The following is a 72089-nucleotide window of genomic DNA, read 5'->3' on the forward strand; positions in this document are numbered from 1 at the left end:
AGCCCTGTTAGACTTTATATATTTCATAAACAACTAAAAACACTAACTTGAAAGAATTCATATATTATGCTCAATTGATAAAGTACTCGAAGTCAACATGGCATGTAGGAAAGATCAACCATCTTTGATAGAACTGTGCGGAATAGGCTCAACCATGGACTTCTCCTTCAATGGAAATCGTATTGGAATCCTGCGGAATAATGTGTTAGTTGACCAAAGTTTTATGCACACTCAACACTCCTTTATACTCGAACTAATAGGACGTTCATGTGAGTTTTATGTGTGTTGTGAGCAAGGACCTTAGCCTTGTATTTATATGGACTTAACCCTAATGAATCTTCCCATAATAATGTCATTAGAATTCCTTGCAGTCCAAGGATAATTGATACACCAAATATCATTCCAAATAGGATAGAATTAGGAGCCTTTTCCCCAAGGAAATCCGAAATATATTAACTTTACTTGGGGTACAAGCTATAGCTATTATCTAAATCCTAATCTTATTTATATTCCAAACAATCCTTAAATTAACTGTGTAGACCTATTAACCGTTGGATTATGGTCCAACGTCCAACATTCTCCCACTAGGTCAAACTGTTAATTTAGAAAAGATCATTAATGGATTTATAAGCAAGATTACTTTATTGGCCAATGAATTTAGTCAACTAATAAGCTTCCTACATGTTCTGTCAAATGGAGTTTGCTTATCTAGAACTATCGGAGACTATGAACTTGGTAGAATCCATGAGCTCTTATAATCACTGAAATAAGCTCTCCATTCACATGAAACATACGTCATAGATTTGGTATTTAAGGTGAATCAAAACCTGAATTGAAAGCATCAATTCATTCACTTATTGGTCCTCCTTATCAATCTTTATAAGATTGCCTTATGCTTCCTATGAAGCTCATAAACTGCAGAACCAGCTTACTTTTGTGTCTAACAAAATTGATGACACAAATCTTTTGCAGTTTAAGACGTTCGCTGCTACTTTATGTGTTCTGAACTACAAAACCTAAGTACAAAACTCAATCCTCCTAGTACTTAGAACGCAACTAAAAATACACCTTTGCTACTCTATGGAATTCACAACATAAACAAAAGATTCAATCCATACCTTAATGCAGCTAGTAAATTTTGTTGCTTCCTTATTGTCATGAATCATAAACTAAACTAACTAACAGCTGCATAAAAACCTTCACAGCTTAGTAAATCATGACAACCTTATGTGAATGTGTAATGCCAACTTGGATCCTCATTCGACTAGTCATAACCGGCCACAATTTCAACTATATATAAGAATTGAAATTTAAACCCACGTTCATAAATCAAACAAGTAAGGCACATATCAACATAATTACCTAAACATCCCTTATGACATAAGCCACACATTTAAATTGTTCCTCCCTCTAATTAATTATATCTTATATCGAATGCGAGAAAGAAATACCATAACCAGATGCATATAATCATAAAAAAAAACATGTTATTGCACCTTACACTTAATCATATTATACAACAATTAATATGTTAAGCCAAATTCGTTTAGCAAGTATAACTTCATGTCAATTCTTTCAGTCACTACTTCCAAATAGTATGCACCAAACAACTTAAAAAACAACTGTCTTTACAAGAACTTAACCAAATAGTAGTTAATCATGTATGGCACGAGTGTTAAAACATGAGAATACTGTCATACATGCATACAAATTCCACAAACTTGACTTTAAAATTCTAGGGAGAAACATGCAAATATAAAACTAAGTATCATACTCAAAACTTTACAAACGTATATTAGCATTAGAACAACTCCCACGGATCTTTAGAACTTGCACATGTGACTTAGATTCAATGAGTGTGAAGCCCAATTACTTGTTTATCAATTCTCTCACTTGGGCAAGCACTCTGAAAAGCATATAGGTATTTATTTGTACTGGTATAGAATTTCCCAAAATATGTTGGTAAAGTAGTACACTAGCTATACCAAAAACCAAGATTCCAGCTTGAGGAATTACATAATTAACGTATAATTGATTTGTCCCAAAATCATATAGACTACACGAGAGACATTAAAATTTATAAAATAGAATATGAAATTGTTCTAGAGCTAAAAGATAGCTCAAATTTTTCGACGTATAACAAAACAATGAAAACTTCAGTCTGGACTTTTAACTGTGCACAGGTTACTAATAAAATCACCATAAATAGAGTACACCACCAATAAGCATGAACTTTTCCAGTCTATAAGTAGACATATCTATGAACAACATATCCAAATTTCAAGTCATTCTGAGGTCATTCAATCATTCGTTTGTTAAACTTAATTGAAACAATGAAAACTGCCAGACTAGACTTTCAACTGAGCGCGAGTTACTAATAAAACCCTCATAAATAAAATACAAAACCAAAAATCACGAAATTTTGCAGTCTAATAGTAGACATATATTTGAAGAACGTAATCAAATTTCAAGTTATTTGGTGATTAATAGCTCAGTCGTTTGTTAATTTCAAAATAAGTATTCTAGAAGAAAAATACTGTGCATCTATGTCAACTTGATAAACCACCAAAAATTCAATTCTTCATGTATTTTCGTAATTTTGGTGTCTAAAGAAGCTTTAAGAAATCTACTTCAACATATAACTTTATCATGAATAAATCTTGGACCATAAAGATATGCAAATAAACAACTAGTAAAAAAAACACTTTGCGCGACACAGGTCCTTCGTCGCGCAAAGTCAAAAAAACGTCGCGCAAAAATTAGCACAACGAACCTTCGTCGCGCATCAACCGTTGCGCCAAGGCCGTGACAGAAGGGTTTGCACGACGAAGAAGAGAACTGCGTCGCGCAAAGTAGTTTTGAGCGACGTAGGACCGCAAAGGCACTTTGCGTGACGCAGTTCTCTACGTCGCACAAAACTATTTTGCGCGACGTATAACATGCGTCGCACAAAGTATATGAGTCGCGCAAAGACACTTTGCGCGACGCAGATCCTACGTCGTGCAAAGTATCTTTGCGCGACGTATGTTACTCCTTCGTCGCGCAAACCACTTTTTTTTTTTTTTTTTGGCAAAAATATTTTTCATTTAATTTTTAATAAATATTGTAAATTCTAAACGATAATTAATAAACAAAAAAAAGTATTTGATTATAAAATATATGAAAATGTACATACAAAATGTCCGAACAAAAAAGAAAAAACTGCAACAAGTAGTCTTCTATGTTTGATACATCAAACTACTGGGTATCGGCTGGGCGAAATGGCTGGGAGGTCGAAGGTGGAGCAAGATTAGGTGCTAGCATCGGGATTTAGAGGCCGGACATCTGTAAAGCCCGTACAATAATACTCATCTGCTCGCCCTAGGCCCTCATATGCTTGCCCTGGGCTGCAAGTTGACCTTTTAGGGTTGTCACTTCCTCCTTCAAGGCATTGACCTCTCCTGTGGTTGATCTGGAAGAGGAGGCACCCATCTCACGAACCCGCGCCTTCCCTGTACACCGAACAATAAAAATATAACATTAGAAACTAGTCCTTTCTTGCATTTGAAACTAATCAATTAGCAGCCAAAGTAATATCATATCCTTTCTTGCATTTGTTCACACACACACACATATATATATATATATATATATATATATATATATATATATATATAAAGCAGTAGTGCAATGGTAGAAACAATACTAATTAACGATGTCAACTATACTTTAAACCAATAGGATCAGATGTTCCGTTTATGTGTTTCTTGATTATTTTGGTCTCAAGTTAATATGTCGTATTTTTATTTGTCGTAAAATACATGTAAGAAAGCAATTCTAAGTAGATATATACTTGATGTTTATCCAAAAGCTATCTTCAAACACATTGACAATATTCTTAGTGCAGTTATTAAATTCTATTCCTGCAATCTAACTAAGAAAGCTTTAATTATCATGGCCTATCTGACATGGACAAATCAATCATCAAACATAGACAGTCCTTATGCACCTAATTATACAGCATGGGAAGCATGACTTCATCAGTCAACAAACATACACAGTCCTTATGCACAAATCAAAAGTGGCATCAAGAAAAACTTTAACTACAAATGTGAGAACAATCATCGCGTTAGAAATCATTTATCAATCTTAAATAAGTGTCCATACAAGCAAAGTGTTGGCAACAAACCCCGTGGACATGTGTAAGAAAAAGATTAGAAGCACAAGTGTAAGAAAAGGAAAGCTGGATAAGTTACCTGCTTCCCATTCTCATCCATGATAATCATCCTCGGCAACGATTGAACCTGCATTAAGAAATTTGACTCTCATACAAAGAGAAATAGGTTCACTAATACAAAGAGAAATAGGTTCACTAATGCCCAAACTCAATACAAGCAAACGACGAGACAACAATCTTAGAACTTATCTGGAAAGAGATCCAAGGGTAGCACATGAATGGAGATTAAAACACGTATGCATATATGATAAGACATCCAATCCCTGCAGAAGACAGATCAATACAAAACATATTTGACTATTTGACATGACTATCATCAGACTCTTCTTACGATACTGTGAAGCATCCAGCTTCAGCCACAATCCTCTTTTCATAAACTTCATATAAAAAGGTCATACCCAGTGCACAAGGCTCCCGCTTTACGCAGGGTCTGGGAGAGGTGAATGTCGGCTAGCCTTACCCCCATTTATGGAGAGGCTGCTCCCAAGTTTTCATAAACTTCATATAAAAAAGAAAAATCATGTGCTATTCTTATAAGCATGAATGTAGCAGAGTTCTTAAACCCACAAGGTTTTTTAACTTAATCAATCTGACCTATTAAATAAACAGCCTACGCAACACGAATTTACATAATTTTCACATGTTAATAAAACAGAATGATTTGTATATTCATATGACAGTTAAGATGGTATGAGAGCAATATTTAACACAAAAGCAGAAGGAAAATAAGGAGCTTGCAGAGTAGAAACAATGGTTACCATTCACCATGATGGAAACCGCGTAGCGTAGTTCCCTGTAGCCCCTAAAACATCCACAAACGTATGTATGAACTAAGAAATATTTGTACAAAGAACATTAAACAACCAGGTATGGCGTGCAATGGACAATGCTATTCACGAAATGGATGAAATTTACAGTCTAACAATATAAATTGGTTTTATCCATTTACAAATTTATAAACTACGCGCATTAGTTCTCGCATCTTGTTATGCAAGGGTGTGCACATCGTATTGTATCTTGGCTCATACTTGCGATTCACTCAAATTTTACAACATTATGCAAAGCTTGTTTGATTTGAAAGAAGAAAGAAAAAAAAGTAATATTGATAAATGCTGTCATTACTTTTACCATGTCAAGGAACTCTATAGGACTGTTCTCATAATCCATCTCGTCCTCGGATAGGTAGAGCTCATGGTCAGGGCTACGAGATACATAGTACCTCCATTCGCCATTCTCAATTTCGCGACAATTAGGGCATTCCATGATACCCTTTACATTGAATGCAGAACCAATGCAATCTGAAGAAAAGTGAGAGTTCAGGACATCAAACAAAAAATAACAAACTCTCGTATGATATGGTAAGCATAAGAGAGATAAGCATAAACCAGCACACTGCATTTAGACCAAAAGCCATTTGAAATAGCTCCAACCAAGTTTAATGAGAAAACCAACAACTATTAATAAACTCAATTTACACCCCTTGAGTTCTAAGATTTACATCAATGCTGTTGAAACAACCAATTCTCGAACAACTTAGGCACACGCATACACACAACTAAGTGAAGGCTCCTGCCAACTCAAAGAAATACAACTCAGAGAAGACCAAGTAATAATAAATTAGAGCAATTGAAAACATGAGAGGACTCCAGGACGTACCAAACTTTTGAATGGGAAAGTTTTACTTTGCAAGACAAATATCCTTGTGGTAAAGCACACCCTCTTTGTTCTAAATATGAGCTGCCATGTGATAAAACTTAAGAAATGAGTCATTTCTCACTTAAACAAAGGCAATATACAGATTAAGGGAACAAAGGCAAACCAAAGTTCATTACATTTAATAGGTCTCAAAGCAAATTGAAAGCTTAAGTACATGGAAGATAAGGTTGGCTTGTAGCTACCCTTTGAAATAAAAGTAGTAATTCAATGATTAAATTGATAATATCATAAAGTTCATAGCTAGCCAGCTAAGCTTAAGTAAATGGAACAATAATTACTACAAAACCAGGAAAAAAAATATCCATTTTATGTCTCTTAACACAACACTAAAATGCAGCTAATAGTTATTCTAATACTTAGAAAATCGAATAATACATATGTACCTACAAGAACCCTCAAACAAGTATGAGCCTCGGCAGCTTTGTATCTCTTACACGGAAATAACAGCAAATGATCAAAAGCAATCCAATTCTTTCACCCTTTACCCTCAACTCATTCAGATTACCCCATAAATTTACTACAACCCCCCAAAACCATAAATCTACAGCAACCCCCCAAAGCCATAAATTTACAGCAACCCCAGAAATTCATAAATTTTACTACCCCATAAATTTACAGCAACCCCCCAAAGCCATAAATTTACAGCAACCCCAGAAATTCATAAATTTTACTACCCCATAAATTTACAGCAACCCTCAAATCACACTCTAGACCTAGAATGGGGTAGTAAAACTGAAATCTGATACACAAACTAAAAATTGAAATCTGATACACAAACTAAAATTGAAATCTGGACCAAATAAAACCTTAATTATCATATGTTGAACGATTAAAGCAAAAGAGCAAAACATTGAGAGAGAGAGAGAGAGAGAGAGATGTGAAGGGACCTTCGGAATTGAGACGGAGTGAGATGAGCGAGAGGGAAGAGAGAGACCAAGATGAGCAAGGGGGTTCATTTCCTGCATACAAGTAGCTAAATTGGGGAAAAATACAAATTAAAGATTGAAACTTTAGCTGAATCTGAGAAGAAGATAGACCTGATTACTTGAGACGAAAACTACCCAAAAACGCCAGCAATTCTTCCCAGAAACGGGATTAACCGAATTGATAAAGTTAGTGAAAATTTGTGGACAAAACTGCCCAAATTTGTGAGAAATTTGTTAGGATGAAAAAAAGGGGAAAGGGAAATTTGTTTGCAGATGGGCGAGAGGGAAGAGAGAGACCAAGATGAGTAAGAGCAGAAGGATCGACGTTTTGTCCTATAAAAAAAAATTGGGAAATTTAAAAAAAAGGCGCCTATTATTTACAACTGGACCGCCAAAATTTAAAACTTTGTGCGACGTAGGTGCATCTGCGTCGCGCAAAACCGCTTTGTGTGACGTATGTGCACCTACGTCGCGCAAAGTTTTTTTTTTTTTTTATTCCTTTTGCTTATGAGTACAAAATTAATAAATTAAAATCTACTTAGTAAATATATATACCATTGAACTTGATGGAAACGTATAGTAAATATATATACCATCAAATTTAAAGCTACTTAATTAATAACTATATATATATCATTCAATTTCTTAAGTGTTATAACATAATAAATAAATTTAAAACTACTTAATAAATATATATATCATTCAATTTCTTAAGTGTTATAACAGAATAAATAAATTTAAAGCTACATAACAAATATATATATATATATCATTGAACTTGACGGTTATAAACGAAAAATCACAATTTAACGGTTATTTTAACTCCGATTTTGATGTTTTTTTATAGCTACACTCCTTGATCCTATATGAATACAATGAACTAATTTGATCGTCAATTTAAAATATTTACACAAGTGGATAACACAAAATCTTATGTTATACCTAATGAAAGTGTAAATAAACTCCCAAGTGTTAGTGAATCTATTGTTTTGATGAGATACACATTCTACGAAACTAGTTTCAACGATCCAACCGTCAAACTTGTTTGTATATACTTTGAGATCGCATACGCCAAAAATCGCAAAAAACAAACATGTAGAGATGATGTAACTGGACAAAACTTTTCGACGGTTTAAACGAAAAATCACGATTTAACGGTAGTTTTAACTCCGATTTTGATGATTTTTTACAGCTACACTCCTTGACCCTATATGAATACAATGAACTAATTTGATCGTCAATTTAAAATATTTACACAAGTGGATAACACAAAATCTTATATTATACCTAATGAAAGTATAAATAAACTCCCAAGTGTTAGTGAATCTATTGTTTTGATGAGATACGCATTCTACGAAACTAGTTTCAATGATCCAACCGTCAAACATGTTTGTATATGCTTCGAGATCGCATACGCCAAAAATCGAAAAAAAACAAACATTCAGAGACTAAGTACGGGACAAACCTTTTCGACGGCTATAAACAAAAAATCACGATTTAACGGTTATTTTAACTCCGATTTTGATGATTTTTTAAAGCTACACTCTTTAAACCCATATGAATACAATGAACTAATTCGATCGTCAATTTAAAACATTTACACAAGTGGATACCACAAAAGAAAAAGGCAATGAAAGAACCCCAAAAGAAAAGCAAAAAAAAAAAAAAAACTTTGCGCGACGTAGGTGCATCTGCGTCGCGCAAAACCGCTTTGCGCGACGTATGTACACTTACGTCGCGCAAAGTTAGGAAAAAGGGTAAAACATTGCAGGTTTGGCGCCAAAACTTTGCGCGACGAAGGCCGACGTCGCGCAAAGTGCCGTTGCGCAAAGGCCATTTGCGCGACGTTTTGTGTTTGGCGTCGCGCAAACAAACTTTGCATGACGAAATTTTATGCGTCGCGCAAGATTCCGTCGCGCAAACATGTTTTTCTACTAGTGAACATAGCAGCAGATTTCAATGTATACCTTAGGCAATTGTGGTTAACCTTCATGTGTTCAACAACATATGCTCCATTTAATTTTGAGAAGAGAAGACAACACATAACAAACATTAAATCACATAGTCAATCTTGAAGAAATCGCAAAATTTTTAACAAGATAAACATACCATCATCTCTGAATACACTATAATATGCCACTTTCGAACTGAAATAAGGCAAATTTAATCAAACGTGTAACTCGATCCAAAATTAATTTAAACCAATGAAGGTTACATTTGGTCAAGAAACCTTAAGACCAAACAAATTCTATGTCATGCTTTATCTATCCCAGTATGGGATTTAAGGGGGCTCATTTAAATATAGAACTATTATGACTTTATATTCACAAATGAAAAAATACACCATAGACTTCACAACTGAAACAACTCGCACCTTTGTTTGGTTGAAGCTTAATCAGTTTTTAGTGTTAAAATATAAATCATGTGAGCAAAATATAGACATGAAAACTATCCACCTTTGTTTGGCAATCAGTTATCACAAGATTCACATAATCCATACTTTACACTAAGCCACTAGTAATTGAACCAATAAGACTAGTCACGCCTTTGTTTGGGGATATAGTCATATTGTTATGACTACTAATGCAATTCGATCAACTAAACTTTGAATTTTTAGCAGCCCTTGAATCAATGGAACAGATTTGTTGTGTCCCATTCGCCCAAGAGCATCTCAAAAACATTGATCTTATGATAACTTTTAGCATGTCTTAATAATAAAAAATTTCAACAAAGAGCATGCTTATTTAGAGAAAACATGCAAATTTTCGGTTTTAATTAGACCTAATATTTTAAAACATGTGAAGCTAATTTCATCTAGGATCTAAACCATGCATTAGTTCCATATATGCATGATAAGAAAAATAGCTTGCTATAGAATTGAAAAACTGAAAGCAATTCTAGCATGAATTACGCAAAATATTAGGCAACCAAATATTGATATATACGAATGATTTTTCCAGTTTTAGTTATTCACTAGCATTCATGCCCGCGCGATGCTGCGGGTTCATCAATAGTGACATTATTTTTTCAGTAGGACATGACATTTTAATTACATAATAGAAAATGATAGAAGACAGAAATTGTAAAAATGAAGTTGATCAAAAGATTAACAGCAATAAACTACTCATTATTCGAAATATACATGAAAGTTGTCATTCACATGATCCAAATGGTAGTTAATGCAGAGGACAAAACAGAAGGAAACAAATGTTATAGCAGCTAAGTTGAATAATTGCAGCAAGCAAACAAATAGAAGACTCAAAAATTGGAAATGAAAGCAGGTAACATTGAGTTTTAATAACCGAAAAGGGACCTCATTTAAGCAGCTCCACAGCAGCATTTATACTTGGATGATGAGCTGCAAAAACAGAAAAGAAAACACAAATTAAACTAAAAATATAGAATTTAACACTAATCCAAGGATTAAATATTAAATATCAAATATAAAGTCATTAGGATTAGAAATCCAAACAATAAGCAAATCACAATACCAATTTGATTTTATATGAGAAGAATGAATATGTATAAATTGAATATCAATCATATATATATAGACTAACCTAAATAGAAACAGTCAAATTAAAAATTAAGATCAAAAGACTGATCACACACTCTATTCATCTAAATAAACCTAAGGGTTATTATTCACCCCCTGCTTCAGCTCAAGTTCAGAGGCACTATTTGAATGTGTTAGGCACCCAGAAAATGAAACAAAAAATCGTAACTTTCCTAGAAAATTTTACTTCTTTCTTTGACTGATTACCCGCTTTCACTCACTTCAATCCTCTACGAACCCATAATTTTTTCAATCCTGGGATCCCTAAAAAAATCACCAGAATATAAATTTCTTTGCTAAAGAATAGGAAAGCAAAAAAAACCTAAAAACAACAAAATAAAAACCTCATGAACAAAATTGTTGAATATAAAAAAATAATTGGCAAAAGCAAGGAAATAAATAAGGAAAATAGGTTTTGGTTCCGAAGCTCACCAATTTGATCCTCTCAGCAACGACCAATTCGAATCAGTAATGTGAAAACACCAAAATTTTGATAATTGAATCTCCAGGTCAGCGACCCAAGGAGCAGAACCAAGGCACAGAAAATTGATTTAAGCCGGTTTCTACCGTTGGACACACACGGACAAAGCCAGAATCAGAGAGGCAATACAAATCGAGAGACAGCAGTGGAATGAAAAACAAAAATCCACTGGATAAACTCGAAACAGAGATCTGATCGACGATGCTTTCAAGGGTTTGAGAGGAACAGAGCAGGCCGTAATCGGCGAGGCACCACAAACTGAGATCGATAAAGGATAAGGTCGAGAAGAACAGAACATAGATCTAGATCTGTGAGAAGGCAAGGGAAAGCAAGAAAAAAAAATGGAAAACACTCGGTCCAAATAGAGAGCATCCATCGACGACAAACGCGTGGAAGTAATGGACAAAAGCGTCTTTTAAATGTGGGAAGAAGCAGCAAAACGGCTAAGCAAAGAAAAAATCAGGGGTATTTCCGCCATTTTACTATTGCTGAACAGTGCCATCATCAACTGAGTTTTAGTATATATAATATCAATTATTTTCGGTTTGATCATATATATTAATTTGAAAACGTTAACTAGTCCAAATAGAGATTGAGCATGCAGTAGCATATTAATGAAGTAAGAAAAGATGCTAGTTTTATAAAAGAAAATTGCAAACAAAATCTATGTAGCAGTGAGCTTGAAGACAAATTAAATCCTGATATATGTCTTATTTCAGATAGAACTCATGAGTTGAATACGATATATTCCTTGATTTTGTAAGGTACCCCATTTAACATGCATTTAGTCATATGTTTCAACTAGCATGCTAATACAACAATAATATATATTCATGAAACAAATGTGATTTAGACACATTGTAAGGATGTACTTACATTGAAACTGCTTTGCGACAATAGTTGTTTCATACACTGCTTCAAGACCATCACATATGTGACATACACAATCCTATAAGCTTCATGATCAGAGGTGTCCTCTAATGTTCTTAACGAGGTTGTTCCCTTTTTAGCCAATTTCAGCAGCAATACATATCTATGGTATTCAATCAATAATATAGTTTGCATACTATTGTCTTAACAGTTAATTAATCTCATAATACCAAAGCATGTGCTATAACATAAGCAATATACATATGAAGTATCATTAGTAATTTATATGGCCAAGAACATGAAACACAATTTACATTAGTAGTACCCAGAATCTCCAGAAAGTAATTTATCAAAAAACTTGAACAAGGAAACCAAGTCAAAACCATATGTTAAAACAAATTGTGGGTTGCCACATATTCTTAATGCTTATTAACATCCTTAAATTCTCTATGTTGCCAAAAAATTATGCAATAACCTTAAATGATGATAAAACTAATAAGGTCGTGTACCTTTCCTTTTTCTAGGAATATAAGCATGATAAAATAAATGTTATATGGAGGAGATTTGGAAGTCCGAAAATAATCTGAGGTGGGACCGACATTACCCTTCTTAATGCTTGGAATTTTGCTACCAAAATTCTAAAAATTATTTTCTTTTCAGACACTGTATAATATCAAATCTTTTGGGATATCACCATCGCTTCCAAGATTGATTTTCCATCTCTCTCGTAGTCATACACACACACACATATATATGTTATATTTATTAGGGTTTAGGCTTCAACCAAACAAACATGACAAAATAAACGTTATATATGCCATATGCCATTCCTGAAATTCTATGTGTTGACAAAAATAAAAAAGGAAACTAATAGGTTTGTAACTTTATAGCGCCATGTTTACCTTTTGCCGAAATATGTATGTGGCTAAAAAAAAGTTTACCATCATGCCGTTGAATACATACATATGCCAACTCCAAAAACTTCCAAATCATGACGAATATACTTAATGCCTTTTTCCTAACTTTCTAATTTTAACATCCCAAATTATATGTCCACAACCACATAGGAGACTCAATTAATTAAGGTAGTTGTGATAAAGCTAATAAACACGTATAAACTCAATAGGATAATGAAATCGAAACAGTATGCAATATCAATTAATAGTCTGTAATATTCCTTCAAGTCAAAGGACAAGTTTTAATATATATAGCTATCTCAAATTTCAATATGAAATTTAGGTTACAACACAATTCACATTGTCAACCAATTTCTTTTTGCCGTGAAACATGAGTATGGAAATTGAGCAAAACTTAAAACATGTCATCGATTCAAGACATCAATTTTTAGGGTTTACCGAGTAGGTCTTTAGTTGTATTACGACCTGCTCTGATACCAACTGTTAGACTTTATATATTTCATAAACAACTAAAAACACTATCCTAAAGGAATTCATAAATTATGCTCAATTGATAAAGTACTCGAAGTCAACATGGCATGTAGGAAAGATCAACCATCTTTGATAGAACCGTGCGGAATAGGCTCAACCATGGACTTCTCCTTCGGTGGAAATCGTATTGGAATCCTGCGGAATAATGTGTTAGTTGACCAAAGTCTTCTGCACACTCAACACTCCTTTATACTCGAACTAATGGGGTGTTCATATGAGTTTTATGTGTGTTGTGAGCAGGGACCTTAGCCTTGTATTTATATGAACTTAACCCTAATGAATCTTCCCATAATAATGTCATTAGAATTCCTTGCAGTCCAAGGATAATTGATACACCAAATCTTATTCCAAATAGGAAAGAATTAGGAGCCCTTTTCCCCAAGGAAATCCGAAATATATTAACTTTACTTGGGGTACAAGCTATAGCTATTAACTAAATCCTAATCTTATTTATATTCCAAACAATCCTTAAATTAACTGTGTAGACCTATTTACCATTGGATTATGGTCCAACGTCCAACAAGCCCCTCTATGCTTTAAAAAAAGTAACTAATGCCAACTACCGAAAGGAATTATAATGCAAATCTAGTCACCAGTCCAGATGGAAGCCGGGAGGTGGTAGTCCGCTGCTCGCATAGAGAAAATGGGGTTGCAGAATCTGTACATTGTCAGGTATTTGAGAAATTGGTTACCAGTGTTTGATGAAACTAGATGTAGTATTGGTTGTGATGATGATTTTGTAAGAACGTGCATGCTTGAAATGCAATCTGGACTTTTCTTGTTTGGTGAACATGAACGACGTCCTATTTCTCTTTTTGAGCAGTTTAATTTGGTGGATGAGCAAGCTTTCTGTGCTAGCTAGTCGTATTTCTCTGACATTTACATCTTGTCTGGCTGTTAAGCCCTTAAAACCTTTGAGAGAGGCGCCTTTCTTAAAAATTTAATCTTGATAGCTCGTGGAGCCGTTGTGGCTTATTCTGTGGCCATGGTTTTGGAAATTAGGCACCTTACTCAAAGATTTAAGTCTTCCTGATTCTATATTAATTTGTTGGGGATAATTATACTCGATAGCTGAGAGTCGAACAAGATGATCTTACTTCAGTTTTCCTGCACTGTGGCACCAGTTAATTATGTTCTAGTATACGTGATGAAATTATTTACTTGTGTGAAGTAAGGAAAGCAGAAAAATGCTAATATGAAATTATTTGCATGTATCATGTATTAAGATGATATACATGAGCATATACCCGGAACTAGTAAATTAGCTTTATGATCACTTAGTAACTGCATCCATAGACACTTAACTACAATTCAGATTGATTAATTTTTTCGTTTGCTTAGGAGAAGGGGAGCCTCCATGCTTTTTACCTTGGTGGTTGTCATTTCTATCTTTGGTGTCTCTGCCGGAAATGTTTTTCATCTACATAGAGCCTTTCCAATGAATCACCATGTCGAGCTAGAGCAGCTCCAAGCACAGGACACAGTCAGGCACCACCAGTTTTTGGGTGGGGTTGTAAACGTGTCGGTCGCCTTACCAAAACATATCCACTATCCCATCGGGTAAATCTTTTCATCCTTTATCCTCTGTTTTGTATGGTAAGGTTTAGCGGACGGGTAATCTCAGTTTTAGGTTTTTCTTGCTTCAAACTGCGCAGGACATTTACTTATTTGATTGCTGGAAATTGATCCTGTCTATATGTTGGAGGCTGTTGCATAGGAACAGGCATAATTAAAGCAATTTGTGTCACTACCTTATCACATTCTACTCGTGTAACTTTTGTCTAGATTTTGTAGAAAGTAGCAATTTGAGATAGTACCATACATAACTTGTATAAATTTTCTCAGACATAAATATGACAAGTTCTTATATCATATTTCTCTTCTATTTTAGTCTCTAATTAGGTTTTACCAAAATTTTAATTGTATAGAAAGTCAATGACAAATTTTTTTAAATGATTTTATGAATCTAGGATCTATTTGACGAAGGTGAAAATAGGCTCTCCACCAAGAGAGTTCTATGTGTTGATTGACACGGGCAGTGAGGTGTTTTGGGTTTCCTGCAGTTCCTGCAATGTATGCCCTAGATTTACTGGACTTGGGGTAAGTTTTTATTTTGTTTTTCTTTCGTTGTATGCTATTTTTTTTTAAGTTTTTATACTTTGCATGTTCAAATCTCTGCTACAACAGTTTAGAGAGATTTTCGGACTGTTACAAAATTAATTGTCTATTGTCGTAGATATTGGTGTATTTATTGGAAAGTGTCCTTAGTGGTTGGTTGTATATTGCCTTATGCAACTGGTCCAGGTCATTAGAGTGTTAGAAGTGTTTGCGAGGAGGTTACAAAGGGCGTATGACTTGTTAGCTAAGTAAGCTTACACTCTAGTTGTATAAATAGCTCGTTTGATTTATAACGATTCCTGATTTCGTTTTACTGAACACAAAGCCTTTCATTCTCTTACTTCCTATTCCTCTTTTATTCTTTTCATTTTCTCAAAAGGGTATGTTTATACCATATTTAGACCTCGTATAAATACTCGAAGGACTTAAATGTAATTATGTAATAAATGAATGGGCAAATATGTAATTAGGGGAGGAGCCCTTATTCTATAAAAGGGCCTCCTCACCCTCACAAACCCTAAGCCTCCTCACATCCCCTAAACTCTAAGCTCTCTCTCCCTCTTCAACAAAGAAATATAATACAATCAGTGTGGACGTAGCCCAAACCTTGGGGTGAACCACGATACATCTTGTGTCATTTACATTTTATGCAGATTTACGGTCGGATTTACGTTATACCAAGACCATCCGGTTTTGTGCATCAACAGAGTGCTTACTTGGGGACAAGGGGAGTATACACAATACTCGGCTCCAAAATCTCCCCCAGTACAAGTGTACCTCCACCATCGCCATCTCCCTTTAAACAGTGGGAGAAGACATTCGGAGTTATCCCTCGAGAGGATAACTGTGATACGACAGACAATGGACCTTGGCTTAATCCCAATATCCCATTGAGTGAAAGCTCGGTCTCAGCGAAAAGACCGGACACCGTGGTAGAACACCTGATTCAGAAAATATCAAGGAAATAATGTTCACAACATCATCGTCTTTTGCTATACTATCTATGTGGCAACTGCTAGCTATGTGGCAACACTACCAGGCAAAGTACACTAAATAAAGTATACCTCAATTTAGCATTAATTCTAACAATTAAGCTCTAATAAAGAGATGCTGAGCATTTTCAATTTGAGCCAATTAGTAATAAACGGATGCTATGAAATTTTATTATTTATTTTACTCACCTGAAAATAATGGGTGTTGAAGATCCATGTGCACCTTGGGAGTGCACCGGAATCATATCAAGAGAAAACTCATCTGATATGAAATAACCGGTGGCTTCTTCTCCGCCCATATACAAAATACTATACTCACACTGGTTGCTCTCGTCAGAGCAATGTTTGCACCTTCGGTCCGAACAAGGGAGCAGTCCCGCAGTAGAGGAATTGTCATAGTCATAGAGACTAATTGGAGTCTGTTAAACATGTTAAAGTGCACTTAGGAAAACGAAATAATAGAGAAGATTAGCATTGAAACAAAACTCTGGTAAACATATACATAGTGAGTCATGACCTCAATCCAAGCAATAAATTACACTTCAATACTATTAACTACATTGAAGGATTTGAGAAAATGAAGAAGAAAAGAGGAACATGAAGCAAGAAAATGAAAGGCTTTGTATTCAGTAAAAAGAAATCAGGAACAAATCAAATGAGCTGCAGAGCTATTTATACAACTAGAATCTAAGCTTTACTTAGCTCGGAAGCCTTTAACTAATTATGTAACCTCTCCTAACTAACACTTGTAACCACTCTAACGACCTGAACCAGTTACATAAGGCCATATACAAATAATCACTCATCACTACCCCCACCCCCCAGAAAAACAAATCTCAAATGGGGAACCCCAGTTTTGAGATTAGCACATTGTCTCACAAACACAGGACTGCAATCCCTTTGTTAGAATGTCTGCAACCTGTGGGCATGTACTGAACAATACTATCATCCTTCTGAAGGTTACGGCTGAATATGATGTGTGGACAGATCCATTTGTGAAGACAATGGACAATCTGGAAGATTTCTTAACTGGCTCTGATTGTGGGAATTGGACATATCGAACAGCACACGAAAAACAACCTCTACTTTTAGACCCACAAAAGGTGGCTCTGCTAAACAGAGGACTATGAAGTCCCAACATCTCTGTAGACTTTTGATGGAATTTCACCAAAACAGCTGCTATATATAGGAGTTGTACACATTGAAATGGAGCATGTTGATTTCTGGACCGAGAGCTGGATGCGTTTGTGGACTGAGAAGGAAAGGGTCTCAGGGACTATCCGACAATACTATAAGCATTAGGCATTGAAACTAGAGATTGGGGTTAACGATAAACAGGAGCATTAGGAATGTAGCTTTCATGAGGTGGAATCATATTCATAGCAGAAAATAATTCAAAGAGATCATGTGCTTTCATCATTGAGCGGCTTCAACAAACCTTATTCCAGAAAACCAAAACCAAACAAATGAATGCAGGGATTACCCTTCATGGGATTTACTTGCTCAAGATTACTCTTTGTGGGATTTACCCTGTTGATGCACAAAACCGGATGGTCTTGGTACAACGTAAATCCGACCGTAAATCTGCATAAAATGTAAATGACACAAGATGTATCGTGGTTCACCCCAAGGTTTGGGCTACGTCCACACTGATTGTATTATATTTCTCTGTTGAAAAGGGAGAGAGAGCTTAGAGTTTAGGGGATGTGAGGAGGCTTAGGGTTTGTGAGGGTGAGGAGGCCCTTTTATAGAATAAGGGCTCCTCCCCTAATTACATATTTGCCCCTTCATTTATTACATAATTACATTTAAGTCCCTCGAGTATTTATACGAGGTCTAAATACGAGGCCCTAAATATGGTATAAACACACTCTATCCTTGAACTTTTTTGTTTAATTGGATCTTTTGATGAATATTTCATCCTTTTGAGTTAACATAACTAGTTTTAATTTCTATTTCAGAAAGTCTTATTATGCAATCAACCTTGAAAGCATTGCAGTCAATGGGCAAATCTTGCCCGTTGATCCAGCAGCTTTCAGAACATCAGATGATCGAGTTACCGTTGTTGACACTGGAACCACATTGGCATATTTTGTAGAAGAGGCATATGAACCTCTTGTTCGTGCGGTATGTTTGTTTACTTTGTTTGATTGCCATTGTCACTTGCTATTCTTTTTTTTTTCTTTTATATCATTTCCCTCTCATTCTTGAGTATGTGGTTGTTCAATCTCTATTCTTTGTTCGAAACTGATTTTGTGTTTGTTGTTTGTGCAGATAACTTCGGCTTCCAACTTTGTGTCTCCCATCATTTCAGGAAAGTCACAATGTTATCTGATCTACACCAGGTCAGTTCTCTCCTGTTCTCACATAGTCACTCTCTTAAAGAAAACGTAATGACATAATGTATTTCCATTAACCTTTCAGTTTGGGGAAGTCATTTCCTTCGGTCACACTCAACTTTGCAGCTGCTGCGTCAATAACTTTGACACCACAAGACTACCTGCTATATTCAGGATCTCATGTAAGGTTTCCTAACCAAAAGAAAAAAAAATGCTATTTGTTCAAAGCAAATGAATATTATTGTACTAATGATGTATGTAGTGGTAAATTAAATGGTTTGTTCTATTCCATTGGTTACAGGTTGGTGCTGCTATGTGGTGTCTAGGTTTCAAGAAAACTCGGGAAGCAAGCCGAGGCTTCACAGTGTTAGGAGGTTAGGCCTCAACACTATTAAAAATTTCAGCAAAATGTTCCAGTATTTATTGTCTTTACTCTTACTATTATTATACTTGTTTTTTAACTTGGATTGCAGATCTTGTTCTGAGAGATAAGATTGTGGTATATGATTTAGCCCGTCAACAACTCGGATGGGCTAATTACAATTGTAAGTCTAATTAAACTACTCTTTTCGTTTCTAATTTGCTTCCCATACACACTTTTTTGTATGTTGAGTTTATGGTAAATACTCACTAATGTTGTATTTCTTTTCAGGCTCATCACCGGTGAATTTCTCTACGGCTTTTCACCCGACACACCGAAATGGAAGCAGTGGCTCATCAGGAGACACACTAATCAAGTTGCTAAAAACTGTGACTCTGCTCCTCTTGATGCATTTGTTCAATCTGTATATGTGATTTACACAACTTTCAGCATTCAAGCTTGTATATGTTATGTGCACTGAGACATAAAACCCTTTAGGGTTTGATTTCTATCCTCCTCTTCTAAATAGCAAATTAGCAATAGAAAAGGGTCCGCAGGACCTGTGTTTTATGTTTTCATTCGGGATAGTTAGCCTTCCTCCATCTTTTACTTTTCTTCCCCCCAAATTTATAGTGGTCAATAATAATACAGCGAATGAAGTCTGAATGTAAATGCAAAGACTGGAAAGAGCGAGTTGTGCTTATTTTTGGGCAAATTATAAGAATGCCGTTTATAGTTTTGACCTAATTTCCACCAACTTCCCTTTACTTTGGATTTTGTCAACTTTTACCAATGTAGCTTTACAATTATCTCACAACCACCCTCACTTCCGTCGATTGGAAATTTTTTTTCTTTGTACTTTTAACACAATACGTTGAAATGAAGGAAAGCTTATTTATTGATATCCCCGATAAGCTACAAATATGTACATATACATGAGTCAAAATAAACACACAAGAGGGAGCCTTCACAAAGGTTGCTTAGGAGAAGTCTCAGCAGTCGGTAGAGCCCCAGAAAGAGAAGGCACCGGAGGGGGATCATTTGGAGCCTCAGTACTGGACAAAACCCTAGAAGGAGGAGGCATCGGAGGTTGATCATTCGGAGCTTCATTACGCGGTACAGCCCCAGAAGACGAAGGCAATAAATGCCTTTGGAACAAACCCACAAATCTCTGATGATCAAGTAAAACCTGACCATCAGTTTCCTTCATTTGGTCCAGCTTCCTCTTCATGTTTGTAGCATAGTCATGTGCGAGCCGGTGCAACTGTTTATTCTCATGCTTGAGCCCTCTAATCTCCTGTTTGAGACTCATCACTTCAGCCGCCAATGATTCAACTTGGCGGGTTCGAGCAAATAGGCGTTGGGCCATATTAGACACAGAACCTGCACACTGAACACTGAGAGCCAGCGAATCCTTAACAGCTAACTCATCAGACCGTTTGGAAAGTAGTCTGTTATCTTTGGGAGTGAGAAGGTTCCTGGCCACCACCGCAGCGGTCATATCATTCTTCATCACGGAATCCCCAACGGTAAGAGGACCAGTAGGGGAGACGAAGGATGGGCGCCATATGTTGTCTGGAGAAGGCGGGGCTGCCTCTTCAACAAGGTTCAAGTCAAAACGACGGTCGGAGGGGCCAGACATTTTCAAAGGTGTTGAAGAGAGAAGAGGTCGGACAAATCAAGATCTTAGAAGTGCAAGAATGAAGCTTCTACTGGTGGAGATTCAAGTGTGCTTTGGAACTTAATGCCAGCCCCTATAAAAATCTGCACTCGACGGAGCTTCAGAAATCGAAGAGGCGCCTGCTCAGAAATCGAAGAGGCGTTTGCTTTCTCAAAAGCTGGGCTGCTTAGAGATCACGAGGGTTGATCTCAGAAATCGAAGAGGCGTTTGCTTTCTCAAAAGTTGGGCTGCTCAAAGACCACGAAGGCCGATCTCAGAAATCAAAGAGGCGCTCGCTTTCTCAAAAGCTGGGCTCCCCAGAGACCACGAGGGCCGATCTCAGAAATCGAAGAGGCACCTACTTTTCCAGCCTTGTCAGCACCTGTCACACGCACACTCAGCTTTGCGGAAATTATGGGCATTCTGTCGAAGATTTCTGGGGAAGTAGAAAACACATGAATCTTACTGTTCAATCACCCATTTCCCACACGCAACAATAGCTCATGGGTACCACAGATAATTTTGCCAAAGTTCTCTGCCAAAGTTGAGCACGTGAAGCTTGCAGCTCCCACTACATCGCTCTGACCAAGAAGGGTAAAAGAATAGCAAAGAAACAGCACTAACAAAGTTTAGACCCATAAATTTTGAAGGTCTAGCTACCATATTATTACCCACAAGGGTAAAGGAACAGTACCACTGCTGGATAATTGGAAAGTCCCTGTGTGTCAACCTCTGTGCTTCGTGGCAAGGTAGACTAGCAAACATGCCCAACCTTTACTCACATTCGAGAAAACACTCCCAATAAGATTGCTTGCTCCAAAATCGAAGAGGCACCGTCCTCCGAATCTCGAGAGCCAGACTCCCAACATGACTACTTTCTTAAAAATCGAAGAGAGGGTAAAGGAACAGTACCATTGCTGGATAATTGGAAAGTCCCTGTGTGTCAACCTCTGTGCTTCGTGGCAAGGTAGACTAGCAAACATGCCCAACCTTTACTCACATTCGAGAAAACACTCCCAACAAGATTGCTTGCTCCAAAATCGAAGAGGCACCGCCCTCCGAATCTCGAGAGCCAGACTCCCAACATGATTACTTTCTCAAAAATCGAAGAGACACTACTCCCCGAATCTTCGAGAGCCAGACCCCCAGCATGATTGCTTTCTCAAAAATCGATGAGGCATCGTTCTCCGAATCAATCGAAGAGGCGCTCGCTTTCTCAAAAGCTGGGCTGCTCAGAGACCACGAGGGCCGATCTCAGAAATCGAAGAGCCACCTACTTTTCTAGCCTTGTCAGCACCTGTCACACGCACACTCAGCTTTGCAGAAATTATGGGCATTCTGTCGAAGACTTCTGGTGAAGTAGAAAGCACATGAATCTTACTGTTCAATCACCCACTTCCCACACGCAACAATAGCTCATGGGTACCACAGATAACTTTGCCAAAGTTCTCTGCCAAAGTTGAGCACGTGAAGCTTGCAGCTCCCACTACATCGCTCTGACCAAGAAAGGTAAAAGAATAGCAAAGAAACAACACTAACAAAGTTTAGACACATAAATTTTGAAGGTCTAGCTACCATATTATTACCCACAAGGGTAAAGGAACAGTACCACTGCTGGATAATTGGAAAGTCCCTATGTGTCAACCTCTGTGCTTCGTGGCAAGGTAGACTAGCAAACATGCCCAACCTTTACTCACATTCGAGAAAACACTCCCAACAAGATTGCTTGCTCCAAAATCGAAGAGGCACCGTCCTCCGAATCTCGAGAGCCAGACTCCCAACATGACTACTTTCTCAAAAGCGAAGAGAGGGTAAAGGAACAGTACCATTACTGGATAATTGGAAAGTCCCTGTGTGTCAACCTTTGTGCTTCGTGGCAAGGTAGACTAGCAAACATGCCTAACCTTTACTCACATTCGAGACAACACTCCCAACAGGATTGCTTGCTCCAAAATCGAAGAGGCACCGCCCTCCGAATCTCGAGAGCCAGACTCCCAACATGATTACTTCCTCAAAAATCGAAGAGACACTGCTCTCCGAATCTCGAGAGCCAGACCCCCAGCATGATTGCTTTCTCAAAAATCGAAGAGGCATCGTTCTCCGAATCTCGAGAGCCAGATACCACAGACCACTTTTTCAAAGTGCTCTGACAGAGTTAAAACATGTGAAACTGGCAGCTCCCACTACCGTGCTATGACCAAGCAGGGTAAAGGAATAGCATTACTACTTGTTGTTAGGGAGACTCCTATATATGTCGACCTCCATCCCCAACGGACAGGCAGACTTGCAAAAATGCTCAACCCTTCATCATATCTGAGAGGGCACTCCCAACGAAGCCTTTCGAAATATTCAGCTTTCTTTCCCCCCGATAATACCTCTGCAAACAAGCTATACTAGAGCAAGAATATCTCATATCATCAGGGTTAAAAGCAAGAGTATCCCATATCATGCTTTTTCCCTGTCTTTTCCTTTGGCCTTGTTTTTACCTGCAAGACAAGGAGAAAGAGAGCAATCAGTCAGCACTTGGAATCAAGCTTCCAGCCAGGAACTGACTGCCTGGAACCCCTTACCTGATTACTTACCTGGCATTGCTCTCGAGTACTCATCTTCAACATCTTATGTTTCCAGGGAAGATTCCGCATCTGCTTGAGGAACAGATAGGGCAAGTGCGAAGGATACAAGGAAGCATGTGGAGACAAGCGTAACAGCACACGTGCCGATACATCCATTACTCTGTCAAAAGCAAAAGTATCCCATATCAGCAGGGTGGAACGTACTCTAGATTTGATGGACTTGTTTTGACCCTCAAATTCTTCAGTCGGCCTTATACTCTGGAGGAAACCAGAAAACCCTCCAGCTCAGTTCAAGAATAAGCCTGTGGAAAGTTACTTCTTCAAAAGCAAAAGTATCCTATATCATCTCTTCTCATTTTTCTTCTCTTTATCCTTCATGCTGCTGCAAGATGGGGAGAAGGTGAACAATCAGTCGGAGCTCTGATTGCTTACCTTGTCTGTCACCTCTTTCAGCAGACCCCCTAGCTCGGCGACTTGGGGGACTCCTACTACATGGTTTGTATCGCGCTTGACCAAGCCTGAAACTACAAGTAAGCTTCAAGTGAAATTGATACATTACCTTGTGCATCTCCACCAGTTGAAGATACCACCCCTGGATGGAGGAAGAGTACTTCCAGAGAAGATGCCACATCTACCTATGAGACAGATAAGGCAAGTCAAGACGACACCACACTCCGATACTTAGAAGTTTCGTGATTACGAGATCATTCTCCCACAATATTTCCTAATGTCATTTGTACTAAATCATTCACTTGTACTCACTAAAGGAGAGCTTGAACCTATGTACTTGTGTAAACCCTTCACAATTAATGAGAACTCTTCTATTCCGTGGACGTAGCTAATCTGGGTGAACCACGTACATCTTGTGTTTGCTTTCCTATCTCTATCCATTTATATACTTATCCACACTAATGATCGGAGCAATCTAGCGAAGATCACAAAAAGCGACCGTTTTCGCTACCTAGGATCTATCTTGCAAGAGAACGGAGAATTAGATGGAGATCTCAACCATGGAATACGAGCTGGATGGATGAAGTGTAAGAGTGCATCCGGCGTGTTGTGTGACCGTCGTAGGCTACTGAAGCTCAAGGGAAAATTTTATAGGACGGCAATAAGGCCAGCAATGTTGTATGGCACAGAATGTTGGGCGGTGAAGCATCAACACATACACAAAATGGGTGTAGCGGAGATGAGGATGCTTCGTGGGATGTGTGGGCACACGAGAAAGGATAAGATTGGGAATGAGGATATCCGAGGTAAAGTAGGAATAGCCGAAATTGTAGGAAAGATGAGAGAAAATCGGCTCCGGTGATTTGGACATGTGCAAAGAAGGCCGACTGACGCTCCGGTTCGAAGATGTGACTACGGGACAGAGGTTCAGGGCAGAAGGGGTAGAGGAAGACCTAGGAAAACTTTGGAAGAGACTCTAAGAAAAGACTTAGAGTACTTGGATCTAACGGAGGACATGACACAAAACCGAGCGCAATGGCGTTCTAGGATTCATATAGCCGACCCCACTTAGTGGGAAAAGGCTTTGTTGTTGTTGTTGTACTCGTAATACAAGTGGTACTCTACGTATTATTATATAAGTGGTGAAAAATCTTACTTTTTATATTATCAATATTTTAACATAAGAATCTCACTACTTGTACAGAGACACATGATACACTACTCCGTGTTCTGATCACATTAAAAAATCTCTCAATCGATTGAGACTCGATTGGCTGGCATGGAAATGTGCCCCACATCTGGGACACTTACTGTCTTTTTAATTTTGCCATTGAAAAATGATTTCTTCACCACTTTTAGGATTGGTTTGGTATTGCTGTGCTTTGAAAAAAAATTGTATATGTTGTGCTGTGAGAATAAGCTCATTTTTGTTGCTTCACGTTTTCAGTTTTTTTTTTCACCTAAAACTATGAAAATAAGCTGTTTTTAAGTGTTTACCAAACATTTTTTTGAGATCAGCTTTTTTTGATACCCAATTTTTATAAAAGCATCACAGTACCAAACAAGTACTTAATCTCATACATCCTTTTATTTGTTAACATTGAGCTCTAACAGACCTTCAAAAAGTAAAAAATATAAGCTTGAGGAAAAGATGGTAATCTCTCGTACCTTTCATTTAGTAATAGGCCGAAATTGCAATAAAGTTTGTGACATATCCTTAACATATTTAATTGGGCTGATATTTTCCCTAAACATGTATTTTTTTCCTTCTTGAAACTCATATTTTAGTTTCTATTTAATATTTACCCAAATTCAACTAAATTAATCTAATTGTAGGTTTGGAGAGCACTAGTAAAATAGAAATGAAATTATAAAGCTTGACTCAAGATCTGACTAATTTTAGACACCATATCATTTAAGGCATGAAAATATAGCATGGAATCTGATTCGGCTAATTTATTTACTATTAATGTTGCGAAAATTGTAAAACTTGCAACTCGTGCATGAGACGATTCGTTGAACCCAACCCTTTACAGATATGCAATTATTACAAAAATGTTTTCAGATTCATCCAACCTTATCAAGACCTAAAATTATTGAAAACAATTCTTAAGTTCAACTATATATACTCGTAGATTTGGAGACACTGCAAGTGCACAACGATCATAATTATTTTTCTCTAGGTATCAAAAACTTGAAAACCTATGGAGAAAGGTTCGCTCAAACTGATTTTCCTTGTTGCTTTATTGGTCGCATTTGCTGGTAAAATACTTTGCTCAAATAACTTTTATTACGCTCACTTTTTCTCATATTTCCCTGATCACCTTTTCTCTTTAAACTTGTGCAACTTGCCACATACATAGTATATGTTATAAGCATGTGATATTTCTAATTAATAATTAAGGAAATATTTGTGGTAGGTGTACAAGTTGGAGTCGAAGCAGGGGACCTATGGCAACCTGGTCTCTGCAGAACAATTGATGATTGTGATGACCCCGTCAAATGTAAATGCAACGCTGGTCTATGTGTTTGTCCTAAGGAAGTGGTGAAATTAACGTTTGAAGCCTCATCTGCATACTCGCAAGAGCATAAGGAAACCCCGTAATCAAAAGTCTCTTAATTCTCACATTAGATTGTTAAACTGTTTGTGCGGTCCTATTAAACCACACAAGTTACAAATGTGAGGACTATTTGAATAAATAATAAATAACACCAACTGTTGTAAATAGTATAATATGTATGCCCACATGCATACAGTAAACATGTCATATGTTTAACAGTGTTTTTGTTTGTTTCCATGGTGATGCTCTATAAAAAGAGCTTTACGAATGTTCAACAAAGCAGAGAGAAAAAAGGAAGAGAAAAATATATAATAGCAATAATATACATTACTTCCTCTGCAACAGCTTGTGTTGGTATAATACTCTGCAACTGCTTCGTTCCTGTCCCGAATAAAGATTATCTCTCTATAACTTTTACATTTTTATAACACGTTATCAGCACGAGTCTCTACGTATAACCATGTCTCATTTACATTCACTAAACAATAAAGGAAATCATTCTCTCATTTCTCTCCGCCGAACGAAAAAAAAGAAAAAAAAAATGCTTCCTCTAAGGTTTTTCCTGTTCATCTTCTTCATCTGCCTCAACTGCGCGGTATATCCTCGCGACGAACTGTTTGCTCCATGCCTGCTCGTAGTTCTCCAACTAGCGGTTACATACATCTTTGATTACTTGTTTGGTTTGGATATTGATTACTAACATAGTATTTATATTGATTTTACTGCAATCCAAGATGGTGCGGTACAATCGCCCATCTTGAACTGCAAATTTCATCTTACTGCGATCCAAGATGGTGCGGTATCATCGCCTATCTTGGACTGCATATCTACTTTTACTGCAAATTTCAGGTGGAGCGGTATAATCGCTCTCCTTGCTCTCCAAATTTAAATTTACCTGTTGTTTAATTTCATTGCAATTTTAGGTGGTGCGGTATAATCGCCCTCCTTGCTCTCCAAATTTAAATTTACCTGTTGTTTAATTTCATTGCAATTTTAGGTGGTGCGGTATAATCGCCCACCCTGCTCTGCGTATTTCAATTTTCTTGCTACTTGAGTGGTGCGGACTAATCGCCCATTCCATGTTAGATTCTTTCAATGAGAATGGTGCGGTAAAATCGCCCTTCTCATTCACCCTGAAAATCTCGAGCTAGAAGTTTCGAGTGCTTATCATTTTGGCTTGAAGATCAAAATGAAAAATTTGTAATAACCAGAAGTTCTAACATCACATTCCTTTAGGAATACATATTACTGCAAGTTCTTACACATCTCATTTTCTTTCAGAAAAGAAAATGGCAAACTTGGCTAAGCTTGAATATGCTGCCCTGGACATTACCGGGAAGAATTACCTTACTTGGGTACTTGATACCAAGATCCATCTGGAAGCAGGGAATCTTGGAGATACCATCAGGGATGAAAGCAGCTCATCTTCTCAAAATCGGGCGAAGGCTATGATCTTTATTCGCCGCCATTTTGATGAGGCACTAAAGAGTGAGTACTTAACGGTTGAAGATCTGTTAGCTCTCTGGGAGGCCTTGCGAAGCAGATACAATCACCAGACAACGGTGATTCTTCCAAAAGCTCACTATGAGTGGTCTCACCTGAGAATTCAGGATTTCAAATTAGTGGCGGAGTACAATTCTGCGTTGTTCAGGATTACCTCTCAGATGAAGCTCTGTGGGGATACCATTACTGATGAAATGTTGCTGGAAAAGACTTACAACACATTTCATGCCAATAACGTGCTCCTGCAGCAGCAGTATAGAGCGAGAGGCTACACTGAATACAACCAGCTGATATCTGTGCTTCTGGTAGCTGAACAGAACAATGAGCTCCTGATGAAAAACCATAATTCCCGACCTACTGGATCTGCACCATTCCCAGAAGTAAATGCTGCTTCCCTCGAAGTGAACGCCACATCCTCTGGTGGTAATTATCATAAACAAGGACGTGGCCACAAACGAGGTTGATGGAATAGGAAAGGCAAGAACCATGGTGGTCAGTTTCACAACCAGGTTCAGAGGCATAATTCTGGCCCAAGCTTCAAAAATGTGAATCGTCACAAAGGCAAAGCTAACATGACCAATGCTCCCAGGAACTCTGAATGAGCCTGCCATAGGTGTGGTGGCAATGGGCATTGGGTGCGAACTTGTCGTACCCCAAAACATCTGGTGGAGTTGTATCAAGCCTCCCTCAAGAAGAAGGGTGTCGAGACCAATTTTCTCGACCAGGCTAAACCAATGGATATACCTGATCCAGTGTTTGATTTATCAGGGCAATTTGACGCAACTCACCTAGATGTTTCAGACTTCATTATGGAAAGGGGGAATGAAGTATATCGGTCCGACTAAATCGTTTATGTTTGATGTACTTTTATTATGCTGAACTTGTTGTCTAAAACTAGTTTTTCAGATTCAATAAAAATGGCATGTAAATTTCCTGTTATAAATTGTTTGTTAACTGTGATTCCATTTACTCAAAAAGCATGGATAAAAACTGTGGTTATTCTCAGAACATGAGAAATGGCGGAGATATTTGTCTTGCAGACAGTGCAACCACACATACAATACTTCGTGATCGAAAGTATTTCTCAAGCTTAATGCTTACAAAAGTAGGGGTAACAACAATATCAGGACCTTCAGATGTAATTGAAGGCTCAGGGAAAGCCCAGATTATGTTACCAAATGGAACAATATTGTCCATACAAAATGCATTGTATGCTACTCGATCTACTCGAAATTTGTTGAGTTTCAAAGACATACGTATAAATGGATACCACATTGAAACGAAAAGTGCAAAAAATGTGGAGTATCTATGCATTACCTCCAATGATACCCAGAAGCGTATATTGGAGAAGTTGCGTGGTTTTTCGAGTGGATTATATTATACATACATAAGGACAGTTGAATCACATACTATCATGAACCAGAAGTTTATTGATTCAAAGGTTTACATGCTTTGGCATGACCGTCTGGGTCATCCAGGATCCACCATGATGCGTAGGATCATTACCAACTCTAATGGACATCCATTATTGAGCAGAGACATTGCTATCTCAAATGATAACCCTTGCAAGGCTTGTTCTCAAGGGAAGTTGGTAATTAGACCATCATAACTAAAGGTTGATGCTGAATCCCCATCATTTCTACAAAGAATTCAAGGGGATATATGTGGACCTATTCAACCATCTTGTGGACCATTTCGATATTTTATGGTTTTGGTTGATGCATCCACCAGATGGTCACATGTTTGTCTCTTGTCTACTCGGAATGTAGCTTTTGCGAGACTTCTTGCTCAGATAACTAAGTTACGAGCACAATTCCCAGATTATCCCATTAAATCAATCCGACTTGATAATGCTGGTGAATTTACGTCTCAAACCTTTGATGATTACTGCATGACATTGGGCATTGATGTTGAACACCCTGTTCCTCATGTCCATACTCAAAATGGTTTAGCAGAAGCATTGATCAAGCGGCTTCAGTTAATAGCCCGCACTCTGATTATGAAAACCAAATTGCAAGTTTCTGCATGGGGACATGCCATTCTACATGCTGCATCATTGGTTCGATTGAGACCTATAGCCAACCACCAATACTCCTCAATACAACTCATGTTTGGACATCAGCCAAACATTTCACATTTACGAGTTTTTGGTTGTGCTGTTTATGTGCCTATTGCACCCCCGCAACGCACTAAAATGGGACCTCAGCATAGACTGGGAATTTATGTGGGTTTTGATTCACCATCTATTATTAGATATTTGGAACCCTTGACAGGTGATATGTTTACAGCTCGTTTTGCTGATTGTCATTTTGATGAGACAATCTTCCCATCGTTAGGGGGAGAAAAGACCGTTCCAGAAGAACAGACAGAGCTGACATGGGTTGTTCCCACCTTGTCTCATTTTGATCCTCAAACCATTCAATGTGAAAATGAAGTGAAAAGGATCGTTCATCTTTAAAGCATTGCCAATCAAATGCCAGATGCATTTAATGACGCTATGAAAGTGACAAAATCGCATATACCAGCTGCAAATGCACCTGCCAGAATTGATGTCCCTGTTGGACAAAATAAAGTGGCAGCGAATGATTCATCTGGTGCACGCCTGAAGCGTGGTAGACCACTAGGTTCAAAAGATTCAGCCCCTTGAAAGAGAAAGACGAGGGCACAACTGAATCCAAATGAAATCATTCAGGAAGAGAGAGTAAATGACAAATCCACAATTCATGACTCTGGACTTCCAGAAGAAGAAAATGGCCCTGAAGAGACAGAAGTACATGAAAGCAAAGAAATCTCCATAAATTATGCATGTACTAATGAATTGTGGGATCGGAATGAAATAATCATTGACGATATGTTTGCATTCGCAGTAGCCACTGAAATCATATTAAGTGATGATATTGAGCCCCGCTTTGTTGATAAATGCAAACAGAGACAAGATTGGCCTAAGTGGAAAGATGCAATCCAGGCAGAATTAAATTCCTTGGAAAGGTGAAGTGTTTTTGGACCAGTAGTCCAAACCCCAACTGATGTAAACCCCGTAGGTTACAAATGGGTATTTACAAGGAAACACAATGAGAAAAACGAGATTGCTAGATACAAAGCACGACTCGTTGCACAAGGCTTTTCACAAAGACTTGGAATTGATTATGAGGAGACATACTCTCCTGTAATGGACACAATTACGTTCCGTTACTTAATAAGTTTGGTGATTTCAGAAAAACTTGACATGCGACTGATGGATGTCATCACCGCGTATCTATATGGAGAATTAGATACTGACATATATATGAAAGTCCCAGAAGGACTTAAGTTGCCTGAAGCAACAAACAAACCACGGGGTATGTTCTCAATCAAATTAAGGCGATCACTATATGGGCTGAAACAATCTGGGCGAATGTGGTATAATCGTCGCAGTGAGTATTTGATTAAAGAAGGATATATCAACAATGTCATCTGCCCTTGTGTGTTCATTAAGAAATCCAACTCTGGATTTGCTATAGTGGCAGTATATGTTGATGATATGAACTTAGTTGGGACTCCTGAAGAGCTCCATAAAACTGCTGAATATCTGAAAAACGAATTTGAAATGAAAGACCTTGGGAAAACCAAATATTGTCTAGGCCTGCAGATCGAGCATTGTGTTAGTGGAATTTTGGTCCATCAATCAGCTTACATTGAAAAAATACTGAAGCGATTTGGCATGGACAAGGCTTATCCACTTAGCACCCCAATGGTCGTTCGTTCTTTAGACATTAAGAAAGATCCATTCCGTCCAAAGGAAGATGATGAACTGGTCCTTGGTCCAGAAATACCATATTTAAGCGTAATATGTGCTTTATTGTATTTAGCACAATGTACTAGACCAGATATAGCTTTTTCAGTTAACTTGTTAGCCAGGTACAGCTCTGCTCCAACAATTCGTCATTGGAAGGGAGTCAAAGATGTTCTACGATACCTTCGTGGGACAACAGATATGGGTCTCTTCTACTCAGACAAGCCCACAAATGAACAAATCCTTGTTGGATACGCAGATGCTGGTTTTCTCTCCGATCCGCATAAAGCCCGCTCACAAAATGGATATGTGTTCACTAATGGAGATACTGCAATTTCATGGCGATCAACGAAGCAAACGCTAGTTGCAACATCTTCCAATCATTCGGAAATAATTGCTCTACATGAAGCAAGTCATGAATGTTCTTGGTTAAAATCAATGATCCATCACATCCGGAATTCATGTGGTCTACCTTCAAAGACAAACACTCCAATTGTCATCCATGAAGATAATGCAGCCTGTGTCGCCCAGATGAAGGAAGGATTTATCAAAGGTGATAAGACTAAACACATATCTCCAAGATTTTTCAGCGCACATGAGCTTCAGAAGGCTAAAGTTATTGAAGTCAGACAAATCTGTTCCAATGAAAATTTAGCAGACTTGTTCACCAAATCTCTACCAAAGTGCATATTTCAGAAGCTAGTGCAGGGAATCGGATTACGTCGGCTTACAAATTTGAAGAATGCAGAATCAGGGGGAGATCCAATTCAGGGGGAGCATCCATGATACATGCATGTTGTACTCTTTTTTCTTCGCTTAGGATTTTTCCCACTGGGTTTTTCCTATCAAGGTTTTAACGAGGCAACATAAGCATGCTCAACACCATCCGGATAAAGTTGTACTCTTTTTCCTTCGCTATGTTTTTTTTCCCACAGGGTTTTTCCAAGCAAGATTTTAATGAGGCAACTGATGTTGATATGTGGGCATCCAAGGGGGAGTGTTGTAAATAGTATAATATGTATGCCCACATGCATACAGTAAACATGTCATATGTTTAACAATGTTTTTGTTTGTTTCCATGGTGATGCTCTATAAAAAGAGCTTTACGAATGTTCAACAAAGCAGAGAGAAAAAAGGAAGAGAAAAATATCTAATAGCAATAATATACATTACTTCCTCTGCAACAGCTTGTGTTGGTATAATACTCTGCAACTGCTTCGTTCCTGTCCCGAATAAAGGTTATCTCTCTATAACTTTTACATTTTTATAACACCTACTTATTTATAGTTGGTTCAATTTCTTTGTGTGCATGCATATTAACAAAAATACGCTAACAAGACAAACTATCACAATTTTCTGTTTCAAAATAAAAAATGAAAGTTTAATTGGGAATTTGAGGTATTTTAATTTTTTATTCATGTATCCATTCTAATTTTAAATGATCCTCTCCAAATCCTAGTATATTCAATAACGATTTTAAGAGAATTTATAAGAATCCACATAAATTTGGATGTATTTTATTAGGATTTTAAAGGTGTTTAGAACCGTAGTATATAAGTGGTGATTTTAAGTGATTTTTAAAGTTAAAAATTCTGAAAAAAAATGGAGAAATTTTATAGTGTAGTTTAATAACACCTCTAGATATCAAAAAATTGAAAAACAAATACAGAGAAAAAGTTCGCTCAATCTTGCTTTCCTCGTTGCTTTATTGTTTGAATTTGTTGATAAAACATTTCACACAAATATTATTTATTCACTTGTGATGTACCTACGGCACGGTGGCAGCCAGTGCTCCGAACAGTGCTAGACCCAATGATAATTGCGGAGAGATTCCAACACAAATTGAATCTTGAAGATTGAGCTTTGCTTTTATTGTTTGTCGTTTTTTGCATATCAAACATCTTATGTTTATTAAGCCGTTGGTGCTTCCACCATTTTCTCTTCCTTTTCATGGCAACCTAATTGAAGTAGGAAAAGGTATGTATGAGTAGGAGCATTACAATTTAGAGAGCAATGAGTGAGGTGATTGTACAGAATATGATGATGAAACCCATCAGGCCACCTTTGCTTTGTACCCTATTTTTAATCATCTTTTCAAAGAATGTGCAGCACATGTGACACTTGGATCACAATTCTCCCCTTTCGACGTTTTATTCTATTTTCCATAGTTTAATTGCTTTAATAATAAAGTGATTGTGACGATGAATTAGAGAAAGAGATCGAAATACCATTCTTTGCTTAGTCAGATCTCAAAAGCAGCATTGAAAAATTGGAACAAATAACTTTTCTTGGATGTCTAAATGATTTTTAAATTAAATAACATTTTACAAATATGATTTTACATGATGATAAAGAAAATGAACAATTTGTATGGTTGAGATACATTAATCATAGATGAAAAAACAAGTTTAGGTTCCTCCATAGGAACACAAGGATTATCTATAATTTATAACTAACCACTAAACAATTCACAAATTAGGTTTGTCCTAGTCTCGCAGAGAAGACTACTGCATGCATCTAAGTTGCGGAGGGAAGTGACCACAAATTAGTTTCGTCAGTTAAGCAAGGCTCCTTAAAAAGACAAAAACAAAAAACAAAGAGAGGAGAGAGCTTTAAGAGGCCTATTTATGTTTCTGTTTCTGTTGAATTACATATTAACGGTAAAATAAGTTAAAGAAGCTCAAAAGGTAAAGAAGCAATTGTGGAAATTGGGACCGAGTTAAGGACAAACATAAAGTTACTTCTTTTCCAGAGCTTTCTTTTCTCATGTTATCAAGAGCTGAGCTGCTTCAACTTGTCATGTAAATTATTCGAAGAGATGGAAAATCGCATGGTGGTGAGTTCACATAAAAAACATTGTGATTTGTGAACATGACTAGAATGTCCTTCATATAACCTCCCCTGTTTCTCTGCATTATATGTTTGTATTAGTTTGAAAGGTGCCTTTGCAGGGCCTTGGCCAGGCCCTCAAGCTTTCAATCAAAGCTAAAGCAATATTGAGCGTGCCACTGTTAGTTTAGTCTAACATAATGAATTTTAACTGTCAAGTGGATTGATTACTTACGCCACAAGTTATTGGGCTTCTGAGTTCAAATGGATTGTTTACAGATGAGTTAAATCCATAAAAGGCTCTTTTCTGTGCCTTATGGACAAGAACTTTTGAGGCAATAATAACAATTATCGAAGTTACCAATGAGTTGAAAACAATCGAAACAACTTTTTGGGTTGAGTTAAGGACAATGTCACTAAGACATTTTGTGGCTCTATCCAAGATATACAAGCAGTGTCAAATTGCTACGCCTTCTCCAAGATAAATCATCTAATAATCACCTCTCTAGACCCTCATTTGCACTGAGGAAGATCCAAAAACTATTATCTTCTATGTTAAACTCAAATATGTTAAATGCTTTATACTAGTTAACTCTTTTTCTTATACCTGGAAGCCTGATCAAACCCTAAATTTTACAGAGCAGACTAGAGTACGTTGAAGAAGTTGAGAAGACAGTGCCCAAAGAATCAGGAACTTCTCATCTAGTTGAGAAAGACGAGATCTTTTACTTTATCTTCAAAACAAATTCTACTTAGTTGATGAGTAGTGGTCTTCCACAAAATAAGAGAAAACGTTCTTTACTGTAGAAAATATAGAACCCGAATTTACATTAAACACAGCGTTCCAATTTCTTTGTCGGCAAAGTTTTTTTTGAAATTTAGATTTTGCGCATGAAAAAACACTGTATGAGTAACATTCAAAAAAAAAAAAAAAATGGGTGTCGTTAAACTAACAAAGGATAATCCGTTTGCTTAACAAATGAAAGGTAGATTATAGCTAATCCAATTCGGCTTAGTACTATATATGCTACCCTTGGGAGACAAATATTATCATAAAAATTTTGATTGTTCTAGTAAGATAGTTCGAACAAGTATACCGACAGTAAGGAGAGTAGTACTAATTAAGGGCACCCAACTAGTATTCTGATTTCTTAACATTAACTTATGTAACGCATAACAAATCATACACAAATGAAATGCCGGCATGCTAAAGGGGATTTAAAATATTAAGATAGGAGTCGGTTGCCAATTGGAGTACCCAAAATTAATTGGGTCATAGGAGCAGATGGCAATAGTTTCATATAGCACAAACAGTCCTAATTAAGAAAGCAAATGTCGTTTTAATGATGTTTCAGTTTTAACATGGAGAGTAATCCAACTATTTACAAACCATTGCAAACTCTATTTTTTTCCGATTTAAGATTCATACTCTCAACAATTTACAAATTAGGATACAAGTTTGTTCTAGTATGACAGAGAATACTATGCTACTACATGCGTCAAAGTTGAAACAGAGAGAAATGACAACTTAGTTTCGCCTAGCATCTTCATAGTGTCCTTAAAAGACAAAAACAAAAATCAAAAGAGGGGAGTGTTTTAAGAGGCCTCCTTCTATTTTTGTTTATGTTAAAATTGGGTAAAAGAAGTTGAAGAAGCTCAGAAGCTCAACAGCTTAAAGAGTTAGTTGTGGAAATTGGGACCAAAAGCACAAACATACAGTTAATTCTTTTCCACAGCTTTTCTTTTCTCATGTTATCAAGAGTCGAGTTGCTTCAATTGGTCATGTTTATACCATATTTAGGGCCTTGTATTTAGACCTCGTATAAATACTCGGGGGACTTAAATGTAATTATGTGATAAAGGAATGGGCAAATATGTAATAAGTGAGGAGTCCTTATTCTATAAAAGGACCCCTCACCCTCACAATTAGAAAAGGGCTCACTCTCACTCTCGGAGACCAATTTCTAGGCCCTCTCACCCCCTCTCAAAGCTCCTACTCTCAGAGCTCTCTCCCTCAGATAAATACATATTCAGTGTGGACGTAACCCAAACATTGGGGTGAACCATGATATATCTTATGTCATTTACACTCTGGAGAAGCCCAAAGACGGCGCCAATGTTTGGGCTTCTCCAGAAAACTTTCGCAGACCTCCAACCACCTCTGCCTCCTCTCTCAGTCAGTCAACACGGAAACCAAAGATTTCAGCTGCAAATTCACCTGCTTTTGCAGCCCATCCACGCCACCATGTCCTCATATTTCCACCGAGTTCCAAAGTGCTCACCAGAAAAAATGATGGCTTCCATGTCTTTCTCTACAACTTTTTCAACACCTTTACAGATTTTTCTCAAGCAAAAACAAAAATAAGCACGAATTCTTTAGCTTCATGCCCTCCCATGGCGTGTTGGATCAAATCCTCACTTGGGTCTCCTAATCGGCATTTTTTCGAAATGGGTGGTCTTTCCAATCGGAGAATTTTAATGGGTTTCTGATCAAATCTTGGTCTTTGGTTGTCTATGCTAAAGCAACTACAACAACATCTCTATATATCTCTCATGTCCCTCGTCTCTATCTTGTCCCTTATCGCTCAGCCTGACACATTAATCAACACACCCAACTGAAAGAGGGGTAGTTTCGTGATTACCCTGATTCCGCCATGGGCATTCCCTGCGACGACATCGTCGTTATCAAGCCGAGGAAGGCTCCTGATGAGCCATCTGTCCTCACCGTCAACTGTCCCAACAAGGCCGGCCTCAGCTGTTATTAGGAGAGGTTGAAAGATCAGCTCTCGTCCGCGTGCCCGTCGTCGTGCTTCTTCTCATTTTATCTCAATCAAATCTCCAACGTCCCAACGCCTTCTTTGGTCTATCTGTTGAAGTTTGGGTGCCACGACCAGAGAGGCTCACTCCACGATGTTTGAGCCATCGTGCGATTTGGGCAAGAATTTGTGGGATCTCGCGATGGCCCAGATGGTTTATGATGATGTTGTTGGGGTTGGAGTGGTCGAGGAGATAAAAAATCAATGGCTTTTCTCAGTTTTCAGCATCTGTCAATTTGGCGGAGGAACGAAAGATGCCAAAATTAACTGCTGAGAGTACCTGGGATTTTGAGATGTGATTCATTATTGTATCTGATAACCAACTTAGAACTGTCTCTGCCACGTGTTCCACAACGAGTGCATTGACAGGGGGCTGGAGTATAATGATCATCATCATCACCATCACGACGAGGACAATCACAAAACTTGCCCGCTCTGCAAGACTCCATTGTTGACGTCATTGTAGAAGCGGAGCCTGAGTTGGGACCTTGCAGGCTTAAAAGGGACGGTCAAATAAGAGGCTTATTTCATTGAACAAAGTTAAACAGCATGAAAAAGGAGATTCAATGTGCGGCGATCCAGTATGGAACTGGTGCAATTTCAGGTTTCTTCCACCAGGACCATGTCCAAGTCGGTGATCTTGTTGTTAAGGATCAGGACTTTATTGAGGCAACCAAAGAGCCTGGAGTCACATTTGTGGCAGCTAAGTTTGATGGTATTCTTGGACTTGGATTTCAAGATATCTCAGTTGGAGATGCTGTTCCTGTCTGGTATAATTTGGTCAATCAAGGTCTTGTTAAAGAACCAGTTTTCTCATTTTGGTTAAATCGCAATACAGAAGGGGAAGAAAGGGGTGAGATTGTCTTTGGTGGGGTTGATTCTAGTCATTTCAAGGGTGAGCATACATATGTTCCCGTGACTCAGAAAGGCTACTGGCAGTTTGATATGGGTGATGTCTTAATTGATGGTGAATCATCTGGATTTTGTGCTAATGGCTATTCAGCAATTGCTGACTCAGGCACCTCCCTATTGGCTGGACCAACGGAAGTATGGAGAGGTGGTGGAGGCTGTGATCATGAGGGATCGTGCAAAAGGGGAGATAAGATTAATGTACTTATCATTCCTTGTTTGCCATCTGCAAAAGAGAAAAGAAGACAGAAACAAAAGCAAAAGTAAAGCAGAAAAGGAAAAGAGAAAAAAAGAAGAGAGGAACATGGAGACATTTCAAAAGCAAGGAATAAACACCCCACCAGAATGATGTAATTTATTTTATCTTTCGGAAATATCTGTATAAACCCCATTAGAGGGTAACTAAAAAAAAATAAAATAGCAAAGCCCAAAACAAATGGGCTGGCATGTTGTGGAGGGCGAAGGCTCATAAGCCCGAAATAGCACCAACCAGGTGATCAAAAGTATGCCCAGTACTCTAAAAATTATTCGGTAACCCGCCGCTATTACCACCAACCAGGTGATGAAGTATACAACCCGTACTCTAAATATCATTTGGCAACTAGCCATTCATGCCACCAACCAGGTGATGAAATGTAAACCCGTACTCTAATATCATTTGGCAACTAGCCATTCATGCCACCAACCAGGTGATGAAATGTACAACCCGTACTCTCCTTCATGCCACCAACTAGGTAAACAAAAGTACGCTCAGTACTTCAAATTATACATGAGCATTACTCATGTCAATCATACATAAACATTCATGAGTATCACTCATATCAATCATACATAAACATTCATGAGCATCACTCATATCAATCATACATAAACATTCATGAGCATCACTCATGTCAACATTCATGAGCATTACTCATGTCAACATCCATGAGCATCACTCATGTCAATCAAACATTCATGAGCATCACTCATGTCAATTAAACACTCATGAGCATCACTCATGTCAATCAGCTTCAAAAGCTTCATTTACAAAAGCTCTAGCTTCAAAAACTTCATTTACAGAGCTCCAGTTTCAAAGCTTCACTTGCAAAGCTTCATTTACAAAGCTTCAATGCAGGATATACAAATACCACATCCGAACAACCGCCACTTCGGCCCATACATGAATTCAATTTGAAGTCTCCAGCCAACAGACTCTATTGACTGAAAACTTGAGGGACTACACTATACACCATATATTGGGCCTCAACTAGGCCTCATGAAAAATACTTGGGGGACTCTAGCCCATTATTTATGTATTGAGAAGCGAGCCCTTATTTTATAAAAGAGACTCCCTCACCATCATTAGAGCAGCATCAACTATAGCTCATTATTCATGTATTGAGGAGCGAACCCTTATTTTATAAAAGGGACTCATTCACCATCATTAGAGAGCAACGCCGCCAGCTGAGCAACCGTCTCGCCGCGAGCATCAACTCTAGCCCATCATTTATGTATCGAGGGAATGAGCCCTTATTCTATAAAAAGGACTCCCTCACCATCATTAGAGGGCATCAACTCTAGCCTATCATTCATGTATTAAGGAGCGTGTGCTACTTCTAGTTGAGCGTCATTTCAGATTGAGCACCGCCTCATATCAAACATCAGTTCAAGACAACATCTAGTTACTTCGGCCCACACATGGACTGAATTTCAAGTCTCCAGCTAAAAGACTCTCTTGACTGAAGACTTGGGGGACTACTGTTTATACCATATTTAGGGCCTCGTATTTAGACCTCATATAAATACTCGGGGGACTTAAATGTAATTATGTGATAAAGGAAGGGGCAAATATGTAATAAGTGAGGAGTCCTTATTCTATAAAAGGACCCCTCACCCTCACAATTAGAAAAGGGCTCACTCTCACTCTCGAAGACCAATTTCTAGGCCCTCTCACCCCCTCTCAAAGCTCCCACTCTCAGAGCTCTCTCCCTCAGATAAATACATATTCAGTGTGGACGTAGCCCAAACATTGGGGTGAACCACGATATATCTTGTGTCATTTACATTTCATGCAGATTCACGGTCGGATTTACGTTGTTCCAAGACCTCCGGTTTTGTGCATCAACAGGTCATATAAATTAATTGAATAGAAAAGAAAAATCACATGGTGGTGAGTACACAACTGTACAAGTAACATGTGGTTAAACTAATGATGGATAATCCGTTTACTTAACAAATTTAATGTGAATTATAACTAATGCAATCCTCCGATTTAGTAATTTATACACAAACACGCACATGCACATACATGAACAGTGTAAGAGTAAAAAGCTATGCTAGGAGCAGAAGGGGAGGGAGTGACTGTGGACTATAGTAAGCTTTCAGTTTTTAACTGGAGGGAAAGGGAAGGGTGGTAGGAACACCAGAAAATGTCGTCAACCTTAAAAGCCGAAAAGGCAAACAAAAACTCAAAGAGTAGGTACAAGACCACAATACATATAGGCCCCCATTCAAATGAGTTCCCCCTTTATATAATACGTGTGTACTACTACTAGCAGAGAGGAGAAGGCCTGTTTCTGTTTAGGATTAACAAAAGAAGCTTCAAAGCTTCAATTAACAATTCTGGAAAATAATGGACCCCAAAATTAGAGACCCTTCTCAAATTTGGGCTAAAAGCTAGCTCTCCAATCCAATCCATTTACTAAGCTCTTCAAGGCTGAGGGAAGAATAAATAAGAATCTTCCCATATATACAAAAAGCAACAAGCACACAACTACCGTAATCTATTTTTGTCCCGATATTAATTTCGTTGTTTTCAATTCAAAACTTAATTGCGTTCTTAATTTCATGATCGAGCGGTGTTTATGCCTTTCAGCCTTGCTTTGTGGGGTTTATTTTTGGAAGGGTCTTTAATAAAAAGCTAACTAGCTCAACAGACCAGACTGGAAACCCTAAACCACATTTCTGGTAAAAAAACGTTCGAAGATGGATCGAGAAAACCAATTTTAAACATAAGTACTTTAATTTCTGTTTCTTGCTTGCTAGCCCCTCTATGCTTTAAAAAAGTAACTAATGCCAACTACCGAAAGGAATTATAATGCAAATCTAGAGTCTCCAGTCCAGATGGAAGCCAGGAGGTGATAGTCCGCTGCAACTGCATAGAAAAAAGTAAATGATTTTTAAATTAAAAGATGTATTAATTAGGATTTTAAAGGCGATAGTATTAAGTGGTGATTTTAAATGATTTTTAAAGTGAAAGATTTTCAAGCAAAATAGAGAGATTTTACAGTGTATTTAAGAATAGCTCTAGATATTAATAAATTGAAAAGAAAAAAAAAGAGTAAAGGTTCGCTCAATCTTGCTTACTCGTTGCTTTATTGATTGAATCTGTTGATAAAATATTTCGCACAAATATTATTATTCACTTTTGATGTACTTATGGTGCGGTGGCAGCTGCTGCTCCGAGCGATGTCTAATCCAGTGATAATTGCGGAGAGATTCCAGCGTAATTTGAATCTTGAAGATTGAGCTTTACTTTTATTGTTTGTCGTTTTTCGCGTATCAAACATTGTTAGTCAGATCTCAAAAGCACGCATTGAAAAATTGGTACAAATAACTTTTCTTGGATGTTTAATGATCTTAAGTTGAATAATTTTTTACAAATATAATCTTTAGTTACATGATGATAAAGAAGATAAACAAGTTGAATAATCTTTTACAAATATAATAATAATCTTTTACAAATATAATCTTTAGTTACATGATAATAAAGAAAATAAACGGTTTGTATGGTTGATATACATTAATCATAAATGAAAAAATAATTAGGTACCTCCATATGAACACAAGATTATCTATAATTTATACCACTCCACTTCATAAGAAAACTCCCCATCTCTTTTTTATCTCCTGCATGCATATCGTCAAATACATTCCAACTTTCTTGATCAACAGTGACCTAGATGAACAAGAGAAACCATTACAATTCCGTACGAATGTAGCGGTACAATTGAATCGATATATAAATTTCGGTACGAATGCATTGGTACATAAGTTTTAGTACGAATGTATTAGTACATATGCTTCAGTACGAATGTATCGGTACATAAGTTTCAGTACAAAAATCGGTATCTATGTTTTAGTACAAAAATTGGTACCCAAGTTTCGGTACGATTGCTTCAAAATATAAATTTCGGTACAATTGCTTCAGAATATAAGTTTCGGTACGAATGCATCGGTGCATAAGTTTCGGTACGAATGTATCGGTACATAACTTTCGGTACGAATGCATCAGTACATACGTTTCGGTACGAATGCATCGGTACATAAATTTCAGCACGAATGTATCGGTACATAAGTTTTAGTACATACATAGGTACGTAATATGCATATATATATATATATATGTGTGTACGTAATATGCATATACATAAGGAAAAAGTTTCGCTCAACCTGATTTTGCTTGTTATTTTATTGGTCTCTACAAGTAAAATATTCGCTTGAATATTTCTATCATATTTCCCTGATAACCTTTTCTATTTCTAATTAATAATCAAGGAAATATTGTGGTAGGTGTACAATGTGAAGGCGAAGCCGTGAACCTTTGGCAACCTGGTATCTGCACAACACCTAAGGATTGTGATAACCTCGCCATACGTAAATGCAACGCGGCTGGTCTGTGTGTTTGTCCCAGGGAAGTGGAGATACTAATGTCTGAACCCTCATCTGCATACTCGAAATAGTTTCGTTCCCTATAATCACAAGTCTTTAATTCTCTCATTAGACTCTTGAACTATTTGTGCTGGCCTATTAGGGTGCGTTTGGTACGCAGACGGGACGGGACGGGACGGGACGGAACGGGACGGGACGGGACAGAACGGGACGGGACGGGACGGAATGAAGGTGTAATTTTTGAAAAAGACATGGGGTATATTTGTCTTAAAATGGTAAAACATTGTGTTCCACGGACGTGGAACAAACCCGTTCCAGGGGGGGAGGTGGAACGCAAAAACACCCAAAATCTGTCCCGTGGAACAGCCCGTTCCACCCATTTTTGGCGCACCAAACGCGGGACGGAACGCCTCGTTCCGTTCCGTCCCGTCCCGTCCCACGTACCAAACGCACCCTTAAAGCACACAAGGTACACATGTGAGGGTGAGGACTATTTGAATAAATAATAAAAGTTTTACGTTTTGCGTGCATGCATATCAACAAAAATACGCTAAAAAACGAAGTATTACAATTTTATGTTTCAAAATAAAAGTTAAATTGGAAATTTGAATCGTTTTAATTCTTTATTATATATAAGAGATGTTGGCATTAGCTTTATGTTGATGCACCATGCCAGGCTGACTCATGGAGCAGGCTTCTATTGAGGGCTTGTCCTCTAACCCCAGAATACCTTTGAGTCCCCTATTTTATGGAAGTACTTTGTCGGCAAAACTTTTGTTATATTTAAAAAGCAAATGTTGTTTTAATGATGTTTTAACATGGTAAGTAACCAAACTACTTACAAGCAATTGCAAACTCAATTCATTCTCATTTGCAAGGTTCATATTCTCAGCAATTCACAAATTAGGATTTAAGTTTATCTTCGTCTGGCAAAGAATGCTAAAGCATGTGCCAAATGAAGAGAAATGACCACAAATTAGTTTAGCCCCGCATCTTAATAGGCTCCTTAAAAGACAAAAGCAAAAATCAAAGAGATATGAGAGTTTTAAGATGCATCTTTGAATTAGGGTAAAAGATGTTAAAGAAGCTCAAAAGCTCAAAGAAGCAGTTGGGGAATTAAGCACAAACACAAAGTTACTTCTTTTCCAGGGCTTTTCCTTTCTCATTTCAAGAGTTGAGTTGCTTCTAACTTGTCATGCAAATCAATCAAAGAGAAATGGGAAATCCATGGCGTTGAGTACACTGGGAACATACGTAACATGTGGTAAAAGTCGGCAGAGGACCACAACACCAGCCCATAGGGCTTGGAGAGAGGAGGAGGCCTATTTCTATTCAGGGTTAACGAAAGAAGCTTAAAAGCTTCAATTGACATTTCTGGAAAACAATTAATGGAACCCAAAAGTAGTGACCCTTCTCAAGTTTGGGCTTAAAAGTTAAAAGGCTAGCTCCAATACAATCCACATATTAAGCTCTTCAAGGCTGAGGACTTGCAATTGCGCTTGCTGCAGGAGAAAAATTTCCACTTTATGCACCCATAAACATAAAGCTACAATATACAAGGACCAGTTAAAATAAGAAACTTTCCCGGGCTTTTCTTTTCTCATGCTCTCTCTCTGACAGCCATTTCCTCAAAGATAATCTACCATTGTCCAGATATTAGATGCATTATTTCGTCTTCAACGCTTCGATTTTCTTCGATCTTTAATACCTATTCCATATTTCCAGATTTCAAGGACCGGGTTCCAAGTATGAAGCCTTCAATTAATTAAGCGATCGTACATCAATTCTTTAAGGACGAGTGAAGAACTGATTTTTAAGCAATTTCCCAGAATTTTGAAGCAACTTCTCACCCCCAGAAAGAGTGAACGACTGATTTCGAAGCAATTTCAGTCACAGACTCACAGACAAACCTCTGAGGTTCTGACCTACTCGCTTCAGGCTGCACTTCTGCAGCCGCTGCACTGCACCATCCGGCGTCCTGCGTCCACCACCAGGCTCCCAGATTCAGCCCAGTTGTGCCAATCAGACCTTCAGACGCTGCAGAGTGCAGACCCAGACCCAGCCCATTGTTGTCCACGTTCGATTCGATACTCTCTCCCTCAGCCTGTCAGGTCTAAACGCCTCCCCCTATGGACTTTTTTATTTCAATTTTCTTATTTTTTCACTTTAATTTTGTTTCAGGGAAATTGAATTGTAGTATTTTTACAAATTTGTTTTAGGTAAAGGCTAAAAGCAGGTGAATTTTACTGGCACGTACCTTGTCTGGCTGTTGAAGTCCTTCAAACATTTGAGAGAGGCGCTTTTCTTAAAAAATTAATCTTGATAGCTCGTGGCCCTGGTTTTGGAAATTAGGCACCTTTCTCACAGATTTAAGTCTTCCTGATGCTATATTAGTTTGTTGGGTATAATTTTATTCAATAGCTGAGTGTCGAACAAGACGATCTTACTTCAATTCTTGCTCTGTGGCACCAGTTAATTATGTTCTGGTTTACGTAGATGAAATTATTTGCATGTGGGAAATAAGGAAAGCAGAAAGATGCTAATATGAAATTATTTGCATGTATCATGTATTAAGATGATATCCATGAGCATGCACCCAACAGTGTTGATTGTGATGATGGTTTTGTGATATTCACTGATATTCTTTCTTTGCATGGCAGGATATTTCATACTACGATGGGGGCTGCTCACATATTTGTGGCCTATCTCGCCGTCCTTATTTCGCCCTTCTGTGCCCATGGTAACGTTTTCTCACTAGAGAGAGCGTTTCCTAGGAGTCACTATATCGGACTTGACGAGCTCCAAACTCGTGACCGAATCAGGCAGGCCCACCTCTTTAAAAGAGTTGTGGGTGGTATAGCCAACGTGTCAGTGGTATATGAGGATTTCTACAGTCCTGAACATGTTGGGTAACTATTTAATCTCGTATAACTTTAGGCTTTTAAATTAAATAAATTGAATCTTTCTTACCTGAAAAAATAGCAAGAACTCTTTTCTTGACCCCAAGTTTTGATACCGATTTTTTTTTTCCAAGTAAGTTTTTGTTTGTTATAACTGTCTTAATTTCCGTTGAATTTGCAATTTTTTTGCTTTAGCCGGCATTGGTTGGGAAGGTTTTTATTTTGATTTAATTTCTTAAACGATGGGTGTTTGTCATTTACTTAATTTAAAGCTTGCACAATCTCCTATATAATGCAGCCGATATAATCTTTTGTTGCAAAGTTCACTATATTTGGTTAATGATTCTGAGGTTTCTTTGTATTCATTTTTTCTTTCATCACTCCTCTATTTTAGTGTCTTGGTAAGATTGAATAGTTAATGCTATAAAAACTTGAATAACTTTTGTTCATTTTCTGTTCTTGCATGAAATCACTAGGGTTTACTTGACAAAAGTGAAACTTGGCTCTCCACCAAGAGAATTCTATGTGGCGATCGACACAGGGAGCAATGTGTTGTGGGTTTCATGCTCGTCATGCAAAGTTTGTCCTCAGCATACTGAGCTCGGTGGAGTAAGTTTTTGCTCATTTCTTAGCAGATTTGACTTTCTTTGATTAAATTTTAGTGACAATGATCCAACTAAACAAATTTTTATACTAGAGGAATTCAATTTTTCGTTGTGTGCAAAAGTAAACATTAGGTTACACGACTGTGTTCCCACCCCATCCACCCCCCCCCCCCCCCCCCCAACAAAAAAAAACAACCGTAGTGGTGTCATATTTGGTGAGGAAAAAGATTTCCAGTTCCCTTGGCAGCAGTGCTGTGTTAAGAACTTAAGATCCACGGTTCATTGGGCCAAAGTCCCAAGTCTTGGCCCACTCGAACTCCAATCTAGTCGGTCTAGGTCTTTTGAATAATAGTCGTTAGAGTAGTAGAAACAGAACATTCATATCATACTTTTATTCAAACATCAAGCATACTAAACGTTGTATGCCATGCTGATCTACTCAAAATTCTATGATAATTATCCTAAATAATCTATGCATGTTACAGCTTTCGTTCAATTTCTACGACCCGGCCAACTCATCCACCGCTCGGCCAGTTCCTTGTTCCGACAAGTTGTGCAAAGCTTCTTTAGAGACCAAATGCTCACACCCGACAAAACAGTGCAGGTATAATCTAAGATATTCAGGTGGAGATGAGATAGCCGGGTATTACATGTCAGATGAATTACATTTTGACATGATACCGGTTCAGTCTCATGTTAAAATTGAGTCTTCAGCTGCCATTGTTTTCGGGTGAGCTATTTTAACCTTTCTTTTCTAATAATCAACATTAAGAGAAAAAAACAGATAGAGAAATTTTTTTCATGTTGTTTATTGTTTCATTGAAGCTAAACTATTATTGGTTTGGTGATCATATGGGTTGGAAACAGGTGTAGCACCTCTGTGACTGGGCTTTTGGAGGGGACTACAGCTTCAATCAACGGAGTATTTGGATTCGGCCAAGGGCTAATGTCAGTTATATCACAGTTGTCCTCTCGAGGGACAACTGCCAATGTGTTCTCCCATTGTTTGAAGGGAGATGACAATGGAGGTGGTATACTCGTTCTTGGTGAGATTTTAGAGCCAAATATCGTTTATACCCCTCTTATCCCGTCAGTGTACGTCTCTCCCCTTAACATTTATTTTATTTAATTGAAAATTTTTGGATAGGAAGTTTGATTTATGAATCATCTGTTGATAATCCACTTGTCTTCTTGTCACTACATGTCAATTAGTTGGGTTTGTTTGTCCATTAAGTAGTTGAGTGGTTTGGTTGAGCCTTAGCTTGCAGGAGTAGTGTAATATACTGACTTCCTTGATGACCCAGAAGTCTGTGAAATGAAGGTTGTGGGAAGTCTGACTTAGTCTAACAGTAGAACAATCAGACTTATATGTATTCTAACAGAATACTGAAATATCAATAGTAACACTAGCAATTAACAATGAGATTTACAAAGATTTTTTCTTAAATAGAGTTTAGAATTCAAGAGAAACTGACTTGAATGGTTGATAGAGGCTAACAGACTTACTATGTTAGTCTAAGATTATTGTATGGTGCTAATTCCTACGGTTCCAAACCTAACTACATATCCTATGTTTATAAGGACTAGTAGAAAGACATAGCTTTCCAGTTAGTGTAATAACTAGTTGCTAATTATTATTTTCAGGCACCCCTTTTATCAAATTAATCTTGAAACCATTTCAATCAATGGTCAAATCTTGCCCATTGATCCAGCAGCGTTCACACCATCACTTGACCGAGCAACAGTGGTTGACACGGGAACCTCTATTGGATATGTTGCGGAAGAGGCCTATGATCCGCTTGTTCATGCTGTAAGTTTGCATTCTATTTGACTTTTGAGTTCAAGCTCCCTTATAGTTAAATTTATATAGTGTGGGAGGAACGTATAGTTAAATTCATATCCTTAGTAAAAACTGATATTGGTTTGTCTGTGTAGATAACTTTGTCTTCAAAGTATGTGAGTCCCTTCCTTTCACCATCAGGAAAGCAGTGCTATCTAGTTTACACCAGGTTCTCTCTCTCTCTCTCTCTCTCTCTTTCACTCTCTCTCTCTCTCTCTCTCAAAGGACTCTGAAATGAATGATATTGTCTACTTTTTAGTGTGGCCGAGGCATTTCCTCTGTTGAGTCTTAATTTTGCTGCTGGTGCATCTATGGTTTTAAAACCAGAAGACTACCTTTTGTATAAGGGACCTGATCAGGTAAGTTTTCTTCCAGGCTCTGGCTTATTTTGTAAAAATATCTTATTTCGAGTGGAAGTAATACTGTGGGAAAATGTATGGAATTAATAAGTGCATTCTTTTGTCACATAATGGTTCTGTTAAGTGGTGCTTTGGTCTACAACAATCTGAGGGAGTGAACCGTGGGTTCACAGTTTTAGGAGGTTAGTTCTCGAAAGAATGTTATACATGTTATTATAATGCTCCTGTATGGATTTTCAATTTAATACATCTCTCCACACCGTTTTAAGAGTAAAAACAACACATCTAAGTAAAATCTTCAGAGAGAAGCATTCTGCAATACATAGATATTGTATAACAAATATAAGGTTCCCTACAACGGTAGTACAATACTATTTGTGATCATATAAGTTACATGATATAACAATGAAGTATAGAACTTATGCCAACAAAACGAACTAATTCAGTACTCATTAGAACCGAGCATCCAAAATCCAATGCCTGAACTGCCAACATATATGATAAATCATTTCTAAGCAGAAAAAATAAAATTTTCAAGGAGCATGTAGTTTTCTTCAAACTATAACATTATATCAAGAGACCATTGCTCGATACGTACAAGCACCAATTTACAAGAACATGTTAAAAAGAGACCTGAATGACCAGTAAATAAACTCAGTATCACCATGATTGTCTTAAAATCAGAATACAGACTTTAAACATATTGCTTACAGTAAAACAAGCAAGTCCACGACAAATTTAACTTGATTACGTATCAGGACTACAAGGGATCCAAAAGGCTATGGATGCATATTTAAGCTTCTAGCAGATGAGGATGCATATTTAGGCTTCCTTATGAGAACGTACAAGTCAAATTTAACTGGATTCCTAACCAAGAAGTCTGCTTCCCAACAAAGAAACAACAAAGACATGTAGTCTGCGAGTTAACAGCTACCCCAACAATTATAGCTCTCCCTGAGCGCTATACCATATATTATTTATCAGATATCCAAGCACGATCATATGTATGAAATAAGAGTTCCATGGTCTTAGAAAACAAAGCCAACACCTCAAAGAGCATGATGAACAAGAACACTGTCAACGGAGTTAAAATGGTCATCCGACTAAAACTTGTTCGAGCATAGGATGGATTTCTGTGCTTGTGAGTGTCACAAACACAGAGAACCATAGTGTTCTCATGTAGGAGAGTTACCATGTTTCAATCACTCTGTAACTCAATGAATTCACAACACAAACTTTTATAAACAAGTTCCAACAAGTACTTTTAAATTACTTCTATTGCCATAAAAGAAAGAAAGAGAATGAACATGAAACGTGAAATTATATATACTAAAAGGTAATAAAAATACTATTCATTCAATTTTGCTTTGATGATTTTGCTCCTATTTTAATGCTCTTCTCCCTCATATTTTTCAGCCTGAACAGTAAAGTGTCGAACAGATTCATACCAAAAGCCACATCAATAAGCTTCAAAGTGTGTATTGATGTGCTACGACCCCATAATTTGCTAAAATTCACACATAGAACTAAATAAACGTGTCATATCACAGACAAAAACCCCAAAAATTATATCCAAGGTTTAGCGCACAAAAAATTATTTAGAAACAAATAGATATGCTCAGTATTTCCTAAAGGTTTAGGCACAAAAAAAAATCTATAGAAACAAATAGAACTCTTACTCATCATGGAGAGAATGGTGCACGTTGTGTTCTTTTGCTAGTTGGAGAGAGGGGTTAGGATTTGCTGCCTCTTTTTGTTTTGGCTTCATATAGTTGTCCCATGTGTTGATGGTGTTTGTAAGTTACAATTTACTGCATGAATGCTACAGTTAATCCTTGTGATATACTTGTTTTGAAATATGTGTGTCTTCGATTGCAGATCATGTTTTAAAGGACAAAATTGTGGTATATGATATAGGCCGTCAGCGGTTGGGATGGGCAGACTACAATTGTAAGATCATAAACTCTTTTCTTTTTCTCATTTCCCATGAACCTTAATTTGGAAAAATATCGATACTAATGAAATAAATCGTTTCAAATTCTCTTTTCAGGCTCGTTGCCTGTAAATGTTTCTGTAGCTTTACATGGGAGATATCCGAATGGGAACAGCTCATCTGGAGACCTATTGTTCGAGCTGCTAAATACTGGGATTCTACTTCTCTTGATGCATTTATTTATCATATTTATGTGAGACCCCGTATACATGTGGGTAGGTTTATTAATGAATGATGACAATCGAATTAGTATTAATTTTTTATAAAAGATTAGCGTAAGTGAGTTAAATTGCTATTTATTAGGAGAGATAAGTGATGATTAATAGTTGGTATTAAACTTCTTATTAAAAGATAGCATTACTGCGTTAAATTATGCTACATCAATTAATGTCATATTTTTATTGGTATGACAAAAAAAAATATTTTATCTTCATTTAAAAAGGCAAATAATTAACTTTAAAATGATAAATTATATAAGAATATCTGGTTTGATTTGTCACGCCTCGATCCCGACATACGTCCAGGAACGACACGTGACAACATCAAATACTCGTATACCTAATATACCCCGCCTCCGAGATATGTACCAAGCACAACTCATGACTCCATTTGCATAGTGATTTTTCGTAAACTTTATGGCTCAATCTAACCTTATCGTTAGATTGCCTACATACTCTAAACAGGAATCAACACATTCGAAGTTCGTCATTTACTACTCTCGAACAATCATCACATATATCAGTATGTGTCAACATAATATCAGAACTCAAGCAGGCAATATCTCAAGCAACATTCGACGAAGCACAACAGTAAATCTCTAGCCATATTGGTTAACGAGTCTAATTATAATGACAACAATCACAACCAACATCATTCCACAATCACATCCATCAATAACACATACCACACACCGAAATGCAGGGCTAGAGCAACACAGTTCAGTCGAAGCCTACATCTCAGAAGCTGTCTCAAATGAACCAATCCAGGGAACCAATGAGTCAAATGATGCGATTTCGAACCACTCAACGAAATCCATCAACATTGAGTTCCAGACCACTTAATGGAACCAAGACACCAAAGGGGATTCCGAACCACTCAACGAAATCCAAACTAGGATATGATTCCGGACCACTCAACGGAACCGTGGAGTAGAAGGGATTCCAGACCTCTCAACGAAATCCAAGTGGATACGATTCCGAACCACTCAATGGAATCGCAGATCACGAGGGATTCTGGACCTCTCAATGGAATCCAGACGGAGCACGAAACCGGACGACTTAATGGAACCCAGCGGATACTCAGTTCCTGATCACTCAATGAAACCGAGCGGAGGGCGCGGAGGACCAAGGAACATATCAGGGGCTCGAAGAAACCAAACGTGAATCAAGTGCTCAAAATACAAAAGTTCAACGAAACAAGAAATGGAACAATGATACGATATGTGAAACAAGTCCAGAAATAACAAACCCTATGACAATGGGTTAACAGTCCACTACTAGCCCTCACATTTCATCATATCATACCAACTATGCAAATCAGCCACATTTCAAATATGCACGTCAAGTCACATATCATAATCATCATCAGTACACAAGCCAAATCATGTTTAATAACCATTCGTCTATGGCTAAATATATAAACATCACATTTCAACAAAAATCACATTTATAAAACCAAGTCATATTCATAAATGATATTGATATAAGATGTCGAGGTAATAATCATATCACATATGTTCAAGTCATTTTCTAATCAATATAGGCTCACTAGACTTCACATAGTATTCTGTAGTACTAAATTTAGTATTTAGAATGTTTCGAGACATGTTGACCAAAAGTCAACTCTCGGTCAACGATAGGGTCCACAACCCTACGTAATTCGATCCAGAAGATCCGCACATTGGATTTTGGATCCGTAACCTTCTAAAATCCACATTATCCTTCTAGAACAACCTACTAAAATCTCATGGTGATCCGATTGTCGGATTTCTGCCAATTGCTATAATTAGGTGGCGGTCAACAATTTGTTTTACTAACTTAGAAATCCAATTCAGGAAGATCCATACGTTAGATTACCGATCCATCAGTTTCTAACATCCTCAAATATTACGTATTATAACGTATTAAATTTTGGTGACGATCCAATGGTCGGATCGTCGATTCATATTTTGATCAAGTAAAGCATCATAGTGAAATTAGGTTCAAATGATCAAACCACGTCATACAAATATCAAATACAAACTCAGGACATCTAATTGAACTTAGAAATTCATTGTCGGCCCACTGGCCACGCGCCACCTGGGTGGCGGTTTCAGGCGAACGGAAATCCAATTTTCCGACTAACTCCAAAAATTACTAAATTTCACAGAAATGTAGATCTCAATGAGTATAGCAAGTTTCATACATGTGGCCAAGGCCAATTTGGCCGGGGAAAGGCTCTAATTTACCTGGAACCAACTGGAAACCCTTGTTTTGGGTGGTTTCAATCCATCACCTTCGGTGCTCCGTCATACCTATAGTTGTTTAGGTTTTGTTCCAAGCCTCTAGGGGAGTTTAGTGGTGATGGTAATTGGAAGAGAATGTTTCAAAAATGGTGGATTGGAGCCACCGTGCCGTCGCAACCTCCAGTGTGGTTTTGCAAAATCAAAGCCGAATTCTCCAATTTTTGGGTGGAATTGGGAGAATGAAGGTATTGGGGTATTTCCCAGGTGGCTTCTCGGCGTAATTTGTCGGAAATAGGCCTCAAAAGCATCGAAAACCCTGGTTTTTGTCGATCGGGTCGGGTCGGCAAAAAGGGAAAAACTTTTGAAGTAATCATCTCCTTCCCTTCTCCCTCATTTCCCCTCCCTCCATTCTCTTATGATTGGCCCTCCTTCCCCCTCATTTCCCTCATTTCTTTTCTGTCCTTTCCATCACAACCGTCCATCTCTTCTCTTCCTTTCATCCTAGCCACACACGTGGCACATCTCAGACTCCAGAAAATTAGGAGTCTTCTAGATCAAGCTAAAAGTACAAAAATATCCCTAACTTCAAACGTTAATAACTCTTTCATTATAACTCCATTTCACCAACGGTTTGCGCCTACACGTTTGTGAAATCGAGTTCTATTCGAAATATAAATTTTGACATCGAAAGGTCTATGAATTTTAAATAATTAATTTCCAAACTCTAAACTTTGTAACTAGTTTAATTAAAATCTAAATTCAAATAAATTAATATAAATTCTCGAAAAATAAGATAAAATCTCAATAATACAAATACGTAGATTATAACAGTGAAATCCAGGAATGAGATTTCACATGATTTGATATGGATGTAGACCATGAGAAAATCTTTTTATTCCAAAAATGAACCAAGTTTTTTTCTCGTTTCTTTATTTGTTTGTTGTTTTCACATAAAAAATAAAAAATAAAAATAAAAAAGGAAAAGAAAAAGGTTGGTATTTGGATGTGATTTGCAATTTAATTCGGCCATATTTTTTACCATTACAGTTCCATAAATTTTATTGCTTGCAAATCTCTTATATTAAATAATACAATCTATCGTGGTACGTAATTATTGATACAATTTTTAACTTTAGGTATATATAATCTTGGATTGAAAAAGAACTCTCATAAGTTTTGTAGCACAATACACAATCTGAAAATCATAATATCTTCCTCTAGTAATCAACAAATTGAATTGCCATGGAGAAATCAATCAAGTTAGCATTCCCATTACGGTGTTGGTTGTTGCATCTCTTGGTACCATATTTCTTGACTAATTTTTGTTTTGAGAGTTGTTAGCACTAAAAAAAAATCTCATTTTACACTTCACACAAGTTTACTTTTCTTTCTAATTATAGAAAATTTGGAAAGTAAAATTAGATTTTTAGAATACTAACAGCAATTCCCTTTGTTTTTTCATCCTTTTGTTTCTCATATGTTTTTTTGTATCTTTTCTCTTTCATCCTTGCAACTCTTCCGCACACATAGCATAATAGCATGTATATTTCCGATTTAATAATAAAAAATATATTCGTGGTAGGTGTGAATCTTGGAGCCGAGGCACATGATTTTCAGCTTCTGGGTGTCTGCACAAAACCTCAGGATTGTGATGGCCGTAATTGTGAATGTGTCGGTCAAAAATATTATTGTTCTAGCGAAGGAGTGAGAAAGTTCATGTTTAGAGACTCTTCTACACAATCGCAAGAGCAGAAGAAAATTCCGTAATCAGAAATCTTCAATTCTCGCATTGACATCTTAAAATATTTATGATGTTATAAAAGCACACAAGTTGTAGACGAGAAGACTATCTAAAAATAAATAAATAAACTTATTACTCGTTATTTAGTTGTGACTTCATTGTATGTTTGTTAATGTTGGAGCGAGATTTCCTACAAGAAGAAATACCTCCTGTTGGAGCGAGATTTCCTACAAGAAGAAATACCTCCACAGATTTGTTGACTGCAATCCTCACATTCGCCGAATCCTTCTTTGAGGTGTCCCAGAATAGTCTTCCTCTGTAACTTGCCCAGGCGGGGTACCTGCAAAAGATACTCCGATGCTCAAGTCAGTCGATTAGTTCCCTTTTCTCTAGATTGTCTCGGGTTTTCCTTACCTCCCTTGTTCTTTGGCTCCTATCCCTATTTATAAGATTGCATGCTTGAGGATCAAGTACCATGACAAATCCTCCTTTCCCACTCCCTTAGTGGTAGTTCGTCATATAACTGCATGCTTTGGGTAAGTACCACGACCTGTCTTCCTCTCCCACTTCTCCTCCGTAGTGGGGTAGTTATCCAGGCACGTTTCCATCCGTATATTTCTTGTGTGCTTTTTATCTTGCACAACATTTTCTCCTTGGATCTTCGGTCTTGGCCCATGAGTCGAAATCGGATTTTATCCTCCCACAGTTAATAAAATGAAAAATACGCTAGAGTGACATAAAGTTTGACATAATTTACATACTCAATTTAGATGGGCAATGATAATACAACATATGTTGCTTGTTTCAAAATTGATATGGCTAAAAATTGACCATTGAATTTAGAAACAATGAGGCATGTGTTATATCCCTATTGCCACATATCATTGAGTACGATTATGGGTCATCAAATAATCGTTATATCCATGTAAAAAACAATTATCAACGTTAGCTATACGCAGTGATGGTATCGTTTTAACGTTAACCAATTAGTTAGTTAATACAATGTACACTACTTGTTTAGCCTGAAACCAATTAGGTTTTGTTTTGGTAGCTCACATTGCACTGACTGATCGAATAAATAGTCATCGAATAGTTATTAGTCGGGCATAAAAAAAGGATAAAAAAAAAATTCAGAAAATCATGACAGATAAAATGAAGAAGAATAGAGATGACTAAATAATAATAATTAAAAAAAAGGTAAAAGACTGTTTACCACCCTCATATTTCGTGGTTTTCAACATTTAGTACAGCAAGTTTTTTTCGTCCCAGAGTCATACCTAAAGTGTAAATTTTGGGACAGTCTCATACATATGTTAGTCAAACTGTTAGTTCTCCCGTTAAGTGATGATGTGGCACCCTGATTGGACGCCACGTGTCATTAAAAAAAATAAAAATAATATTAAAAAATATTTAAATAATAAAATAATAAACTAATAATAAAATATATATTTTTTTTCTTCTTCTCTTCTTCTTCTTCTTCTTCTTCTTCTTCTGGGTTCGGTTTCTTTTTATTTTTTTTATTTTTTTTTATTTTTTTCCTTCTTCCTCCTCCTCCTTCTTCTTCCTTCTCCTTCCTCCTCCTTCTTCTTCTCCTTCTTCTTCTTCTTCTGGGTTCGGTTTCTCTCTTTTTTTTTTTTCTTCTTCTTCTTCTTCTTCCTCCTCTTTCTCATCCTTCTTCCTTCTCTTTCCTCCTCCTTCTTCTTTTCCTTCTTCTTCTTCTGGGTTCGGTTTCTCTTTTTTTTTTTTTTTTTTTCCTTCTTCCTCCTCCTTCTCCTTCTTCTTCCTTCTCCTTCCTCCTCCTTCTTCTTCTCCTTCTTCTTCTCCTCCTCATTCTTCTTCTCCTTCCTCCTCATTCTTCTTCTCCTTCTTCTTCCTTCTTCTTCCTCTTCTTTTCTGGGTTCGGTTTTTTTTTTTTCTGTTTTTTTCCTTCTCCTCCTTCCTTCTTAAGAAGGAAGAAGAAGGAAGAAGAAGAAGGAGGAGGAAGAAGAAAAAAAAAAAAAAAGAGAGAACCGAACCCAGAAGAAGAAGAAGAAGAAGAAGAAGAGAAGAAGGAAAAAAAAAATTTATTATTATTTTATTATTTAAATATTTTTTAATATTATTTTTATTTAAATAAATTTTTTATTTTTTTAATGACACGTGGCGTCCAATCAGGGCGCCACGTCATCACTTAACGGGAGAACTAACAGTTTGACTAACAGATGTATGAGACTGTCCCAAAATTTACACTTTAGGTATGACTCTGGGACGAAAAAAACTTGATGTACTAAATGTTGAAAACCACGAAACATGAGGATGGTAAACAGTCTTTTAGCCTAAAAAAATTGTCACCGACAAAAAACCAGAAAAGAGGAAGAAACAAAACCAACCAGCCGCCTAGCACTCAACACCGCCACCATACCATTGAAATCAAAAACTCACATTCCATTACTCCTTGCAATCACTGCCACCAAATCTCAATGGTTTCTAATCTATTTAAATAAAATACCCAGATGAAACTTTGCCAATTTTGAGTTTAATTCCCTCACAGCAAAAAAACTAATCATTAATTAATCCCAAAATCCAAATGAATCCCTAAATTATACATTTGCCATCATGGGTATGAAAACGAACACGTCGTGGCTGCTAGAGCGGTGGGACTGTGGCTACACGCAGTATAGTTTAATGAATTTCAAGATCTTTTTCTAGTGTGTTGGTCGGCATGAATAAGTGTCATGGCTAGGTTATTCGCCGATCGGAAAGCTAGAGAATTGTTGTTACAAAAATATCCCTAACTTCAAACATTAATAATTCTTTGGTTATAACTCCATTTCACGAATGGTTTGCGCCTACGCGTTCGTGAAATCGAGCTCTATTCGAAAATATAAATTGTGACATCAAACAGTCTATGAATTTTAAATAATTAATTTCCAATCTCTAAACTTTGTAACTAGTTTAATTAAAATCTAAATTCAAATAAATTAATATAAATTCTCGAAAAATAAGATAAAATCTCAATAATACAAATACATAGATTATAATAGTGAAATCCAGGAACGGGATTTCACATGATTTGATATGGATGTAGACCACAAGAAAATATTTTTATTCCAAAAATGAACCAAGTTTTTTTCTCGTTTCTTTATTTGTTTGTTGTTTTCACATAAAAAATAAAAATTAAAAAGGAAAAGAAAAAGGTTGGTATTTGGATGTGATTTGCAATTTAATTCGGCCATATTTTTTACCATTACAGTTCCATAAATTTTATTGCTCGCAAATCTCTTATATTAAAAAATACAATCTATCGTGATACGTAATTATTGATACAATTTTTAACTTTAGGTATATATAATCTTGGATTGAAAAAGAACTCTCATAAGTTTTATAGCACAATACACAATCTGAAAATCGTAATATCTTCCTCTAGCAATCAACAAATTGAATTGCCATGGAGAAATCAATCAAGTTAGCATTCCTCATTACGGTGTTGGTTGTTGCATCTCTTGGTACCATATTTCTTGACTAATTTTTGTTTTGGGAGTTGTTATTTAGCACTAAAAAAATCTCAATTTACACTTCACACAAGTTTACTTTTCTTTCTAATTATAGAAAATTTGGAATGTAAAATTAGATTTTTAGAATGCTAACAGTAATTCCCTTTGTTTTTTCATCCATTTGTTTCTCATATGTTTTTTGTATCTTTTCTCTTTCATCCTTGCAACTCTTCCGCATACATAGCATAATAGCATGTATATTTCCGATTTAATAATAAAAAATATATTCGTGACAGGTGTGAATCTTGGAGCCGAAGCACATGATTTTCAGCTTCCGGGTGTCTGCCAAAAACCTCAGGATTGTGATGGCCGTAATTGTGAATGTGTTGGTAAAAAATGTTATTGTTCTAGGGAAGGAGTGAGAAAGTTCATGTTTAGAGACTCTTCTACAAAATCGCAAGAGCATAAGAAAATTCCGTAATCAGAAATCTTCAATTCTCACATTGACATCTTCAAATATTTATGATGCTATAAAAGCACACAAGTTAGATGTGAAGACTATTTAAAAATAAATAAAATAAACTTATCACTCACTATTTAGTTGTGACTTCATTGTATGCATGTCAATAAAATGAAAAATGCGCTACAGTGACATAAAGTTTGACATAATTTACATACTCAAATTAGATGGGCAATAATAATACAACATATGTTGCTTGTTTCAAAATTGATATGGCCAAAATTGACCATTGAATTTAGAAACAATGGGGCATGTGTTATATCCCTATTGCCACATATCATTGAGTACGATTATGGGTCATCAAATGATATCAATCGTTATTGGTCAAGGATCCATGTAAAAAACAATTCTCAACGTTAGCTATATGCACTTATAGTATCGTTTTAACGTTAACTAATTAGTTAGTTAATACAATGTGCACTACTCATTTAGCCTGAAACCAATTAGGCCTCGTTTTAGCAACTCATATTGTATTGACTGAATAGAATAAATAGTCATCGAATAGCAATTAGTAGGGCGTAAAAAAAGGTATTAAAAAAAACAAATTTCAGAAAATCATGATAGATAAAATGAAGAAGAATAGAGATAAGTAAATAATAATAATTAAAAAAATTTGTCACCGACAAAAAACCAGAAGAGAGGAAGAAACAAAACCAGCCAGCCGCCTAGCATTCACCACCGCCACCATACCATTGAAATCAAAAGCTCACTCCATTACTCCTTGCAATCACTGCCACCAAATCTCCATGGTTTCTAATCTATTGAAATAAAATACCCAGATGAAACTTTCCTAATTTTGAGTTTAATTCCCTCACAGCAAAAAACTAATAATTAATTAATCCCAAAATCCAAATGAAACCCTCAATTATCCATCCGCCACCATGGGTATGAAAACGAAGACGTCGCGGCTGCTAGAGTGGCGGGACTGTGGCTACACACATTCTAGTTTAACTAATTTCAAGATCTTTTTTCTTGTGTGTTGGTCGGCAGGAATAATTGTCATGGCTAGGTTATTCGCCGGTCGGAAAGCTAGAGAATTGGTGTTGGGTTGGAGAAGAAAAATGAAGAGCGACGTTATAATTTCCCAATTGAGATTTTCAGCTCAGTTCGTGAGAGAAAGGAAAGAGAACGCGAACATTGGATTAAATAAGTGGGATCGGTTAAATAATCTGGTGCCTATTTAGTATAGGAATGCACCAAACGACTAGATCCGTATCATTAATCAAACCTCATCCCTTACACGAGCCGCCAAACCCTAGTAAGTTTATACAATGCAGTACTTTTTTTGTTTCATGATGTGAATCAATAATTTTTAGATTTCCGGTGCATTGGAGTTAGAAGATGACCTAGCTAACCACAACTCTCTTCTTTGGATTTTTGATGCATTTGTGAGATGGGATTAGAAAATAAAATCGGCGTAGTTCTAACGTATGTTTTAAATTAGAGAGACATGATACTACTTTGACATTCCATCCGAAATTACATATTTTAACGTATGTTTAAATCCAATTCTCACACAATCATAAATTCAGCTCAACCACAAATTATCCCTCTGTCCGTCTGTTGGTTATGAGTCATGACCACATCCTTCTGATCAAATTCTTCTATGTTGTCTATATCTCGTATGCAACATTTCAATTAAAATAAATTCCTTTAGTCTTGCGCTTTTGTAATTTGTACAAGCGATATTAGTTGATCAAGTTACACCTACCAGTCCAAATATGAGGTTGGCAGACCGACAACTTCACCAACCACCATTCACGGAAAAAGAAAATAAAATAAAAAAAGGATTATTATTGGCAATCTAAAATTTGTATTATGCATTCCACATAAATATATTTTTTTTAAATAGAAAATTTAAAGTGTAAAATGAAAATTTTGAAATACCAATTATAATTTTTAATAAAAATGATACGATATTTTTTCCTGACGGTACTATTGAAATAAGTGCGAAATTCAACTATATGTCATTGTATACTAGCACTCTTGTTAACTACAAAATAATCTGGATAATTTTGGACATCATGTTAGAGCAATTCCACCCCTAAAGACTTTGCGCCAACACCCAGCTCATTTATCCACTCAAGTGAATAGTAATAGACTCTAGTGAACAATAATAGGTCAAAGCATCTCCACCCCTAAAACCTAATAGCCTAATCAATTTTATTAAAATTTTATTAATTTTTATTATAAAATAATAATTTAATTTTTAACAAATGCATCTCCGCTCCCCTCCCCTGTCTCTGCCTCAGAAGCTCCCCCACCGCTCCCTCCAATGTGCAGACGAAAGAAACCCATTAACAAGATGAAGGGATATGGGAAGAACACAGTGGAAGGGATCTCTCTCTCTCTCTCTCTGAACCTCAGCCTCGAGGAGGGCGTCGAAGGCCCCCAAACCCCCATTGCCGCCACCCTTTGCTCCGCCGGCAAATTGGCCTTCTTCAACCTCAACCTCGAGGAGCTCTGCACCAAGATCTCTCTGCGACAAATTGATCATGCGGGAGGTTGATGGCCCGGATGACGTCAGATGGCCCAGCATGTGGGTCTGTCGATTTTAGGCCGGTCTCTTGCCTGGCTTGGGTTAGGTGCCGGTCAAAATGCTAGGTTGGAGTGGATAGCCTGGGTGCCGGGCTGGTATTTTGGCTGGGTGCTGGCCTATCAGTTCCCCGGTGGAACTACTCTTATTTAAGGTATAGAATATAACTAATATAGTTTGGAATCTGCGTCGATTGACTTATATACAATTACAGTTCAATTAATTTTTATATTTATCAAATTATTTGAGATATGAAACAGAATTAATATGGTTTGCAATTTAATTCAGCCATATTTTTTACCATTACGGTCGATAAATTTTATTACTCTCAAATCTCATACATGAAAAAATACAATATATCGAGATACGCAAGTATTGAAACAATTCTCAACTTCAGCTATATTTAATCATGGAAGATCCATACGTAGGATTACCGATTCATCAGTTTCTAACATCCTCAAATATTACGTATAATAACGTATTACATTTTGGTGACGATCCAACGGTCGGATCGTTGATTCATATTTTGATCAAGTAAAGCATCATAGTGAAATTAGGTTCAAATGATCAAACCACGTCATACGAATATCAAATAAAAACTCAGGACATCTAATTGAACTTAGAAAGTCATTGTCGGCCCACTGGCCACGCGCCGCCGTGGGTGGCGGTTTCCGGTGAGCGGAAACCCAAGTTTCCGACTAACTCCAAAAATTACCAAATTTCACAAAAATGTAGATCTCAATGAGTACAGCAAGTTTCATAACTATGACCAAGGCAAATTTGGCAGGGAAAATCTCCAATTTACCTTGAACCCGCCGGAAACCTTTGTTTTGGGTGGTTTCAATCCGTCATCTCTGGTGCTCCGCCGTCCCTATAGTTGTTTGGGCTTTATTCTAGGCCTCAAGGGAATTCTAGTGGTGGTGGTAATTGGAAGAGAACGTTTCAAAAATGGTGGATTGGAGCCACCGTGCCGTCGCACCCTCCGGTGTGGTTTAGCAAAATCAAAGCCGAATTCTCCAATTTTTGGGGTGGAATTGGTAGAGGGAAGATATTGGGGTATTTCCCAGGTGGCTTCTAGGCGTAATTCGTATGAATTAGGCCGGAAAAGCATCGGAAACCATGGTTTCTGTCAATCAAGTCGGGTCGGCAAAAAGGGGAAAACTTTTGAGGTAATCCCCTCCTTCCCTTCTCCCTCATTTCGCCTCCCTCCCTCCCTCCCTTCCTTCTCTTCTGATTGGTCCTCCTTCCCCTTCCTTTCCCTCCTTTCTTTTCTTTCCTTTCGATCATAGTCGTCCATCTCTTCATTTCCTTTCATCCTAGCCACACACGTGGCACATCTCAAACTCCAAAAAATTTGGAGTCTACTAGATCAAGCCAAAATTACAAAGATATCCCTAACTTCAAACGTTAATAACTCTTTCGTTATAACTCCGTTTCACGAACAGTTTGCACCTGTGCGTTCGTGAAATCGAGCTCTATTCGAAAATATAAATTGTGACCTCGAACGGTCTATGAATTTTAAATAATTAATTTCCAAACTCTAAACTTTGTAACTAGTTTAATTAAAATCTAAATTCAAATAAATTAATATAAATTCTCAAAAAAATAAGATAAAATCTCAATAATACAAATACGTAAATTATAATAGTGAAATCCAGGAACGGGATTTCACATGATTTGATATGGATGTAGACCACAAGAAAATCTTTTTATTCCAAAAATGAACCAAGTTTTTTTCTCGTTTCTTTATTTGTTTGTTGTTTTCACATAAAAAAACAAAAATTAAAAAGGAAAAGAAAAAGGCTGGTATTTGGATGTGTTTGCAATTTAATTCGGCCATATTTTTTACCATTACAGTTCCATAAATTTTATTGCTTGCAAATCTCTTATATTAAAGAATACAATCTACGTGATACGCAATTATTGATACAATTTTTAACTTCAAGTATATATAACCTTGGATTGAAAAAAGAACTCTCATAAGTTTTATAGCACAATACACAATCTGAAAATCGTAATATCTTCCTCTAGTAATCAACAAATTGAATTGCCATGGAGAAATCAATCAAGTTAGCATTCCTCATTACGGTGTTGGTTGTTGCATCTCTTGGTACCATATTTCTTGACTAATTTTTGTTTTGGGAGTTGTTATTAGTACTTCAAAAATCTCATTTTACACTCCACACAAGTGTACTTTTCTTTCTAATAATAGAAAATTTAGAGTGTAAAATGAGATTTTTGGAATGCTAATAGCAATTCCCTTTGTTTTTTCACCCATTTGTTTCTCATATGTTTTTTGTATCTTTTCTCTTTCATCCTTGCAACTTTTCCATACATGGCATAATAGCATGTATATTTCCGATTTAATAATAAAAAATATATTCGTGGCAGGTGTGAATCTTGGAGCCGAAGCACATGATTTTCAGCTTCCGGGTGTCTGCCAAAAACCTCAGGATTGTGATGGCCGTAATTGTGAATGTGTCGGTCAAAAATGTTATTGTTCTAGAGAAGGAGTGAGAAAGTTCATGTTCAAAGACTCTTCTGCACAATCGCAAGAGCAGAAAAAAATTCCGTAATTAGAAATCTTCAATTCTCGTATTGACATCTTCAAATATTTATGATGCTATAAAAGCACACAAGTTGTAGATGCGAAGACTATTTAAAAATAAATAAAATAAACTTATTACTCATTATTTTGTTGCAACTTCATTGTATGTATGTCAATAAAATGAAAATACGCTAGAGTGACATAAAGTTTGATATAATTTACGTACTCAATTTAGATGGGCAATGATAATACAACATATGTTGCTTGTTCCAAAATTGATATGGCTAAAAAGTGACCATTGAATTTAGAAACAATGGGGCATGTGTTATATCCCCATTGCCACTTATCATTGAGTACGATTATGAGTCATCAAATAATCGTTATTGGTCGGGTGTAATAAAGGTAAAAAAGAATACAAATTTCAGAAAATCACGACAGATAAAATGAAGAAGAATAGAGATAACTAAATAATAATAATAATTAAAAAAATATGTCATCGACAAAAAACCAGAAGAGGGGAAGAAACAAAACCAACCAGCCGCCTAGCACTCACCACCGCCACCATACCATTGAAATCAAAAGCTTACATTCCATTACTCCTTGCAATCACTGCCACCAAATCTCCATGGTTTCTAATCTATTGAAATAAAATACCCAGATGAAACTTTCCCAATTTTGAGTTTAATTCCCTCACAGCAAAAAACTAATAATTAATTAATCCCAAAATCCAAATGAATCCCTCAATTATCCATCTGCCACCATGGGTATGAAAACGAAGACGTTGTGGCTGCTAGAGCGGCGGGACTGTGGCTACACGCAGTCTAGTTTAACGAATTTCAAGATCTTTTTCTGGTGTGTTGGTCGGCAGGAATAAGTGTCATGGCTAGGTTATTCGCCGGTCGGAAAGCTAGAGAATTGTTGTTGGGTTGGAGAAGAAAAGGGAAGAGCAACATTATAATTTCCCAATTGAGATTTTCAGCCGAGTTCGTGAGAGAAAGGAAAGAGAACGCGAACACCGGATTAAATAAGTGGGATCGGTTAAATAATCTGGTGCCTATATAGTATAGGAAGGCACCAAACCTCATCCCTTACACGAGCCGCCAAACCCTAGTAAGTTTATACAATGCGGTGCTTTTTTTGTTTCATGATGTGAATCAATTTGTATGGTTTTTAAATGGTTTTTAAATTAAATAATATTTTACAAATATGATTTACATGATGATAAAGAAAATGAACAATTTGTATGGTTGAGATACATTAATCATAGATGAAAAAACAAGTTTAGGTTCCTCAGTAGGAACACAAGAATTATCTATAATTTATAACTAACCACTCAACAATTCACAAATTAGGTTTGTCCTAGTCTGACAGAGAAGGCTACTGCATGCATCAAAGTTGAATCGGAGAGAAATGACCACAAATTAGTTTCGTCAGTTAAGCAAGGCTCCTTAAAAAAACAAAAACAAAAAACAAAGAGAGGAGAGAGTTTTAAGAGGCCTATTTATGTTTCTGTTTTTGTTGAATTACATATAAACGGTAAAAGAAGCTAAAGAAGCTCAAAAGCTAAAGAAGCAGTTGTGGAAATTGGGACTGAATTACGGACAAACACAAAGTTACTTCTTTTCCAGGGCTTTTCTTTTCTCATGTTATCAAGAGCTGAGCCGCTTCAACTTTTCATGTAAATTATTCGAAGAGAGGGAAAATCACATGATGGTGGTTACACATGAAAAACACTGTAAACAAGACTAGAAGTAGAATGTCCTTCATATAACTCCCCTGTTTCTCTGCATTATGTTTGTATTAGTTTAAAGGTGTCTTTGCGGGGCCTTGGACAGGCCCTCATGCTTTCAATCAAAGCTAAAGCAATATTGAGCGTGCCACTGTTAGTTTAGTCTAACATAATGAATTTTAACTGTCAAGTGGATTGATTATTTACACCACAAGTTATTTGGGCTTCTAAATTCAAATGGATTGTTTACAGATGGGTTAAATCCATGAAAGGTTCTTTTCCGTGCCTTATCGACAAGGACTTTTGAGGCAATAATAACAATTATCGAAGTTACCAGTGTGTTGAAAACAATCGGAACAATTTTTTGGGTTGAGTCACAGACAATGTCTCTAAGACGTTTTGTGGCCCTGCCCAAGATATGCAAGCTATCTCAAATTGTTACGCCATCTCCAAGATAAATCATCTAATAATCACCTTTCTCTAGACCCTCCTTTGCACTAAGGAAGATCAAAAAATTATCACCTTCTATGTTAAAACTCAAATATATGTTAAATGCTTTATACTAGTTAACTCTTTTTCTTATACCTGGAAGCCTGATCAAACCCTAAATTTTACAGAGCAGACTAGAGTACGTTGAAGAAGTCGAGAAGACAGTGCCCAAAGAATCAGGAACTTCTCATCTAGTTGAGAAAGTCTAGGTCTTTTACTTTATCTTCAAAACAAATTCTACTTAGTTGATGAGAAGTGGTCTTCCACAAAAATAAGAGGAAACGTTCTTTATTATAGAAAAAACCCGAATTTTTCATTAAACACAGCATTCCAATTTCTTTGTCGGCATTTTTTTTTTGAAATTTAGATTTTGCGCATGAAAAAACACTATATGAGTAAAACATGTCGTCAAACTTTTGTAAAAAAAGAAAAAATAAAAGATTGTTGCAGTCATTTAGAATAGGAATGTAATTGTGTAAATCCTATGGAATATGAGAATGTATCTTATATTCTTATTAGGACTAGATTACCCATTAAATGTTGTAATCCTAAAGGGAAATGTTTTACCCTTTCTACTACTATAAATAAAGGCACAATGGGGTGAATCAAACATACCTCACAATTAAATCAATTTCTCTTCTCCCTAAAGCTTGCCGCGCCCCTCTCTCTCTCTAATCCTAGATCGCTCAATCAAATAGGCCTACAACACATTATCAGCACGCTCTTACCAGAAGCTAAGGAATTGACGCATCGTTGGAGGGTCCACCAAATTCAAAGGTTTATTCGTTTTCTGCTAATCTGGTACGCTTAAAATAAAAGAAGTTTGAAACGTCCACGAAGCATGAAAACATTCCCCATGATGCATGAACCCATCTACGTTTATATTTTCCTTTCTATATATATATTGTATATGTTTATATATTTGTCAATATATATATTTGTTTCATGGATCGTACACTCAAATTGTTATGTGGAATTTGTGAGTCAAATTATACAAATTAAATTAGAAGCATGTTTAGGGTTTTCCTAAACCCTAAAGGGAATTGAAAAAAAAGGGAATGGATTTGGTGCGGCACCGCACCATCCCTGTGCGACCAAGACATCAGGCTTCGGCCTGGAACGTCTCTGTTGGGCCTGCAGCTCACGACCCTCTCGGCCCGCACCCATATTGCCAGCCCATGTGGCTGGGCACTGCACGCACACGCCAGCCAACAAGGCTGGGCTCCCTGTAACCCAAACCTTCGGCCAGCTCCTGCTGGGCCATCCCCGTAACCCCCCTTGGCCCAAAAACCGAACCCAGCTACTGCTGGGGGTCCTTTTTTCCCTCCCATGGCTTGCAGCCATACCTTAGGCCCTTTCTATGGGCCATGCCTTTTACTCAAGGCACCTTGTGCCCTTTAACCCATGGCACCCATGCCCAAATTATTTTTAGGGCATTTTTCAACACAAATACTATTATTTTAACATTCTAAAATAATTTAACCCGTATGTTAATATTATTTTGCTTCTACAATCGACCCCGTATGGCCCGATTTATTGAATTAATTAAAAGTGACATGCAGTCCATTAATCTGATAATGAATCCAAAATTATTGACCTGAAGATCACTTTTGGACATTAATGATTCAATAATTTATTTTTATACTTTGAACCATCACATATTTTCGTAGTATCGAAGCTCTCACACTTGAGTTCCCGAAGACAACTTAAATCCACTACACTTACTTAGTATATTGCATTCTGTGTTTCTTGCAGGAACCTCTCATTATGAACTAATTTTTCATCAAACTAAATTGAACCTGTAATTTCAAATTTAGTGCCTTTGAAACCTGAAGTTTTCATTCAAAACATACTACATGAAACCTATAGTTTTCATGCATAAATTAAACCACTACATGTCTAAAGAACCTGTATGTTCTACGATATATGTCTATGGCTTACCATATGACTAATCACGTTTTCTCCCTCCGGTTTAGGGATATGTCAAACTTGAACAAGCTCGATTTCTCCGCTCTAGAAGTATCTAAAAGAAACTATCTAAAGTGGGTTCAAGACGTGAAGCTCCATCTCACTGCAAAGGGTATTAGAGCCACCATCGAGGCATCTATCGTCGACAAACCTGTTGACGAAGCTCAGAAGGCTACTGCAATGATCTTCATCCGAAGACACATTCATGATGCATTACAGACTGAGTATCTCGCTGAGGAGGACCCACGAACCCTCTGGCTTGCTTTGGCCGACTGTTTCGATCACCAGAAAGACATATACTTGCCTGAAGTAAGACACAACTGGCAGCATCTTCGCTTCCAGGACTTTAAGTCCGTGAATAAATACAACTCTGAAGTTTGTAGAATCCGTTCTTTGTTGAAATTCTGTAAAGTGGAACTAACCGAATCAAATATCCTGGAGAAGACCTATTTGACCTTCCATGCCACCAATATTGTCCTACAGCAACAATATAGGGCACATAAATTCACCAAATTTTCGGATTTGATCTCTGTTCTACTTTTTGCTGAAAAGCAAAATTAGCTTTTGATGAAGAATCATCAAGCTCGACCAACTGGCTCGAACACCGCGCCTGAAGCGCATGCGACTTATTCTAGCAGCCATAAACGATGAAAGAAACGTCGTGGCCATGGCAATGGGCGGCAAGCTCAACCACGGGCCCAAGGTCAACAGAGTGCCGCACCTAAGGGCAGAATTGCGACCCAGCAGCGTCCACCACTCGCTCCTAAGGTTCCAAACTTCAAGAACAAGGGCAAAGCTCTCGTTCAGGCTGCTTCTACTGAACTGGACATGTGTTATCGTTGTGGATCAAGGGATCATTGGTCACGCGTATGCCGAGCTTCCCCTGAGGCTATTGCCAAGTATCATTCCCGTCGTGAGTCTAACTTTGCACATGTGGATCATTCGGAAGATGCAACTACATGAATGGAGATATCGGATTTCCAGGAGGCGTCAGTGCCTATGGATGAATAAATTAGACATGTATTTAGGGTGTTTTACCCCTAGTGGCCGAACCCACTTGGAGTGGCCGGCCCTACCCCCCTATTTTGCTAGGTTTATGGTTTAAGTTTGAACAATTTTTCTAAGTATTTGGAATAATTTGTTTTGTTTTGGTTTGTTTTGAATTATGAATTGTTATTTGAATGGATATTATTTTCTCGAATTGCTTAATTGAATGAATGGACTTATATTTATACATGTGACCAATTCAATCAATTTATTTCTAGGTATGTCTAGTGGGAAGTTAGTTGTCTGGCAGATAGTGCAACCACGCACACCATATTGCGTGAACGCCACTATTTTACTAACTTCATACCCAAGAAAGCTCATTTGACAACTCTCTCAGGCTCATCCAACATGATTGAAGGATACAGAAAGGCACATATCATGTTGTCTAATGGTACAATTCTGACCATTAAGGAGGCACTCTATTCTCCACGTTCCGGAAAAACGTTGCTGAGTTTTAGAGACATTCGAGATAATTAATATCATCTTGAAACCACTAAAGATCATGGTTCTGAATTTCTTTGTATCACTTCATATGAATATGGCCAGAAGCATATTCACGAGAAGTTGGAACGCTTGCCGAGTGAGTTGTATATCACAACCATTCGCGGCATAGAAGCACACAGTGTGGCCGGCCCTATGTCTGCGTTCCCGGACACTTTGTTGATTTGGCATGATCGTTTGGGACATCCTAGACGTGACATGATGCGCTGTATCCTCAAATCTTCACACGGGCATAAGTTACATCGCTATGTTGGACTTCCACCATGCAAAGTGTGTTCTTTAGGGAAGTTGAATACTCAACCCTCATATACAAAGATTATTCACGACCCCCCCTAAATTTCTTCAAAGGATTCAAGGGGACATTTGTGGACCAATCCAACCAACCTACGGACCATTTAGATACTTTATGGTGTTGGTTGATGCATCGACAAGATGGTCACATGTTTGCTTGTTATCCACACGCAACGTCGTGTTTGCTAAACTCCTAGCTCAAATCATTAAGCTAAGGGCTCATCACCCTAATTATTCGATTAAGTTGATTCGACTGGATAATGCTGGAGAGTACGTCACAGAGTTTTGACGATTATTGCATGTCAGTAGGGATAAATGTGGAACATCTTGTACCCCATGTTCACCCCCAAAATGACCTGGCAGAAGTTTTCATAAAGCGCATTCAATTAATAGCTCAGACTTTGGTTATGCGAACCAAACTACCGGTATCTGCCTGGGGCTATGCAATATTGCACGCAGCTATATTGGTCCGCCTGAGGCCCACCGCTACCCAACCACATTCACCATTACAGTTGGTCACTGGATACGAGCCTGACGTCTCGTATGTACGGGTGTTTGGGTGCGCCATTTATGTGTCAATAACGCTGCCGCTACGCACCAAAATGGGTCATCAGAGAAAATTGGGAATATATGTCGGTTATGATTCGCCATCAATTGTTCGATACTTAGAACCCTTGACATGAGATCTCTTTACTGTACGTTTTACGGATTGTCACTTTGATGAGACAATCTTCATGTCGTTAGGGGGAGATAAGCATGTTAACGTTCCCGTAGAACGTCGCGAATTGTCGTGGTATGCTTCCACTATGTCTCATTTAGATCCCCGCACTGCCCTGTCTGAAACTGAGGTGCGTCAAATTATAGATCTTCAGAGCATTGCTTAAAGTATGCCGGATGCTGTTAATGATCTAGCAAAGGTGACAAGATCACATATACCCGCTGCAAACACACCTGCAAAGATAGATGTACCCCGTGTACTTCAACAACCCGCCTGGGAAGGCTGGACTATACCCGAAGATGGGGGGCCGCACCTTCCACGTGGCAAGGTACATTGGCAGCTAGCCAATCATCTGTTCCGACCCTGAAGCGTGGCAGACCATTTGGTTCAAAGGATTCACAACCCTAGAAGAGGAAAATGGCACAAACTAGTGACCCTAGTTTGAATCCGACCATCGCTCACTCATCCGTTTCAACGCATGAGGTCATTCTAGATTATGGTGATGCTTCAGATGAAACATGCCGACCTCCCGAGAATCGCGAGATTTCAATCCACTACACAGTATTGGATGAGATTTGGAATAGGAATGAGATGATCGTTGACGATGCATTCTCGTACTCAGTAGCTACTGACATCATGCTTAGCGATGACATTGAACCACGTTCCGTCAATGAATGCTGACGTAAAACTGATTGGTCAAACTGGAAACAAGCAATCCAGGTCGAACTCGATTCGCTCGCGAAACGTAAGGTATTTAGACCTATCGTTCCTACACAACCACGCGTGAAGCCTGTTGGCTACAAGTGGGTTTTCGTGAGGAAGCGTAATGAGAAGAATGAAATAGTGCAATACAAAGCACTCCTCGTAGCGCAAGGCTTTTCTCAGCGCCCAGGGATTGATTACGAGGAGACGTATTCCCCCGTAATGGACGTTATAACGTTCTGCTACCTAATCAGTTTGGTAGTTTCTGAAAAACTGAATATGCAGCTTACAGACGTGGTAACCGCGTATCTCTATGAGGATCTAGATACGAAAATTTATATGAAAGTTTCAGAAGGAATTCCATTGACTGGCTCAAATAGTTCTAGACCATGGAACACTCTCTCAATTAGGTTGAAGAGGTCACTCTACGGATTAAAACAATCCGAGCGGATGTGGTATAACCGTGTGAGTGAATATTTGACAAGTCAGGGTTATGTGAACAACGAACTATGCCCATGCGTGTTCATAAAGAAGTCACATTTCAGATTCACAATCGTTGCAGTTTATGTCGATGACATGAACCTCATTGGGACTCCCGCAGAGGTTGAGGAAATTGCTACAGACTTGAAATGGAATTTGAGATGAAAGATCTTGGGAAAACTCGATACTATATAGGCCTGGAGATCGAGCATTGTTCAAATGGAATCCTAGTACATCAATCGAACTACACCCAAAAGGTGTTGCGACGTTTTAATGAGGATTAATCGAAGCCTTCGAGTACACCCATGGTTGTTCGGACTCTAGATGCTAAACGAGATCCCTTCCATCCAAAAGAGGATGAGGAAGAGATTTTGGAAACCGAAGTTCCTTACCTAAGTGCAATTGGGGCTTTATTGTACTTGGCTCAGTGCACTAGACCTGACATCTCCTTTGCTGT

The 72089-nt window shown here is 37.4% G+C and overlaps 5 protein-coding genes and 4 long non-coding RNA genes across 34 annotated transcripts; 7 read left to right on the top strand and 2 right to left on the bottom strand.

The window, feature by feature from the left end:
• Nucleotides 1–3123: 3123 nt before the first annotated feature.
• On the bottom strand, nt 3124–11302 carry LOC103405951 (uncharacterized). 26 transcript variants are annotated; one of them, XM_070817546.1, is made up of 8 exons: nt 10847–11295; nt 10172–10216; nt 6820–6891; nt 5873–5953; nt 5715–5785; nt 5339–5514; nt 4236–4283; nt 3124–3486 (listed from the first exon to the last, which is right to left on the bottom strand). In XM_070817546.1, exons 6-8 carry the CDS (start codon nt 5477–5479, stop codon nt 3361–3363), a joined length of 315 nt encoding a protein of 104 aa, XP_070673647.1. In that variant the 5' UTR covers nt 5480–5514; nt 5715–5785; nt 5873–5953; nt 6820–6891; nt 10172–10216; nt 10847–11295; the 3' UTR covers nt 3124–3360. The 26 variants fall into 26 exon arrangements, 16 of the variants coding, with proteins under 16 accessions (XP_070673647.1, XP_070673650.1, XP_070673643.1 ...); XM_070817549.1 differs by lacking the exon at nt 6820–6891 and adding an exon at nt 8826–8845; XM_070817542.1 differs by lacking the exon at nt 5715–5785 and adding an exon at nt 8826–8845 and having other exon boundaries at nt 10847–11293.
• Nucleotides 11303–13578: 2276 nt separating this feature from the next.
• Nucleotides 13579–15313, top strand: LOC139193829 (uncharacterized). Its single transcript, XR_011578326.1, has 3 exons — nt 13579–13885; nt 14555–14773; nt 15184–15313. It is a non-coding gene; the product is annotated as an uncharacterized lncRNA (long non-coding RNA).
• A 734-nt stretch (nt 15314–16047) lies between these two features.
• LOC108173071 (uncharacterized) lies at nt 16048–17130 on the bottom strand. The gene is made up of 2 exons (XR_011578327.1): nt 16513–17130; nt 16048–16272 (listed from the first exon to the last, which is right to left on the bottom strand). It is a non-coding gene; the product is annotated as an uncharacterized lncRNA (long non-coding RNA).
• A 1360-nt stretch (nt 17131–18490) lies between these two features.
• On the top strand, nt 18491–19598 carry LOC103425221 (uncharacterized). Its single transcript, XR_001788774.3, has 5 exons — nt 18491–18668; nt 18748–18844; nt 18964–19028; nt 19136–19207; nt 19315–19598. It is a non-coding gene; the product is annotated as an uncharacterized lncRNA (long non-coding RNA).
• Nucleotides 19599–27556: 7958 nt separating this feature from the next.
• On the top strand, nt 27557–28615 carry LOC103454914 (uncharacterized). Its single transcript, XM_070816525.1, has 2 exons — nt 27557–28193; nt 28539–28615. The coding sequence occupies exons 1-2, from the start codon at nt 27557–27559 to the stop codon at nt 28613–28615; spliced, it is 714 nt and encodes a 237-aa protein (XP_070672626.1).
• A 9106-nt stretch (nt 28616–37721) lies between these two features.
• On the top strand, nt 37722–38378 carry LOC103417509 (cyprosin-like). The gene has a single exon (XM_008355688.4). It carries the CDS (start codon nt 37737–37739, stop codon nt 38361–38363), a length of 627 nt encoding a protein of 208 aa, XP_008353910.3. The 5' UTR covers nt 37722–37736; the 3' UTR covers nt 38364–38378.
• A 5965-nt stretch (nt 38379–44343) lies between these two features.
• LOC103406044 (aspartic proteinase 36-like) lies at nt 44344–50741 on the top strand. The gene is made up of 10 exons (XM_029096895.2): nt 44344–44860; nt 45410–45658; nt 46126–46258; nt 46740–46984; nt 47122–47349; nt 47899–48064; nt 48190–48263; nt 48354–48453; nt 50332–50403; nt 50504–50741. The coding sequence occupies exons 2-9, from the start codon at nt 45426–45428 to the stop codon at nt 50341–50343; spliced, it is 1191 nt and encodes a 396-aa protein (XP_028952728.2). The 5' UTR covers nt 44344–44860; nt 45410–45425; the 3' UTR covers nt 50344–50403; nt 50504–50741.
• Nucleotides 50742–63151: 12410 nt separating this feature from the next.
• Nucleotides 63152–63849, top strand: LOC139193588 (uncharacterized). Its single transcript, XR_011577900.1, has 2 exons — nt 63152–63269; nt 63551–63849. It is a non-coding gene; the product is annotated as an uncharacterized lncRNA (long non-coding RNA).
• A 4008-nt stretch (nt 63850–67857) lies between these two features.
• Nucleotides 67858–68454, top strand: LOC139193495 (uncharacterized). The gene has a single exon (XM_070816526.1). It carries the CDS (start codon nt 67858–67860, stop codon nt 68452–68454), a length of 597 nt encoding a protein of 198 aa, XP_070672627.1.
• Nucleotides 68455–72089: the final 3635 nt, after the last annotated feature.

Source organism: Malus domestica, chromosome 17 (assembly GCF_042453785.1).
Source record: "Malus domestica chromosome 17, GDT2T_hap1".
Lineage (NCBI taxonomy): Eukaryota > Viridiplantae > Streptophyta > Magnoliopsida > Rosales > Rosaceae > Malus > Malus domestica.

What these genes read in the sequence shown, in the direction of transcription:
- LOC103405951 (XM_070817545.1), bottom strand. Translation starts at nt 5,479, where the DNA reads ATGGAATGCCCTAATTGTCGCGAAATTGAGAATGGCGAATGGAGGTAC. An exon ending in AGTTCCTTGACATGGTAAAA is followed by an intron (nt 4,284 to 5,338) that starts GTAATGACAGCA and finishes TTCTTAATGCAG; the next exon opens with GTTCAATCGTTGCCGAGGAT. An exon ending in TGGATGAGAATGGGAAGCAG is followed by an intron (nt 3,487 to 4,235) that starts GTAACTTATCCA and finishes TGTACAGGGAAG; the next exon opens with GCGCGGGTTCGTGAGATGGG.
- LOC103454914 (XM_070816525.1), top strand. Translation starts at nt 27,557, where the DNA reads ATGGCAAACTTGGCTAAGCTTGAATATGCTGCCCTGGACATTACCGGG. An exon ending in GAACGCCACATCCTCTGGTG is followed by an intron (nt 28,194 to 28,538) that starts GTAATTATCATA and finishes TTGATTTATCAG; the next exon opens with GGCAATTTGACGCAACTCAC.
- LOC103417509 (XM_008355688.4), top strand. Translation starts at nt 37,737, where the DNA reads ATGAAAAAGGAGATTCAATGTGCGGCGATCCAGTATGGAACTGGTGCA.
- LOC103406044 (XM_029096895.2), top strand. Translation starts at nt 45,426, where the DNA reads ATGGGGGCTGCTCACATATTTGTGGCCTATCTCGCCGTCCTTATTTCG. An exon ending in ACCCCTCTTATCCCGTCAGT is followed by an intron (nt 47,350 to 47,898) that starts GTACGTCTCTCC and finishes TATTATTTTCAG; the next exon opens with GCACCCCTTTTATCAAATTA. An exon ending in ATGATCCGCTTGTTCATGCT is followed by an intron (nt 48,065 to 48,189) that starts GTAAGTTTGCAT and finishes TTGTCTGTGTAG; the next exon opens with ATAACTTTGTCTTCAAAGTA.
- LOC139193495 (XM_070816526.1), top strand. Translation starts at nt 67,858, where the DNA reads ATGGCTTACCATATGACTAATCACGTTTTCTCCCTCCGGTTTAGGGAT.